At 34.9% G+C, this 72,089-nt stretch overlaps 3 protein-coding genes and 2 non-coding genes across 8 annotated transcripts; 1 reads left to right on the plus strand and 4 right to left on the minus strand.

Moving 5' to 3' along the window:
• Window positions 1-8,659: 8,659 nt before the first annotated feature.
• On the plus strand, window positions 8,660-14,985 carry LOC142638450 (dihydroorotase, mitochondrial). 3 transcript variants are annotated; one of them, XM_075812484.1, is made up of 9 exons: window positions 8,660-8,951; window positions 9,172-9,253; window positions 9,905-10,050; window positions 10,243-10,424; window positions 11,488-11,624; window positions 12,315-12,480; window positions 12,590-12,706; window positions 13,207-13,367; window positions 14,601-14,985. In XM_075812484.1, the coding sequence occupies exons 2-9, from the start codon at window positions 9,224-9,226 to the stop codon at window positions 14,793-14,795; spliced, it is 1,134 nt and encodes a 377-aa protein (XP_075668599.1). In that variant the 5' UTR covers window positions 8,660-8,951; window positions 9,172-9,223; the 3' UTR covers window positions 14,796-14,985. The 3 variants fall into 3 exon arrangements, with proteins under 3 accessions (XP_075668599.1, XP_075668600.1, XP_075668601.1); XM_075812485.1 differs by having other exon boundaries at window positions 8,684-8,823; XM_075812486.1 differs by having other exon boundaries at window positions 8,880-8,971.
• A 3,709-nt stretch (window positions 14,986-18,694) lies between these two features.
• On the minus strand, window positions 18,695-19,393 carry LOC142639894 (fatty acyl-CoA reductase 2, chloroplastic-like). The gene is made up of 3 exons (XM_075814025.1): window positions 19,230-19,393; window positions 19,018-19,118; window positions 18,695-18,924 (listed from the first exon to the last, which is right to left on the minus strand). The coding sequence occupies exons 1-3, from the start codon at window positions 19,391-19,393 to the stop codon at window positions 18,695-18,697; spliced, it is 495 nt and encodes a 164-aa protein (XP_075670140.1).
• Window positions 19,394-26,865: 7,472 nt separating this feature from the next.
• On the minus strand, window positions 26,866-26,962 carry LOC142641812 (small nucleolar RNA snoR31/Z110/Z27). Its single transcript, XR_012845491.1, has one exon. It is a non-coding gene; the product is annotated as a small nucleolar RNA snoR31/Z110/Z27 (small nucleolar RNA).
• Window positions 26,963-27,015: 53 nt separating this feature from the next.
• LOC142641813 (small nucleolar RNA R32/R81/Z41) lies at window positions 27,016-27,101 on the minus strand. The gene has a single exon (XR_012845492.1). It is a non-coding gene; the product is annotated as a small nucleolar RNA R32/R81/Z41 (small nucleolar RNA).
• Window positions 27,102-52,249: 25,148 nt separating this feature from the next.
• LOC142638808 (wax ester synthase/diacylglycerol acyltransferase 4-like) lies at window positions 52,250-57,714 on the minus strand. Of its 2 annotated transcripts, none has more exons than XM_075812873.1 (6): window positions 57,439-57,714; window positions 56,311-56,615; window positions 55,479-56,045; window positions 54,369-54,722; window positions 53,574-53,711; window positions 52,250-52,801 (listed from the first exon to the last, which is right to left on the minus strand). In XM_075812873.1, exons 2-6 carry the CDS (start codon window positions 56,491-56,493, stop codon window positions 52,652-52,654), a joined length of 1,392 nt encoding a protein of 463 aa, XP_075668988.1. In that variant the 5' UTR covers window positions 56,494-56,615; window positions 57,439-57,714; the 3' UTR covers window positions 52,250-52,651. The 2 variants fall into 2 exon arrangements, with proteins under 2 accessions (XP_075668988.1, XP_075668987.1); XM_075812872.1 differs by lacking the exon at window positions 57,439-57,714 and adding an exon at window positions 57,199-57,389.
• Window positions 57,715-72,089: the final 14,375 nt, after the last annotated feature.

The raw sequence follows: 72,089 nt of genomic DNA on the forward strand, positions 1-72,089 counted from the left end.
TTGCAAATTTATTAAGCTCTTTGGTCTCTTCAAGTATGAGATTAACCAAGTCACACATGGTATTCATCCTCGGGTTTTTCATCCTAGCTGCTGCAAATGGGGCTTCCCAAGCTGTTTGGATACAGTCACAACTCCAGATTGCATGTACTTCATCCTCAACTTCCTTCAAACACTGATCACAAATTTTATTATCAACAATCTTTCTTTTGTGTAACCCCACCTTAGTAGGTAGTGCACTTGAGCATGCCCTCCAAAGGAAAACTTTAACCTTATTGGGCACCTTGAGACCCCAAATACTCTTCCAGAATCTTTTAACTCCCTTATTCGTAGGCCCTGATGGTGCACCATTTGCCTCAGCTTCACACAATAGTTGATAACCCGATCTGACAAAATAAGACCCGGTTCTACATTTAGGCCATGACACACAATCTTCCTAACTTGTGACACAAGTAGGTATACCTTTGATCCTTTGATCCTCAAAAGGAAGGAACATGACATCCACCAATTGATCATTCTAGCCAGCACCATTCGGTTCCAGCAGCCTATTCACTGTCCACTCTGCAGAAATGCTATTTGAAGGTGAAATTACCTTAGCTGGTTCCTCCCCTGGCAGCCACTTCTCCCCAAAGATTTTTATTTGCTTGCCATCCCCTACCCTCCATAACATACTCAATTTGACCAATGGTATTGCTTTCACAATGCTTTGCCAAGTATATGAACCCGAGGAAGGTTTTGCATCCAAGATTGAGCCATTAGGAAAAACTTGGCACTAAAAACCCAGTAGAACAGAGATGTGTGGTCTGTTAACAACCTCTACACTTGTTTAGCCAGCATCGCCTCATTGAACTTCTCTAAGTCCTTGAACCCCATTCCTCCCTAAGTCTTTGGCTTGCACAAGGTCTCCCAATTTTTCCAATAAATTTTACGTTGATCACCTCATTGCCTCTACCAAAATTTTCTAATCAACCTCTTAATGTCTTGTATGAGTCCCTTTGGGAGTTTGAAGCAACTCATTGCAAAAGTGGGAATTGCTTGAACTACCGCCTTAAGCAAGCCTTCCTTACCCGCTTGAGATAAAAGCCTCTCTTTCCACCCTTGTAGCTTATTCCACACTCTTTTCTTTTATGTAATTAAGACTCTCCTTCTTATTTCGCCCAACCACGGTCGGTAAACCAAGATACTTCTCATACTCTCTAACCTCATTTACTCCCAATAACTCCACCAACTCCACCCTTCGTTCCTTCGTAGTAGCCTTGCTAAAAAACACTGGGGTTTTTTCTCTATTCAATTTTTGCCCCAAAGCTAGCTCATACAGGTGTAATAAGTGAAGAGTTACCTCCAAGTCTCCCCTTGATGCACGGCAGAAAAGCAAGGTATCATTGGCAAAGAACAAATGATTGATTTTTGGGCCATTTCGACACAAAGAGAAGCCTTGAATTACCTCAAATCTGGCTGCATGTTGTAATTGCTGGTTTAGAGCCTCCAAACATATCAAAAATAGATATGGTGAAAGTGGATCACCTTGCCTAATCCCCCTTGTTAGCCGAATATCCCCTCTTGGAACACCATTCACCAAAACTTGATAGGAAGCTGACCCCGCACAAGCCATGATCAAATCCAACCACCAGTTACAAAAACCCATTTTTCTCATGGTTAACTCTAAGAACCGCCAATCAGCCCTATCGTACGCATTGCTCATATCAAGTTTAAGAGTCATAAACCCTCCATTTTTTTAATTCTGATTTTTCATATGATGTAGGGTCTCAAATGCTACAAGAATATTATCTGAAATTGCCTTATCAGATTGGAAGGCACTTTGGGATTCCGAGGTAATAAGAGGTAGTAAGCCCATCATCCTTTTTGCAACAACCTTTGAAACAAGCTTATAGACAATGTTACAAAGAGAAATAGGTCGAAATTCGGATACTTTTGTAGGGCTTTTTACCTTGGGGATAAGAGTGATGAATGTACGATTAATGGAAAAAGGAATGACTCCTGCAGATAGGCAACTTAGCACTGCCTCAATCACATCATCTCCCACTGCATGTCAATAATGTTGAAAGAATAATGGAGGTAAACCATCCGGCCCTGGTGCTTTCAAAGGTTCCATTTGCTTCAGGGCCACTACCACTTCTTCCTTTGTGAAGTTAGCCAAGAGCATGACATTCAATTCATCTGTAATGGAGCAAGGAATATGTGCAACAACATCTTCTATCATGGACAGGTTGGATGAGTTAAAGAGCTGTTGGTAATAGTCTACCAAAATATTTGAAATACCATCTTTATCACTTCATAACTCTCCATTTGCATCCTCCAAATTATCAATCCGATTCCTCCTAAAGCTATGAGATGCTCGGCTATGAAAGTACCTTGTATTGTTGTCTCCTTCTTGCAGCCACAGGGAGTGAGATCTTTGCTTCCACATTTGTTCCTCCCTCACTAAGCGTTTAGAAATTTCTTTTTTCAACCTCAAGACCCAAGCAATGTTGCCTCCCCTTGTTGCTTCAGCTTTGGCTAGCCTTAGTAATTTCTTCTTTTCCTTCAACTTTTGGGTCATATTCCCAAAGGCAACTTTACTCCACCATTTTAGATTTCTACAACACCGATCAACTTTCCCTTCTAATCTATTTATGGCACTACCCTAGAATCATAAGCCTATGCATCTTCCACCATTTCCCTACATCCCTCTTCCTTCATCCACATTTGTTCGAACCTCCACAGTTTGTTAATCTTTTTTGGTATACCCGCTAAGTAAATCATGAGAGGCTTATGGTTTGAGGAACCACTCTCCAAATGGACCACCTTGGATGCTGGAAACATATCCATCCATTCCACCGTACCCACTGCTCTATCTAGCCTTTCCCACACCGTGTGTCCTTCCCCATGTCCATTACACCAAGTAAACTTACTGCCACTAAAACCAAGATCTTAAAATCCACATTCATCGAGTACATCTCTAAAATCCTCCATTTGTTTACTCGGCCTCAACCTCCCTCCTAACTTCTCATGTACCCTAATATTTCATTAAAGTCTCCGGCACATAACCAAGACAAAGAGTATCTTGATTTTAATCTCCTCAAGGTGGCCCAAGAGATATAGTGATTTCTTGTGTCGGGTTAGCCATAAAACCCAATGAACCTCCATTCATCCTCCTTACCCTTATTTATAATAGCATCAATATGATTCGGCGAGTAAGTATCAACCAAAAAATCTACATCTTTTTTCCACATGACAACCATCCCTCCACTTCTCCCCTCCCTTGAAAAATCCAGTAAACCTTCAAACTTGAGCTTGTCTCGAATGTAAACCAACCTAGCTCTATTAAGCCATGTTTTGGCTAAGAACACGACTAAGGGACCTTGAGCCCGAATGATATCACCAAGCTCTTGCTTTATCTGGGGGTTCCTAAGCCTCCGACAGTTCCAGCACAAGAGATTCATTGTTGTTGGCGGGGCTGCTTAACAACCTCTACCATTGATGAAAGTGTAGCCTGATCATAGAGAGAAACCGCTCTTTTCTTACTTGGTAACCCACTACAATCCTCATCACAAATTCTCTTTGCCCTTGTCAAACCCGAAGGATTCATGTTTTCATTTGTACTAGCCCAACATTGTTTCTTCCTTTGTCTTCTTTGCTCCACCATGGCTGTGTTATTAGGTCTACTTAAGGCATTAGTAATATCACCCAATATATTTTGAGTGATTGGGACACTTACCAGATCAGCATCATTGACACGTGGTTGCCCACTCAGCTTTTGACTCAAGAGACTCCTAGAATGATCCTCATAAGGAAATATTGCCTCTGCATGCATGATCTGATCAAATTCCAGCCGTGTAATGTGGTCAGCACTAGTATCTTCCTCCAAAATTATATCCTTATCAAATCCCGATTTTGAAATTTCATCCTTACCAAACTTATTCAATTCCCTATCAATTTCCTCAATTCTCTCTTCAAAATCCTCCCTAGGAACTTGGTTTTCACTCACTCTTCCAACTATAATCCTCTCCTCAATATCAAGACCCGATCCCCTGACATTATTCTCCTCCTAAAAATCCTCACCTTCCTCGGCTAATGGCTGCACCACCACCGAAGACTTCTGCGAACCCAAAACCACCATTAGAATCGGACTTGGTTCTTTGCTGCTTCTCTGTTGCCTCTCTTTTTTCCTTGCCTCATAATAGCTTGGTACTTTAATCACCGGACTACTTCCCTTAACAAACGGTGGAGCACGAATCGAAGACCCATACGCTTGCTCTTCCTTCTTCAACTGGCCTTCACTATCTAGCCATAGCTCGCAATCTCTATCAACATGGCTCAAACACCCACACCAGAGAAGCGTCGCCCTCTACAAAGCGGTTTATTGATATTGATAAGAACCCTTACCCTCGTGAAACTCCCTCCATATATCTGATTAACGTCATCCAATCAGCATACTGAGCCCACAACATCACACAAATCTTCAGCAACCTTATAGTTTAAAAATCTCACCGGGATATCATGAACTTGAACCCAGACTGGAATCTTGTCAAAACTTATCGCCCTAATTGGAACTCCTCTGTCATACCACTACATCACCACCAGATGTTTATCAAAGCTCCATGGTGTGTTACTTATTATTTTCTCTGCTTCCTCCTTATTGTCAAACACAAACAATAAAACGTGGTTTCCTGCTCTTCTCACATCAAACCCCCTTATAGATCGCCACAAAGGGCTAAAGGTTTTAATGATTGCCTCAACACTCAAAAGCCCTTTTTGTTAGGAATTTTGCAGCCAGGATGAACTCAGTAGTTGAGTTCTCGTCGAGTAGTTCTAGGTTTTTATCCTCTCTAGCATTCAGTGATAGCTTCTACCAATGCTCGGCCAAGCTATCCATCTCAGAATCACTCCAGCCCTTGTGTTTCTCCAATACCCTAGAGAAGAAAAGAGAAGAAATAGTCCCCCAAAATCCTCCAAGTAAACGTGTTTACTTGAGGTACAAAGTAATCCTCACACAAGGAATGACAATTCTACAGCCTAAGGGAAGCTTTCCTAGGTACTAGAGAGAACTTACTTAGCGACAGAGAAACCTTTGCCTCATTTATTATTTGATAAATAACCAACTTCTTTAGAAAATTGCTTGTCTTTGTTTAAACTCACAGTATCTTCTTCTCACTTTTAAACCACTAGTTTTGATGCAAGTAAAAAACTCCATTGTCCTATTATAGTTTGCTATAATTAAGAGCTAACGAAAGAGAACCGAGTTTTTTGAGAAGCTAGAAGTAGAAAAATGAATCTTAGCCATTGAAATTTTATTAAAGTGGTGGTGTCCTTGGGGGGTTGAGCATGAGGCACAGGTGATGTAGAGGACATGTTTACACACTTGAAGTGAAAGGTCACTCTCTTATGTTGGATTTCATATCAGCCTTCTTATTGCCACACCTTGAAACAAAATTGGAAAACATGGAAGGATACTAATAGGTGAAACCTCCCTCAATTTTATGCTTTAGCACATGCAAAGCTATGTGATTCATATGAGAATATATTTTGAGAGAAAATGTGTATTTCTTACTGATAGAATGAATAATACATTACTATATATACAAAAACATAGACTTATAACCAACTGTTAACAATCTAATTTCTATCTAACAAACCTAAGAAAGTGCATTAGGGACTAACTAATAATATCATGACAGCTGTATGTACATGTTAATTACACAATACAACTCAATATATTATAAATGATTTGTAGTAGGACTTGTGTTGTTGATCAAAACTATTGGTCGTATAAGCTTGTCCTGTACTTTGAGTAATATTTATGTACATGTTAATATTGATAAATATTAACCTTGAGTAATATTTATGGCTATTACTACCATACTTGAGTTTTGTCTTAAAAACCCACTTGCAGCCAATTGGCTGTTTAGCAAGTGGTAAGGAAGTCAAGAACCAAGTTTTATTAGCTTCTAAGGCTGTGATTTCAACATCCATTGCTGCTTTCCAAACAGGATCTTGGAGGGCTTGAAGACTAAAGGATTTAGTTTAGTAGTACTAGATAAGGCTAGACTGTAAGACCTATGAATTGGTCATAAGTTGTGATAAGGCTAGACTGTTCCTCACCGTGATATATCATCAAAGATACAAAAATGGAAACAAACTTTCTTCAAACTCACAAGATCAGCTATGTTATTTCAAGAAGCTAGCCTGTGATTTGTTCTTAATTTAATATGCCTACAACACAACAAAGCTTAAACCCTAGACTTCCTCCTATTCGAAAAGTAATAAGGCTTGATAAAATATGTACACATGAACACATATAAAGAAAATTTAGTGAAGGAATATAGACAATTGGCCTCTAGTTTACATTTTATTTTGAATTTCATATCATCTATATTGCCCTAACCCCCTGGAAAATAATGGATCCTTCATCTTGTTGGTTATTTAGCTCCCTCAACATGCCTCTCTTCCCCCCTCTCATAACAAAGGGAGAAAAAAAAAAAAAACCCTTTTTCTTCAATCTAAACGGTGGGACTTATGCCTAATAGTCTAGGTTATGTATTAAACTTATGATATAACAAATTTATTAGAAATTTCTTATTCATAAATCTCAAAGATTAAGCAACCTTTGTTATTTAGCTATATATTTTATTTCCAATTTTCAGTTTATCTCCATTTTAGATCTATCACAAAGGTTTTTATAATACTTATAAAAGTGAATAAGGCAGGAGACTTAAAACAATGAGTAGTTTTAGAAAGGTCAAAAGAAAAGAAAACGAGCTATGATGAGAGATGGGAAAATGGGAAGAAAATTTGAGCTTAAACTTACAAAACATATGACAAATTCTACCATGTTGAAACGAGGATTTTTTAAATGTACTCAAAGTTATTAAAGATCAATTCAGATTTAGTTGGCTTTTTTTTTTTTTTTTTTGGCAATAGATTAGTGCTATCATTAGGAACAAACTTTATAAATTGAAACTATCTCCAAAAAAAAAAAAAGATTAGAATGAAATTCTCTAAATCTTTTCAATTATTAAACGACTTTTTGTGCTGAAAATATTGAGTTTTATTATATAAATACTGATAATTGGATAATTTTATGATTAATCAGTCATTATTTATTGAAAATTATGATGCCATATATATACTACTTGCCCTTTTTCTACTATGGGTATAAAAAAGTTTTTAACTGAAAATTACATATTTTTATGTATTACCAAGAAATTAAATGTATATAAATTCGTTGGTGTTTTAAATGTAACTCCTTATTATCATTCTTTCAATATCTATCAATAGATATAAAATTTTGCCCCCTTTGAACCTAAATCTCTACCACTAAATATGATTAATTTTAACTCATATGCAAAAGTATCTTTTTTATTTAAAAGGAGAAAATACAAAATATGGTAGAAGCAACAAGAATGATGTATTCATAATTCCTCTCTTAATTGTCAATAATAACTAAACCTTAGTTCCAAAATTATGGATTAGCTATGGATTCTCTACATACAAGTTAGAATTGGTCACACATTATTTTTTGACTTTCTATTTAATGATTGTATACGTGTGTCAAGTTGTCAACGAGATATGTTGATTCAATAGCATAGGTTAATTACATTTAGCAATGACCTTGTAATTGGTATTAGTGCAGATTCCCTCTTGTCTACCCATGGGCTTAGTCACACTTGTTAGCATTATATTCTTAAGCAATGATATTAATAGAATGATTGCATTGATATTACTATTACGTTAAGGATAAAACTTATAGCATATCACTGTTATAATAATGAATAAATAATTAAATTTACAATTTTCTAACCATATAAATTTTTGGGATAATTAATTGTTTATTATGGTATAAGAGTAGGTGATCTTAAATTTGAAGCTTGTTTACTGATTAGTTATTGAGTCAATTGGTAGTTTATTAATCACATGCACTAACATAAAAGTGATATAAGAACTTCATCAACCTAGTGCATGTATTTAAATGTTCTCTACTTGGATTCTGTAAATGCTAATGTAGCTCGAGAATTTATGAATTAATAAATATTTACCATGAATTATATTTCCTTCAAACCTGTTTAAGAGGAAAGTAAATTCTTCTACTTCACTGTGTGGCAATTAATAAAACCATTAATGTGTACTTTTAGCTGCGATTTATTTAATAGTCATGTGACTTATTTAAATAATATACATGAATGATTTTATGAATTGTCATGTAATGGGTTAAAAGAGATTTTTTTTAAACTGGTTTAGAGATAAACTTATTCCATTTAATACAATATTATCCTTCCAAAATCTTTGTATAAAAAAAAAACAATTATTTTTCTACAAAATCAATAATATTAATTTCGAGCTAATCTATCTTATTATAGTAAGAAACAATCTAAATTTCTCTCAAAATGCTTCAAAGTTTTAACCCTAACCCTAATCCTAACTTTTATCAATCTAAAAGCTGAGGCTTCCACCCTGCACCATAATTGCTACTAGGTCTTTAAGGTCCAAACAATAAACCTCTATCTGATGACAATCTATAGATCCGACGATGTTAGTAAAAATATAGTTTGTAAACAATGCTTACTAATTATAATGTTTGAAAAATAATGCTAATTTCCTATTTTGGCCCCAAAACTAAATGGAACTTTTCTCTCTCTCAAAAAAAAAAAAAAAACTTTTCTCTTTTGCTACTCTGTTAACTTTGACTGTCTCATTGTCTCTTTCCTATATCGCCTTCACCGCTTTCAACCTTCCTTACCCTCCGCAGTTCATCTAGGCCAGGCAGCTCCTCCACTACGGCGAAGGACCTCCATTGTCAACGATCTCCGGCGACCCTCCCCATCATTTGTAAAAATTATATTCAAATAATCTGAAGAGAATACACATGCTTGTCAAAGAGATTATTGCACCCACACGCACACCACCTGTTTGAAGTATTTTCACTTAGAAAATCCGCCCTCAAAATCAATAACTAGGTTGCATTTCAAGAACTTGGGTTTGTTTGGTTACGCATTCACTTCTTGTTTTCCAAAAAATTACCAGCTTTGCCTACGTTTCTTAATGAATGAATTTGGAAAATTTGTAAATACAACTTTGGACAGAATTCAAGAAAGAAAATTTCATATACAAATTAAAGTCTGGTAAGGAGTTAGAGCTTTTGTTTAACTGATCTTAAAATATTTCTTCCTTGAGCAGAAGAATTTTCCATATTCAAGAGAGGCTTTAAGGTTGGCTGGTGGCATTTAAAATGATAAAGAGTTTGGTCCTTCCTTGCAAAGTATGTATCTTCTTCTTTGTGTATTTTATATTTTCTGGTAGAGTTTGTATAGTCCTCATTATACACTATGCTTGATACCGGTTACACAATAACTAAAACTGTCGTTTTGTAATCTGTTTAACTAGTTCAATGAAATTTGAGAGTTGAGGCTGTTGGTAATCTTTTATTGTCAATCTGCTTTGACCGTGTCCTTATGCAACATATTATAATACCCATAAGGAGAATCAGATAAAAAGAGCATGAACTTTACAGCTTATTCTGTTCTTTTTTGTTTGTTTATTTATTTATTTATTTTATGTTTAGTGCTCAATCCCTGATTCCCCGTGGTGTACATGTTACACTCTTGTTCTTATTTGCATTCGAGCTGAAACATACACAAAAGCTGCTGCCTAATACACCAGAAAGCACGTGAAAGATAAAAAGTGAGAGGGAAGATGGAAGAAACTGTGGTTTGGATTTATTAAAAAAACATTTGTGGTAGTGTCCCACATTGTACTTTTTGTTGTAGTTCATATTAATTCACATATAATCACTAATCAGGATGAGTACAGCTTATTATGCCCATGTTTATCTCACCACTATTCTTTCTGACTTGACAAAACTTTATTCTTAGAGTGTGTCTTCATTTCTTATATGTTTGTTGTAATATAGGCATTAAAATTCCCCTTGGAGAAGTTTGAAGGGCGTAAGCAATTAAGGTGCAAAGGACCTAAGATGGAGCTCACTCTAACACAACCTGATGATTGGCATCTTCATCTCCGTGATGGAGACCTTCTTGAAGGGGTTGTCTCTCACAGGTCAATACTTCATTGGCTATTCTTTTGAGGCTGACTTGCAAATTATTGTCTTTTGTGTGTGTGTGCATGTGGATATGTCTCCTGAGTAAGACTAGGGTCTGAATACACTTAATCATATTTTACTGAAAATTTAGAGTAACTTAATTCTCAATGATTATGATGTATTCTCTCTGGTAATTGTTACACCTATAGTGCAAGTCATTTTGGAAGGGCAATAGTGATGCCGAATCTGAAGCCCCCCGTCACCACCACAGCTGCTGCTGTGGCTTATCGAGAATCAATCTTGAAGGTTCTGCCTGTCAATAGCAACTTCACTCCACTTATGACACTTTATTTGACGGATAAAACAAGCCCAGAAGAGATCAAGCGTGCTAGTGAGTCTTGCTTATAATATGCAAGTAGGACATTTTTAATCAAATTACACTTGGACAATATGTTTGCAGCCTTACAATCATCATTATTGTTTTACTCGCAATTTGAACTTTTTCAAATACATATGAGACTATAATTGCTGCTTCACTTTTCTGTTCATGAATCCTCTTTGCTGCAAATTTTGATAGGAAATTGCCTCTGCTGTTACTTGTTGTTTGATATACTTGAAGCAATGTAAACATTAAAGATTATAAGAGAGAACGCTACCCATCGGAAAAATACAATTAATTTAATAAATTTGTTTTGTGCTCAACATGTTTCTGTTGCATGAGATTTAAGTTGATTATTAACATGTATTTGATCATTGTGGGGCTAGGGCTTCAATGTTTTTCACTTTTATTTGATCATAGCCAATGTCCTTTGGGCCAAATGGCACACCCACAACCACTAATATGTGGTGGCGGGCAAGTATGGGGCTTTGCTTCCCCTCAAGTTTTTACCTAGAAAATGAAAAGGTATTTGATTGCAGCATTTCTTCAAATCCTACACAGATGGATGAACATCTTATTCTTAAGAGAATACTGCCTGTAAGATTAGTATTTCATGATGGCTCTGTGATGCAGAATGTATTTGAAAGAGAATTGTAAATAAAAAGGCAGAATAGGAAAACCCAAGGCTACACCACCCAAGGGGCTTGGAATCACCGCCAAGCTGAAGATGGGGAGAATAGCAAATAGAATTGAGGGAAAAGAAAAGAACAAGACAAATCCTAGGCTTCTCCACTGAGTATTTTTGTGGAGATTGGCGACTTGAAACTTTGTTGGCAAAAACATGTTGCTTAAGATTGCTGCTCATTAATAGCTTTTACTTCGTAAGAGCAGTTTTTAATATCTTTTTATTGTTGCATGAAGATTTAATTGTAGCTGTTAATTTAGTAAGATGTATATGGGCTGCTTCCTCTCTGCTCTTCTTTAATTTTGTTTTTGTTTTAATTAACCTAATTTTCCCCCTCCACCTCTTCTTTCTTTCAATCCTAAGTTCATGACGATGCTGATTCATTGACAGGAAGAAGTGATGTTGTTTTTGCTGTGAAGTTGTACCCTGCTGGTGCTACAACAAATTCTCAAGATGGGGTTACAGATCTTTTTGGAAAATGTCTACCCGTGCTTGAGGAGATGGCTGAACAAAACATGCCTTTGTTGGTAATTTCACCATATTAACTTGTTGTTATCTGTACTTTTTAAGTGTTGGCCATGTCATTACTTTTCTACATCCCATTTTTGGTTGTTCACATTCAAATTGAAACATTTTTTTAATGGCATTCTCTAAAAATTGAAAAAGGTTGACATGCTTAAAGTTTCAGTGAAGCAATTACTTGTTTCTGGATATTGTGCTAGGCTGCATTCAGCATCAACTTTGTGCAGTAGCTCATGGTTTGTTACAACTTCTTTCAGTCATATTTGACCTTTGTCTATGATGTCATGCTTGTCATGTACAGCAGGATAAAACATTATTCAACATTTTATTGGAACTCCTAAGAAGTCACACCAATCTTTTAGCTTATGAATTCTGTTGAAGTTGATAATACTTAACACAAGAAAAAAGCACTCTTATATGATTTCCAAAATTGTAACAGGCATCAGCACACTCCACTGGTGTAAACTTGAATTCATTGTACGTTTTGAGCTTCTTCCAATGATGAATGAGTTCTTAGAGCATTACATAAACTAAGCAAAATCTTAATGGATTTCGAGTAGAACACTGCAAAAAAATTTCCTTGTGATGCTTACCCATCTGTAGTAGGCTTATTTTTCCCCAATAAAACATCTGTAGGAGACATTGATTAGCATATAAACCTTCATTTTTGAATGTGAGTGCTTCTTTATACACAGGTTCATGGGGAGGTTACAGATACCAACGTTGACATATTTGATCGTGAGAAGGTATTTATTGAAACTATTTTAAAACCTTTAGTCCAGAGGCTTCCTCAGCTGAAGGTAGTGATGGAACATATCACTACCATGGATGCTGTTAGGTTTGTGGAGTCCTGCAAAGAAGGTATCCTTATTCACTTTTGTTAGAAGTTTTGCCTGCTGCCATTCTTTTCCCTTTATTTTCTTTTCCTTTTGTCTCATTTCAAGATTTATGCTCTTGCTTTAACTTTTAGGATCTGTAGCCGCAACTGTTACTCCACAGCATCTTCTTCTCAACAGAAATTCCCTCTTTCAAGGAGGATTGCAGCCACATAATTACTGCCTTCCGGTACTCAAAAGAGAGATCCACAGTATGTTGCATTTTAACATTTCCCACAAAGCTGCAATTAATTATCACCGTCTCCATATGCACTATCAAACTTCTAGATGTCTAATTTGTTATGCACTTCCAAAATAATGAACAAGTTATGGCCCCGTAAATTATGCTCAGTGTCTTTGCAAATGGCAGTCACATTGGTCCTGATGTCTACATCCCTTATGGTGCTGACTTGTTGGTGTTGTAAATATAAGATGAAAATTAAATGTGTTTCAATGCCCAAAATGATGTCTGACATGAGAGTTGACTATGTGATATTTTTTTTGGGTGTATTTGTTTAGTTTTACTGGCTAGAGGCAAGTTTGAAGGGCTCTTTTTTAGAAAGGTTCCCTACACTAAAAAAAAAATCTCCTTGGTGATTGATTTCTAAGTTATAATTTCTTAAAACCCTTGTTATTTAGGAACTTAGCAATTCATAATGGTAAAAGGAAATTCTCCTTATGACTATTTTACGTTCATTTGTTTCTAATCTAGGAGATGCTATTGTTGCCGCTGTAACTGGTGGAAGCAAAAGATTTTTCCTTGGAACTGATAGTGCTCCTCATGAGAGACGAAGGAAAGAATGTGCTTGTGGATGTGCTGGTATATACAATGCTCCAGTTGCCTTATCACTGTATGCAAAGGTCTTTGAAGATGTAAGACTTTTTAAATTTTTTTTTTTTAATTTGTTATATTTATTATTAATTCCTAGTTTGTTTATTCTTCCTATTTTCCATTTTTGTATATATTTTATTTTTCTCTTTTTTTGGTCCAAAGGTGATTAAAGAAACCTGAACTTAATGCAACCTCATTCTCTTTTCCCGATTTCCTGACTAGGCACTACCTTGACCATTGACATTGATGCTTTAAGGATGTTTGAACCTCCAGCCTCTCTGAATGGTCTTTTAGTACCTACCCTATATATTCTGATTAACTGGCCAGGTTGGCTTTTGGAAAGAGGATAGTTGATGGGTTTACCATCTTTGGAGTTTAAAAAGTTATGTCTAACAGGAAAAGACATATACCAGGACATGCTAAACTAACTGCTAAAATTTTGAGCCTAAAACTTATTATGACTAGGGAAATTTGATATGCCGTGCATGCAATAAAATTCTATGTTTGAAATAACAATGAAGGTTATGTCAGAATGAATTCTAACCCAACAAAAGGGGATGTGTTATGAAAAAACAAACTGTTTTTTGCTAATTTTAAGTGATGTGTAGTTGATGTGGTTTTACGAGTTTGGATTGAATTGGAGAAATCAGTTCAGGCTTCCTGCATTTTTATTGAGCTCTTGTATGGCTCAACTCATTCAGGACTAGTGAGCTTTTAGGTTATGATAGGATCATCCCAAATTAAAGCTCAAAGTGCACACAGTACAAATCTAAGATGACAACATACAATTTACAAATTACTATAAGATTTCCTGTGTGTGTGGACACTGCAAGTATGATTTATCAATTAAGGTTAAGGAACTAAGAGAAATATGATTTTTCAAAATTCCCTATTGGAGATAGGAATGTGTCTTTCAGGAGAAAAAGAATTTGTTGCTTAGATTTTCCAGGACTTGGTTTTTAATCCTCTGAAAAGTGAAGAAAGTAGGTTCATTCATTGACATTATTCAGCATCTTATTGTTGGATCCACACTGACTTGTTCTTGTTTTCCTGTTTCAAACTTTGATGTGTCCAATTTTTGGAGTGCATATGCTGTCTTTAGGATATTAGTGTGTAAATTACTGTATTATGATGAACTTTGTATGAGATTGATCAAATACTTGAGATAATTTTCTTATTCTACATTTTAAGCAATTCTTAAAGATGGTGATAATGACTGCAAGAAATTATTAACATCATGCTAGCTTAATTTACTAGTCATTTGCATATTTCAGGCAGGTGCGCTTGACAAGCTAGAGGCGTTTACAAGCTTCAATGGACCAGACTTCTACGGGCTTCCAAGAAACACATCAAAAATTAAAATGACCAGGACTCCATGGAAGGTACCGGAGTCTTTCTCCTTTTCTTTCGGAAATATCATTCCAATGTTTGCGGGCGAAACACTTGAGTGGCAGCCATCAGTCATGTAATTTAAATTTTATGATTTTGGTATTTTGTTGTCTCTTATTTATATTTTTTTAAATAGACTGGTGTAATGGAATTATGACTTCATGCAACTTTTGCTGGTTAAAATTAGAAGTGGACCAAATTTGGTCCTCTTTGAAGTTATAATGTACTAAAAAGTTAATTTTTAAAAAGAAAGTAACGCTTTGAGTCTAGGTTTTGTTATATTTAGCTTATTCAATTTTAAGTTTTAACACACAAAAGCTTGTGTCCAACAGAATTAAAATGATTATATTTTCTAGGGTTGTTTAAAGGCTTAATTAATGTTCTCATTTAGTCTGCTTATTTCCTACAAAGTTCAGTATGTGAACTTTCATGTTTGCATCTACTTCTGATGCTCTCTTGATGCAACTATCCTCACTCCAAACCTGATTTGGTTTAGGATTTTAAAGATAATTGACATTCTAGAATTTATTAGTGATTACTTAAACTTACCAAGTTAATAATATCTAGCAACCTGTATTGTTCAGTGTATATGCGAGTGGTATTTTTCTTATTCACAAAGCTACTGATAGTTAATTTGAACATAGCACTGTAGCAGTGCCTGGCATCTCCTTAGAGCAAATAAGTCATCGGTGCAGACAGTAAAGGTAACTGGAGAAAGGGTTTTTTCCGAGATGTGCGAAAATATGACATTATGTAGTACAGCAAATAATGTTTTCGCTAAGAGTGTTCATGACCTATATTGTTTTTTTTTTAATCATTCAACCATGAACTTAATATGCAGTAAAAATTAAAATAAAGGAAGGTGCTTTACATTAGGCATTTTAATTAAATTGAATACTTAAAAAAGATAACAATTATGGGGCTATTTCATGGGTAATACTACGGTACCTTTTTAACATTATTTCTATTTCATGAGTAATACTACGGTACCTCTCTTTTTGGGGGGAGGAGGGTGGTGTTTACAGTACCTACAAGTAGACAATCTGCTATATTAAGTTACCAAATTATCATATTTGACCATTTCATCATATTGGATAATACTAACATCATATATGGTCGTACTTTTGTTACACTGGACAGTGCCAACATCATTTAACCATAGTTTCTCTTGTTTTTGGAGATTATGTGTGCAAGTGTGAAAATAATTTTCTTTTTTCTTCTTTTCCTTTCTCTTCGCACCCCCCCCCCCCCCCTCTCTCTCTCTCTCTACTAGAACCAAACAATAAGGAATTTAAGGGAAGGAAAAGAGTGATCTCATTTTGTGTGGGTTTATAGTGAACTGGGAAAAAGAAGAAAAGTAGTTACTCTGATTTAGCTCAACTTTTGATTGATAATATATGAAGAATATCATACATTATATTTTTGCTATAATATGGACTTTATCTCTTACAAGTGTTTATTATTTGAAGAAACTAGAACTAGACCATATATGAGTACCAGTTAATTCAGTTGGTAAAGACTGGCATGGTGTTGTCATCGTAAAAAGCATTAGATTTCAACAGTAAAAGTGACTGCAATTGCAAGCATCTTTACACCACAAGTACTCTTCTATCCAAGGACATGAGGAATTATTCACCAATATACATTGGGACAAATAGTACGCGCTACATAGTCCTCTATGGACATTATTGAAGTACTATAATCATAAATGCAACGATATGATAGCCTCCCCTCTTTTCATCAGAAATGTAAGAGGAAAAACTGTCCATTGAACTAAAATATTTAAATTAAGTGATGTGGATGTTCTTTCCTTTTGAGTCCATCAACGGACAACTAGTGAAGTGGTCGTAAGTCGTAACAAAACTTGACTAACCCTTAAACGTAATCGGTTTTACAATAGATGACCCAACATGGTAGACATTTAAGCCTGGTTTCGCAGCAATCCCATGTTTTGCTATGGCTGCTATGGACGCGTTGACAACCATGTCAACAGGAACCTACAAGCATTCAACTCTTAGTAAAATAGAAATTTAAATGTTAAAAACATTTCAAATTTTTCTATATGTCATTTACAACTTAATATTGCAGTAAATTTGATTGGAATATATCAATAATATAATATATTTGATAAATTTTGTAGTATCCATAGCATCATTCAAATAAAAAGTATATCATATGTCAATTGAAATTTGTGAGGAAATGAAAAAATAGCTACGCACCATGTCTATAATTGTTTTTGAGTCTCCAATAAATCCTGTGAGCTGGCCTTTACCATAAGATATGATCACCGGATCTAGCATTCTGATTTGTTCACATATAAGAAAAGATAACAAGTATATTTACATTAAAATTTTAAATTATCACTTTTATCTAATGTCAATTTATATAAATTTCTTTAAATAAAACAAAAACATGATATAATTGTTGATTTATATGATGTCTTATCATTTCCTTTTCTTTTCATTTTAGTTTTTAAAACGTATCTATAGCCTTCATTGTACTAAATTTTAAAAAATCTACGCAACTCAAGGAAATGGATTAAGCATTCACATCCCATCTCCGCTGCTTCCTTTTCATTCTCTGCTCTCTTTTCTCCTACAAAACTTAAAAACACTGTATGTTGTGACTTGTGAAGCTTCAAAGGGCACCTGTTTCCTTGTATCCATCCAAGGCAAGGCTCTTTATAGGTACTCTCAACGATAGTAGGGCGAATGATGACTATTGGAATATTTCCTCTCTGGATATTTACCAGCATCTCACCCATGGCCTTAGAGCATTACCATCAGGTATGTCAAATGCCAAATATTTAGCATTTGACACACCAAACACCAATTTTCCATCTTCATGAGATGTTCTATATCCCAAATTTTTTTGAGACATGCTACAGTGCGGTTTCATAAATGAAACGGCATTGTAGCATGTTTCATAAATTTTTTATCATTTCTTTCGTACCTAAGGTATCTCTCATTTCTTCTCTCTCTCTCTCTCTCTCAAGACCTTTGCTCACCGATCTTTCTCGCCAATCTGAAGCACAACACAATTCCCATCGAGCAACAAGGGTCCCGCGAAGCGATTTTGCTGACGAGGACCGATATGACGATCTCCTCATCTTCTTTGGTGGAGAGAGCTAAAATCAACGGTTTAGGATGGGGTGGTGCCGGTTGTGGTTGTTGCGGTGGTGTACAGCAGGGATATTGTACATCGTCGATGAGGAAGTCCAGGCCAAAAATTTGCCTCTCTCTCCAACGAAACCCAAGCCAGAGCATCAAGCCAGGCTGATCTCTATGGCAATGGTTTCTTTTTTCTTTTTCTTTTCTGGTTTTGTTGTGATTTGATGGTGGGTTATGGTGGTGGGTGGGCTACTATGGGATGTGATGGGTTGATGTTGGTGGGTTATGGCAGAAGGTGTGGGCTAATTTTGGTGGTTTGGTTGATTTTGGATTTTAGCTATGGTGGTCGGTGGTAGTGGGTTGATTGGTTGATTTTGGGTTTTGGTTATGGTTGTCGGCAGTGGTGGATTGCGTTGGTTGTAGGGGTGGGCTACTATGGGCAGTGGTGGTGGTGGGCTGTGTAGTACATATTACTATTTGAAGTTTTTTTTAATGATATTTTAATATGATGTATATATTATTTTAATGTATGGGATTGAAGAATAGAACATGTGATAAATGGTGTATTGTAAAATGATGTACTAAAATGATAAAGTAGGTTTTTGGTGTGTCAAAATGACATTTTTTATGAAAGAGCTGATGAGAATGCTCTTAGTGAACAGGTAAGTGTGCCTTGCCATCCGAAGGTTTTTTCCCTATTGAAGTGATACAAGTTATTAGGATTAACCTAGCCAAAGCAATGAAAACCTAAAGTTTCAACATATGCATGTTAACATATCCAACCTTACAGAAAAAGTAGAAAACTAATCTTTACTTCTGATGAAAGGTTTGAGTCGAATAATTTTCTACTTTCAATTTGCATTTCTAATTTAAAGAACATTCGATACCTTTGCAGACCCAATTCTTTTAATCTTTTGAGCAACATCATTTTCATGCACAGATAATTTCAAATCTGAATCCAACTCTATTTCAGCTATAATATCCAGTGCTGGGATAGATACTAGTGTGGTTTTTAAGGTGGCACTTTCCTCTGCTATTGTCTGTCCCATGTGGAAAGGTTTTTCCACAATTAATCCTTGTCTCTCCCCATTGACATATGCTGTAACAGAAGTAACACTTAAAAAAATAAAAATTGTTTTGATAATGTATATATTTAATTAGCTTTAATTAGAGTTCCATTTTATTTGCATACCGGTTGATATATGCAAGAAAATGTCAAGTTTCTTGCACCTCTTTGCAAAACCTAAGAGTCGAGAAGGTCCTCTTGTGTTTGTGTTGAGAGCAACATCACACCTATATGATAACTATATTTAAGATTCCATTTCACGAGAACACCTAGAATACAAAAAAAGGCTAAAACCATGTTATTTTGTAAATGCATGTTCAAGTGAAATGGAGAAAAACCTTTCATCAAAAGTTGTATTGGCGGCTACATTTATGATCACATCAACTTTTTTTGCGATCTCATTAGCTGTACAGGGATCCATCCTTAGATTGGATTCACAAACATTTCCAACTACTTGGACCAGCTTCCTCATCATGAAATCCTCAAAGGATTCCCCATGCATTTGTTCCAAGCCCTTGAAAAGTTCGGAGTCTAAAATCTAATCATGATAATTGAATCTCTGAGACTATGAACAATGATCTAAAAAGTTATTTTTTTAGACAAATTTCATTTTAAACCATATAGTTTAGGAGTAGTTCTAATTAAATTCTATAGTTTTAAAAGCACGTATCGAACTAAACACTTAGAGGTAACAAATTAAACTCTTAAATCAAATAGGTGTAACACCATTAACGATAGGGGAAAAGAGAGAGAGAGAGAGAGAGAGAGATGGTCAATTACATAGACCAGTACAACAGTGGATCACTGAGTTAGGATGGGTTCTCATTGGAAGTGAACAATTCTCATACAGATCACATGGAAAACCCAATGAAAAGGTTGGTGGTCCCATACAGGCCTAAAGAAAAGAGTTATTTGTACACCAACCTACAAGACTTGAGCGGTACGTAATCTTTATGTTAGCAAATTGTGCCATTCATCAGTGTTCTGCTATAGTGCCTGCCTTTCCTCTTGAGTCTAAAAGAGTTAATTTTGGTTTATAAATCGTCTACGTGGAGTCCACCTGAAAATCGAGTCTTAGAGACTCGATTTATAAACCAAAAAAAATTTCAACGCTCAAGTCTACAAGCCTAGAAACACAGAAATCCCAGCATAATGAAATACCAAAAAAACAGAAATTTAACAAATCTCAGAAAATCTCAACACATGGGTCGCAGCACAATGAAATACAAAAAAATAAAAATAAAAAATAATAATAAAATAACAAATCCCAAGAAATCTCAGCACATGGGTAGCGCGCCTAGGTAGGGCGCCTGGGTCGCGTGGCCTGGGTCGCGCTGCCTGGGTCGCTCACCTAGGTTGCATCACCTGGGTCTCGCAGCCTGGGTCGCGCTGCTGGATCGGCGGCGATGGGTCTGTGGTGGTTGGGCTTGTGCAAGTCAGCGTGGAGGAAGAAAGAAGCAGATGGAGAGGTAGTGAGGAGAGAAACACGGAGAATAGATGCACAGAGGAAAGGAAACGCAGAAAAAAGAAGGAGAAGGAAAATAAGAAAAGCAAAGTAAAGATATAAATCGAGTCTTAGAGACTCGATTTCCAGGTAGACGCCACCTGAAAAAAATGTCACATCAGACTTGATCAGAACATGAAAATCGAGACTTTAAGAGTCGATTTATAGGTTCAAAATTGACTCTCTAAGAGTCGAGATGTTAGTATTATATAAACTTTCCAAACAGTACCTACTAACTATATTGTTGATGAATTATGGTTAATTGCCCATTTTTGCCAGTTGGGGTGGCAAAATTTGGTAAATAGTATATTTTTTGGAAAACATTTAGTGAATAGTATGCGGCTGAAAGTATTTAGCAAGCTGGACTTTTTTTAAAAATCGAGTTTGTGAAACTCGAGTTCCACCCCAAAATCGAGTTTCTCAAACTCGATTTAGACCTAACATGAATTTAAAAAAAAAAAAAAAAAAAAGTGGATCTCGAGTTTATTAAACTTGAGTTCCATGCTTTTAAAAAAAAATAAACCAGGTGGAACTCGAGGGAAGCAAACGCGAGTTCCGTTATTTTTTTAAAATGGAACTCGAGTTTAATAAACTCAAGTTCCACTTTTTTTTTTTTTTATTCAAGTCGGGTCTAAATCGAGTTTGAGAAACACGATTTTGGGGTGGAACTCGAGTTTCACAAACTCGCTTTTCAAAAGCAATCCAACTTACTAAATACTTTCAGCCGCATACTATTCACCAAATATTTTTCTGAAAATACGCTTTTGAGCAAAGTTTGCCAATTTTGGGTTTATACCAACTTAAAAAGATCAAAAGTACCATAAACTATGTGGTCAGTCTAGTATATCGTGGGTTCTAGTTAGCTCAGTCTATACCAAAAACTGATTGGTGTCTTGATCTAATAATAAAGAGTCATTATCAGGAGCGGACACCATAGGTTGAAGCACTAAAAAAAAAAGTCTAGTCTATCAATTGGATACCGCTTATTTTGCTGAAACGCATGAGTTACTGTTCATTTGCCTATTTGTACTGTTCATGTTCCATGAACATTGCAATAGGCACTGGTTTTTTTTTTTTTTTAAAAAGCTGTAAAAAAAATGCGAGAACCAAATGCTCACTAAATTTTGCTTCTCAAAAAAAAAAAATGCTCACTAAATTTCAAGTTTGTGTATAATTTAAAATTATGTATAAAAATAAGTTTATATATAAAATCATAAATAATATTTTATTGGCTTAAAATTTTACATGTGTGTTAAGAATATAAAAAACATGCAATTTAATAATTATATTTTAAATATATGAAATCATGTTAATTTTTTGAGGGAGAGTTGTAGCCTTAGGGTTCAATTAAATTTGTAGTCAAACTTTGTCCAAATTATATTGCATGGATTTAAATTACAAGATTGTAGTTGAGATGCTCCCAAATTTTAGTACCAAAAAAAAAGGTGAAAAGAATTATGATTGGAAGAAAAGGTTTAACTCCAAACATATTTGAAGGCTTAGGACTTGACCACCAATAAGAATATGAAATGTGTTTTGTGACTCTCGTCATTTGTAATTCACACTATTCACCTACTTGATTAGGGTTAAGTGAGTCATGTTTGTTGTGCGTTACAATGACTAATGTTATCTTTTTATTAGTGGTCGGAGCTAAGTTTTGCCCAATTGATTGGTGCAACTTCAATAATAAATTATAAATGATTATTTGAAACTTTTTTGTGATCAATGATACATTATATTATAAGACCCATGTATATGGACACAACAAAATCTCACAATTTTTTTACAACACTTTTGTTTTATATATATATATATATATTAATAGGTATAACTTAAAGAAAGTTCCATTAGAATTTGAAATTAAAATCCAATTTTGTGTCATGTGTCTACATTTATGTGGGGATCACAACATAATTATCCACTTAAGTTTGTGTCACATGTCCACTTAAGTTTTTTAATCTTTGTGTCAAGTGAGTTAATGAGTGCAAAATATTAAGAATCTAATATTAATGAATTACAAAATAAAAAAAAATTAATCACATATACTCAATAAAAATCATCACACAACAAAGATCATTACATGTTCTATTTTTTAAAAAATTAGAAAAAATTATCATAATTAGTATTAAATTTAGGTAAGAATTTAATATGTGACTAATTACGTGTACTTTAAAAAAAATTGACTAATTATCTATATTGTGGGGTACTAGAATTCCGAGTAAGGTAGTCACGCCACGTGTCATGGCATGGCCAAGAAGGGCAGCTACTGCGCCAAGGAGTCCACGTCCTTGGACTCTATGATCGCATCATCAACATGTCATCAAAGAAGGCCATACTATGCGGAAAGAGCTTTGGGAAGGGGGCTAGCACTAACGTGACTAAAGAGCTGGAGGCTGCCACTACATTCAATGCATTCTACCAAACCTCCTGGCCGCATTTATGTGGAGAAGACCGCTGAACAGTGCTGCCTTGGTTGCTGCATCTCACAAAGGTATAGGGAAGGTAGTTGATGGGACTGACACTTGAGTGATAGCCTGTGTGATCAACAAATGGAAGAATAGCATCATCCAAAAGGACCTATATAAGGTAGAAGGTCCCCCGAAGAGGAGGGATCTGAAAAACAACAAAGAAAAACACTATAGAACAAAGAAAATAAATTGTAACAAGCCTGATAGTGATATGTTTAAGAACAAAACCTCCTCGGACATATCCAAGGAGAATTATCCTTCACAGCACTGTGATTGCCTTCTGTCTTTCCTTGTCTCTTTGAGTTTTTTTTTTTTTGGGTCTAGGGTAAGCGCTATCTCTCCATGAAAGCTTAGTTTCGGAGCCCACTTTCTAACAAATTCATTGTGTGGGGCTATTTGGGCCTAGGTCTTTCATTCGTTTGGGCTACAGCGCCAAATCTAGTCCTTACATATATTTTTATAATAAAAATTTTGCTTAATTTTAAAAGTCTCTATACGTATGTGTGTGTTACATGATATTTTTTTATAGAAAAAAATAATTTAACTAATTATTTATATTTTTGAAATAAAAATTATGTTTAATTTTAAATGCATTTATGCGTTTGCATGAATTACATGCTAGTTATTATTATGTAATAAAAGTTGAGTCATGAAAGTCATAATTACGTCAAATGGCTATCTTCATTTTGAGGCAAGTTTCTACACTTTTATTAATTATTAAGATAATCTATCATAAATTAAACTCTATTACTAATAATTTACTCTACACAAACAAACTCCATTATCAAAATTATAAGATTAAGAGTTTATTTTAATTAAAATTCTATTAGTAAAAATTTCAAGTAATATAAAATAAATTTAATATTCATTTGAATTATTTTGATAATTTATCATAATTTTATATTCTAATATTATCAGATGTACGCACTATCTATTGTGCTTACACAACTCAATAAATATTAATATAGTTTCAATTGTCTTTAAAAAAATATATAGATTAATTTATTTACATATAATTTTTAATTAAGCCATGCAAGTGATGTGAACATATAGTCAATTTTAAATACATGTTCCCATTATGTGAAGTCTAGTACATCGAACTTCAAGGGCTTAGTTTAGTGGTTTTTAAAGCATCATTATATATATATATATATTAGATCTTAGGCTTAAAACCTCTTGCTAGCATTTTAGGACCACTCCCAAGGGATTCCTCCCTGTAATAACTCGGTATGTGTAGGATAGAAGAACTGCACAAGTCCAAGAATTAGTCAAATACTCGAAAAGGTCTGGATATTTTTGTTTGTATAAAAAAAAAAAAAAAAAGGTCTAGTACACTAGAGCACACACCATGCCAAAACTAAAAGAATAAAAAGTAGTCGATTATGAGTGGTAGATGCTTTCTACCCACCACTTTTTCATAGACCCACCAATTAGTTTTTCATCACTCACATGAGATCATATCAGTCTATTGTAAAATTAACTTTGTTGGTCCATGGTATGATTAATCCTAATTTTTTTTTTTTTTGAGAGTTGATTAATCCTAAAATTAAATTGAGTAGTGCTATGGGTACAATAACCTTTAATACATTGAGCTTAATCAAAAAAAAAAAAAAAATCAAATATTCTCTTATAAAACTTTCGAAGTTTACCAATCACATTTATTGTTTATCAATTTGTAAGTCTTATTTGAGTACAAACCAATTTTCAATCCACTCAAAATGATTAAACACTCCTCAAAGCAAGAAACTCACTTCATATAAAAGAAAAATGAGTCTAGTATAACCTAACTTAATAGGACTTTTTTTTTTGTTGTTGGTGAAATGTGCAAATTAAAAAAAATGAAAACAAAGAAATTGAAGATACTTTATTGTCATGCGAGGGAATGACACTTACAAGCACGAAGTGAAAACCTCCAGGTTCCGGCAATGAGAGAATCAATTTCTTTGGTTTGATAGATGAGTGTGTTCCTCATGTGGAAGAATTTTCCTATTTACACATAAATCTTTATGGTGCCAAGTGTCACATTGTGATTAACTCACTTTCCTTAACGTTGGCTGAAACTTCCCCAGAAATTGCTTCAAAGTAACTCCTCTCATTCACATGCCCATCACGTCTTGTTTCTTGAAATTAACCTCCTGTGAGGAACGATTATCATTACTCGCGAGATTATCACATGCTTTACTTGGGTAGATATGTGCAAGTTTCTTTTTGTGGTTTGGGGGATTATATTAACTTAATTTTCAATAAAATAACGTCAATTGTGTTTCTTTAAGAACTTCATTTTACTGTTGTTATGCTAATAATATAATTAAATAGGTAGTGACTATGATATTATACTTATATGGGTCATGTAACGGGTGTTCTTATAACATTTGTTAATGAATAATTTAAAAAAAAAATTAATACCACTTTTACAAAAAATATAAAAAGTTGTAAAAAAAGTCAGTTAATTTTTTTTATATAAAAAAGTTTCTAAATGCTTGTCTTTTCCCTTTCTTTACTAATATGATTATATTCTTCCTCTTTTTAGGTATTAATTCTCTGTTTGTTTAGGTAAAAATGTTTTTTAAAAATTGAGTTATTTTTCAAAAAGTATTTTTCAAAAAACTATTTCAATTTTTTTAATATATTTTTTATCTTATCACTAAAGTTCACATCTTAAAAAATATTATTAGGTCAATGATTTACAACAATAGGGATAAGCCCACATGTCTGTGCCCAATACTATCTGGTCCTCAAGCCCAACCCAAATTTAAGCCTTTAGGAGATGTATCAAGTACTACTAGCACAGAATGCTTACCGGGATTCGGGTTTATCACGTTCATAGACCCACTATTTTTTCTTTACTAATTATACTTTGTTGAAGTTTTTGAAAAATTATGTGGTCCTAGACTTTTCATTTTCTCCATTTAGGAGGTAAGACCAAACTGTTCATATTTATAGGCAGAGAGCATGGGAAGGAGAATCGAAACGAAAGAGAGAGTTGAAAAACGAATTAGAGCTCTTAGAGGTTAGACGAGAAAAGAAGAGGGTGATGGGACTAGGTGGTTTTGGGTACTCAATTTTGGGTTTAGTTCAGAATTTTATCGGTTTTGTTTTTGAGGAAGAAAGATAATTTTTATTTTATTTTATAAAGGTGATTGATGTGAAAAATTGGAAGAGTTTTAAATTTCAGTAAGTTCTCGACAAGTCAAAAAGCAGAGGTTTCGATAAATAGTATATATAGGTAAACAAGTCAAAAATTATTATTTACATCGTTAATAAGGTGTGTTTATCAAATAAAAAAAAAAGATGTAAATAATAATAATTTTTTGCTGAATAAGATGTAAAAATAATTTAATCTCATATAAACTTGGCTTGTTTAATAATTAAGTTTTAACTCAAGGATGAAGTTGACTTATTTTCTAAAGAAACTAATATAAACCAGCTTTTTCAGCTTGGTTAACTAAGCTATACAGCTTGGTTCGGATGAATTTCTCTTGTTCTTATGAACAGATCTGAGGCTGCTTAAAACCTTGAACTTGGTACCATTACCGTACCCAATCGAATACTTTACTTTTTCAATATCATTTTGCTCCCTTACATTTTTAGGATGACCACCAATTTCGTTCCTACTTTTTGGTAGCTAAATTTGGTTTAGAAAATACTACTTACATATTCTGGATCGTTTTTTTTTTTTTTCACCTTTTAACAAAAGTCAGGTTAAGGAGGGTGCCTTAAAAATATTTGTTAATTACAGTATTTTTTTTCTTGTGGAAAAATTTCATTCCAAGAACCACAGAGTTCTGTAAGGTGATTCAAATTTTGAATCAATAAACAAAAGATCCGAACTTCAATTACAAGATTGACTTAAATTTTGGGTATTCGCAAATACGTAAATTAGAATAAAAAAATCCCAAACAAATCAGGAACCAAGAAAGAAAAAAGGCAGGGAAGAAATTGTTGACCAGTGAAAATCCTAGAGAGAGAGCTTTACACAGAATTTTTTATGAAACGGGAAGTATAATAATCAGAAACGAAAATCTTTCTCATACACAGCACGCGTGCGTGCTGTCTCAGAAGGTGTCCTAAGATTTTCTGGCTTCATCATCTTCACAATGTAGCATAAATTTAATAAAGCAGAAGTGAAAAAAAAAAAGAAGTCAGAAACAAGAAAGAATCAGAAAGAACGTAGCGAGTAGATTCTTGATCACATGATGTTGATCATCACCCGTAAATTACTTTCATCATGTTCTACAGATCAGATTTTACACAAACACCAGAAGATAGATAGATAGATAGGTTGGGATACGCAGAGATTTTGAGAGAGAGGAGACGGTATGTGAAGCTTTTATAGAGGTGTACTTGAAACCCTAGAGGCGCTAATTGTGCTGTTTGGTTACAGATATGTGGTTCGCCTTCATAATGTTATCCCCTGCTTGGCTGCTTGGGAACATTCAAACTGATTCAAAGTGATGTTTGCTTTAAAAAAAAAGAGAAAAGAAAAAAGAAGAAGCTTTTATCTTCTTTTTTTTTTAATTAAAAAAAACTAACTTAAAATAAAAGGGGGAAAATTACGACTTACCCACCTCTAGTTTGGTTGAAATTTAGGTTGTTTACTTATGATTTAAAATTTGACACTTTACCCGCTTAAAGTTTGACCAAAATTTAAGTTACTTATTTGTGGTTTAAAATTTCATGATGCAAATGTTTCAATTGATAGTTTTTGATATTATATAATTTTGTATTTAGAGCAAGAATTAGGTACAATACTTAGGTGTTGTTCCTTAAGATTCTATCTTAGGATTATGTTATGTGACTTTTTTCTCATAGGATGAAAGTATATTTTTTTTAATCAAGTCTCCACAAGTCCACATGGTAAAATTTTAAGAGAGGAATCTAAAGAATAGCACCTAAAGTATTGTATATAGGTTGTCCTTGTATTTATATGTTTTTTGTGTTTTTGGAGGAGTGAAACATAAAAGTTGAGCAAAATTATATATTTAGCGTTTTTAGTAGATGTGGATTATCTTACTATTATTTAAGGGGCTTCTCCTATTTGGATTTCTCATTTTTTTTTGTTCAAAAATGCCCTTACACTCCTATGATTAAGTAGAGACAAAACTAAAGGACAATCTGGTAAAAATACAACTCTAACTCCCACTAAAACATTACCTAAAAAATAGGGCCACTCTCCTGTTGATTTTTAAAATGCTTTATCCACTTAGAAATTATATTTTCAAAATAAAAATTATATATATAAAATAAATACACATGTTTTTGTTTTTGCTACAAAATAGGACTACTAAGATTCATGACACTTCTGGTTGTATTAATAATTCTAAATGCATAATATTAATGAGAAAACGTGTAAACCTCAAATTGAAATGAATAAAAAATTAGGACACTAAAAAAATAAAAATAAAAAGTCTCATCGCACGTGCGAAGCGAGTGTGATGAGGCAAGTAGAAATCTAATTGAGTTAACCTCAAGTGCTTAAAGTATCAAAATTTAAACCGCATATAAGTAATTTAAATTTCAAACAAACTACAAGTGAGTAAATTGTAAATTGCAAAAAAAAAAAAAAAAAAAAAAAAAAAACCTATATATTTTGATAAACACTACAAATAAAATACCAAAAATTACAGAATTCCCAATTGGACAACTAACATAATTTTCAAAATGAGCATTTTGGCGTTTTGTAAAAATTACAGTTACTTATAAACCGCACAGTCAAACAAATAAATACTCACGTTTTCATTAAAAAAAAAATGCGCATTTGTCCCGCAAAATCGTTGTAAACAGGGACCCATGATCTTCACTGCACCCAAGCTAAATGTTTTAAGTGCAATCCAATTTTATGCTAATTTGCTTTGCTCCCTGTAAATTGAATGTGGGCTCACAACTCACAAGTATAGTTGGATGAAATCATGAAAATACAATCATTTCGTGAAAATGCATTTAAGCTTGATAGGATTCCATTCAAACAACATGTTAAACATTAAACCCATATTATAAAATTCAGTATGTTCTGTGCTTTTAAACTAAACTATGATTCAGAACAAAAAAGCTTGTGGATAAAATTTTTCAATTCTTAAAAAAAAAAAAGAAAAAAAAACTATGACTGAAAATAAAAAAGTTTTAAAGAGATACTCGCATACACTACCTCTTACAAAAAATTTGATGGCAGATAACTTTCGATTCCTGAGATATCTGATTGGTGATTTGATGAGTGTAAATCCGATGCTCTCAGATTTTCATAATGGAAGTTCTTAGAAAAGAACTAGATTGTGCTTTTGAACGTTTGTCAATTGATGATATTTTGGGATTTGTGTGATGAAAAAAATGGGAAAAATGATATTTTCTTTGCAGAGACTAATGTTACGTAAGTAACTTAATTCTTCTTTTACAAAACTATTTCTCAATTTATCTTCGAATGCGGGCTGTTTGGATTTCTATGTTTTCGTTACTCATCACTTAATTTTCATCACTTATCACTCAAAAATGGTGGGATCCATGGAGATGCAGCATGTTTGGCTTTGTTTTTTGATTTTGTTTCCATCACTCAATTCTCACATATTTGAGTAATGAATTACAAAAATTGAAAACAAGTTTGAGGTGTTTTTGAGTTATGGTAACTAAGTTATGATAACTTTTTTTGTAAATACACACACAACTAAGGGGCCCATGGTCAGAGCCTTGTCTTCTGGCTCTCCTTTTCACTCACCCCACCAACGGCTCCTTCACACCAAAAATCAACCCACAGAAAAACCATACCATTCCCAAATCCAAGTAGAGCTCCTCACACTTTTGAACCCTCAGCTCAACCACGCCTACCGAGCCCCACCTCAGCTAACTTGCCCTGGCCAGAGCTCAGACCGGCAAACACGACGCCGCTGCTGCTAAGAAGTTGCAACCCTTGACCTTTTTCTTGGAAATTTCAGAAAATCCAAGGTATATCCACCACTCTCTCTTCCTTAAACAAACATGAATGGGTCTTAGAAAATTGGTGTTCTTTATAGATTTTATTTAGAAAGTATACGCGGGTAGGCTAACTGTGAGCCTAACGTGGTGCTCAAACAATGGGTCCTACAAAAAGTTAAAGTTTTTGAGTTATCAGAAGTTGGAAACAAATGTCAAACATGCCACTGAAGGAAGTTGGGGAGTTTTAAGTGATAAGTGATGTGTTATTGGGTGATGAGTGATGAGTGATATAGCTCCTGATGAACTGCCCGGCTAGGCACAATCACAGACAGACATAAATGGGGCAAGAAGCTGCCTGCCTTAGTGAGCAAGAAAAAGAGTAAAGGGAGAACACTTTTGCATAAGAATAAGGGTTGAGTCATAGGGGATTGCTTGAGGAAGGCCCATATACCATTCCGAAAGAATGGAGTAGAGGCACCCCAACTTAGTGAAAGGAGAATTGATAATGCCTTGGGTAGGGTTTTAAGTGATGAGTGAGGGGGTCTCCCTATCCAAACAAGGCCTTATCGATTTCTTTTTGATGCAGCCAAGACTTCATATGTGCCTCACAAGGCCAACTTCGAAATGTGAAACGGTAAAAATAATTGTCTTATAAATCAGAATAAGGGCAAGACTATGCATAGAAGCTAGTATTGCAAATTTGCAATAATATTGTTAAAATTGAAGAAGGAAAGCACAGTGGGATGAGCAAAGTAAAGAAGAAATTAGCAAGAAAGGATCAAACGGAGTCCAGCTGTTAGAAAAAGAAGATACCAAGTGTCAAAATGTGATTTGTTGTATTATAAATTAGTTAGTTAGTTATTTTAGGAGGGAAAATGTTAGCCCCTGTTTCTGTGTATATAAACAGTAATTGATAATTATTTGTAATCACTTCTCATTCATTCTAAATAGCAATTTCATTTTCTTCAATTCTTTCTCTCTCTTTCACTTTGTTTTACATGGTATTAGAGCAAGTTTTCTGAGATTTTCTTTCGTTTTCTCAGTTCCTAAATAGAGTTTAGTGTTTCGTTTTCTCATTCATTTTCTCGTTCATGGCTTCCAATTCCACAACTAATACTCAGTCTCAAACTACGCACTCAGTACCTTCTTCAAGTGCAACAATGGCAGATGAATCTGCGAATAATCCTTTCTTTCTTCCTGCGAATGAAAATCCTGGTCTTTGCTTACTTCGCAACCTCTCACTAGTGCAAAAAACTACGTGAGTTGGGCACGATCTGTGTTATTGGCTTTGAGTTCCAGAAACAAGTTTGGTTTTGTGGATGGATCGATTGCTGAGCCTGATTCATCTTCTCCATTGTATAATTCTTGGAGTAGATGCAACACTACAATGCTTTCTTGGTTAACTAATTCACTCAGTCTGGATTTGAAGGCCAGTGTTATGTACATCAACAATGCCAAAGATCTATGGATTGATCTTAAGGATAGGTTATCTTAGGGTAACACTCCAAGGCTATTTGATCTTGGGAAGGAGATTTCACGTCTTGAACAAGGATCAATTTCAATGAGTTCTTATTTCACAAAATTTAAGACTTTGTGGGATGAATATGCTCATTACCAGCCTTTCACAATTTGTACTTGTGCTTGTGCTTATGGTTCTAAGTCCTCTCAACTTGATGCTCAACATAAGGAGCATGTTTTTAGGTTTTTGATGGGACTGAATGATGGTTGTGGCCATGTTATAAGTAAGATTTTGTTGATTGAACCTTTGCTTTCTCTTAGCAAAGTGTGTTCTTTGATTTTGCAAGAAGAGAAGAGAAGGAATATTGGTCAAAGTTTTAACATGATTCCCTCAGGTGATGCTGTTGCTATGTATGTGAATAATAGCAAAGGTTTTCTCGGTTATCAAGGACAGAAAAATGGTGGTAAAGGAGGTAATGGCAAGAATGATAGGCCTGTGTGCACTTATTGTGGCTTCACTGGACATATAGCAGATAAATGCTATAAGTTCCATGGTTACCCTTCTAGTTACAAACCAAAAGGAGGTAACAAGGCTATGGCAAATCAGGTGGCTTTAATGCAGACCTCAGGGAATTGTGGATTGGATATCATTTCCCCAAATGTGCATTCTGTTTTTTTGCCTAGTGGAGTTTTGCAAAGTGTTGGTGTTCAACCTTCTGGTGCTTGTATTCAATCAGATATAGCTTCACAGAACCATGTTGGTCACTTTGGTGGGGGTTCTTATGTTCAAGCTAGCCCACAGGTTGCCTTGTCACAGGCTCAATGTGAGCAATTTCTGAATTTTCTAAAGACTTATATGGCTTCTGGATCAAGCAATGATGCTCAAACTACTCACCAAGCAACTTCTGTTATGGCTTCTTATCCTTCTATTCCACACCCTTTACCCTTCACATCATCCTTTCCTTCTTCTTCATCAAACCTTTTAGGTAATTCTTCTTGGATTCCACCTAACTTTTCTCACTCTATTTTTGCTGCTCAAGTTATTGATAGGCAAGCCTACAAATCCAATACTTGGATCATTGATATCAGAGCAACAGATCATATGGTTCATTCTGTTGCTCAATTGACTACAATTACTTCAATTGTCCATACCTTTGTCTATCTGACAAATGAGGAACAAGCTTTAGTCACACATATAGGCACAGTGCATATTTCTTCGACATTAATTCTCACTGATGTTCTGTGTGTGCCATCTTTTACATTCAATTTGATTTCAATTAGCAAACTCACTAAATCACTTTGTTGTTGCCTTATTTTTCTTGGTGATTGTTAAGCACACAATGGCCTATTTCTGCTACAAGATTCAGGTTGTAGATTTTTTGCATCTGCTCTTGTTGCTGCTGTAACTTCTATTTCTTCATCTGCTTTATGGCATAGTAGATTAGGACACCCTTCTCATTCCAAACTTCAATTGTTGAAGCAATTTGTACATGATGTTGATATCAATAAAACTGCTTCTTGTTGTGACATTTGTCATTTTTCAAAACAGAAAAAACTTCCTTTTACTGTTAGCACTCATGTATCCAATAATCCTTTTGATTTGATTCATTGTGATCTTTGGAGTCCATTTGCTACTAGTACTATTGATGGTTTTAGATTCTTTTTAACAATTGTGGATGATTTTACTAGATGTACTTGGGTATATCTGCATAAACATAAGTCTGAAACACAAGTTTATCTTCCACAGTTTGCTTCTATGGTGTCTACTCAGTTCAATTGCAAAATTAAAACTATTAGGAGTGATAATGGAACTGAGTTTGATCTTAAGGATTTCTTTTAATCTTATGGCATCTTGCTTCACTTGACTTGTGTTGATACTCCTTAACAAAATGTTGTTGTTGAGAGGAATCATCAACATATTCCCAATGTTGCAAGGGCTTTAAGGTTTCAATCACAGATTCCTTTATGTTTTAGGGGAGATTGCATTTTAACTACTGTTTACTTGATTAATAGGCTTTCTTCCAGGTCCTTAGATAACACAAGTCCATATGAGCTTCTTTTTAACTCTCCACCATCTTATAATCATCTTAAATGTTTTGGTTGTTTGTGTTTCATTTCCACTTTACCTTATAATAGGGACAAGTTTGCACCTAAGGCTAAGAAGTGTGTGTTCTTAGGCTATCCCCATATAAAGTTTTGGACCTTACCTCCAATTCTGTTCACATCTCTAGAAATATAATTTTCTATGAGCATATTTTCCCTTATGCTCTTTCCTTTCAACCTTCTAATTCATATCTAGATGACTTCATTTTTCCTCATTGTGTTTCAGATTCTTCTCCCTCTATTGACATTGCATCCCCTCCTTCCTTTTCTACTTCTAATCCACCTTTCTCAGTTGATTCTACTCTCCCATCTGCTATTGACACTCCTTCCACATCTACTATGGATATTGATGTTCTTCCTGTTGCAAATTCTATTACAAACCCTATTTCTACCCTTCTTCCTCCTGCAGACACTTCTGACATTTTACCTTCTTCTGTTCCTTAGTTTGCACCTCTTTCCTTGCCGCCTAATTCTATTCTACTTGCTATCTCACCTACTTCCTTACCTTTTGCTTCTACCCCTACCCTTAGAAGATCCTCTAGATCCCATAAACCTCCTTATCTCTCTTAATATTCTTGCAAGTCTGTTAGCACTAAGCCTAATTCTGGTTTGCCATATGATCTTTCAACTTATTTGGACTATTCTTACCTTGGCCCTACCTTTCATTCCTTTGTCATGGTAGTCAATTCCACTCCTTCAGAACCTGCCTCTTTCCATTAGGTAGTTCAATATCCTGAATGAAAGGCTGCCATGGATAAGGAAATAGAGGCTTTAGAGGTTACTAATACTTGGAGTTTGGTTCCTTTACTTCCTGGTAAGTGCCTTATAGGTTGTAAATGGGTTTATAGGGTTAAATATCTTCCTGATGGCTCTATTGAAATGTATAAGGCTCGGTTAGTTGCTAAAGGTTTCACTCAGAAATTTGGCTTGGACTACTCTAAAACCTTTTCCCCTGTGGCTAAGTCTATATTAGTCAGGATTATGCTTACTTTGGCTGCTTTGAAAGGGTGGTTTCTTCATCAAATGGATGTTAATAATGCTTTCTTGCATGGTGATTTGAATGAAGATGTCTACATGTGTCTCCCACCTGGTTTTCATAGCAAGGGGGGAGACCATTGTATGCAAATTAAACAAGAGTCTTTATGGTCTCAAACAGGCATCAAGGTAATGGTTTGACAAATTCTCCAAGACTATTCTTCAAATGGGATTTGTTCAATCAAAATCTGATTACTCATTGTTTACCCACACTCAAGGGTCTTCTTTTACAGTGCTTTTGGTCTATGTTGATGAAATATTGCTCACTAAAAACAATCTTGCTTGTGTTGACAGTTGAAGAAGTTGCTTAATGATAGGTTTGGGCTGAAAGACCTTGGTTCCTTAAGGTACTTTTTAGGCCTTGAATTAGCAAGGACTAATGCAAGTATAAGCTTGACTCAAAGGAAGTATGTCTTTGAAATTTTGAAAGATACTGGTTTCCTTGGATCAAAGCCAGTTAGATTTCCTATGGAGTAGAGCTTAAGGCTTTCAAAATATGAAGGAAAGCTACTGGCAGACCTTTGGAAATACAGAAGGTTAATTGGAAAATTACTATACTTAACCTTGACATGACCTGACATTACCTATGTTGTGCATAGGTTAAGCCAGTTTGTTTCAAAGCCAAGGGAGCCTTATCTGCTTGCAGCTCACTGAATCCTTCAGTGCATTAAAGGATCACCAGGAAAAGGACTCTTCTTTTGAAGCAATTCTGATTTGCACATTAAATCTTTCTGTGATGTAGACTGGGCTAGATGCCCTGATACAAGGAGGTCACTGACAGGCTATGCAGTCTATTTAGGAGAGTCTTTAATAGCATGGTAATCAAAGAAACAAGGAGTTGTCTCAAGATCCTCAGTAGAAGCTGAATATAGGGCAATGGCTAGTGTGGCATGTGAGATTATTTGGGTGCTTCAATTACTCAAAGATTTGAAGATTGAACATCCTAAACTAGCTATGCTTTTCTGTGACAATCAAACAGCCTTATACATAGCTGCTAATCCGGTCTTCCATGAGAGGACCAAACATATTGAAGTGGATTGCCATCTGGTTCGAGACAAAATTTTGGAAGGCCTGATTAACGCCTTTCATGTGAATACAAATGCTTAAGTAGCTGATGTGTTCACTAAAGCTTTAGCCTTGAATTCTTTCACAAGATTGACATAGAAGTTGGGTTTAAAATTGCAAACTAAAGCTCTACTTCAAGTCCATGATCTTCCAGTTCAGAACTTGAGGGGGAGTGTTAAAATTGAAGAAGGAAAGCACAGTGGGATGAGCAAAGTAAAGAAGAAACTAGCAGGAAATGACCAAAGGGAGTCCATGTGTCAGAGAAAGAAGATGCCAAGTGTCAAAATGTGACTTGTTGTATTAGAAATCAGTTAGTTAGTTATTTTAGGAGGGAAAATGTTAGCCCCTATTTTTGTGTATGTAAACAGTAATTGATAATTATTTGTAATCACTTCTCATTCATTCTGAATAGCAATTTCAATTTCTTCAGTTATTTTTCTCTTTCACTCTGTTTTACAAATATGGATAATATTTTTTTGCTAAACACAAATATGTATAATATAGTATAGAAGTATAGAACCACGTGTATATACTATATAGTCTACATCTTATTACTTTAACAGAAAATAAAATTAAAAAAAGGCCGTTAAGATAACAATTTTTTTTTTTGAGACAAAATTCATTTAATCAGTTGCTAGCTAGTCTCTTCCCAATTCATAAGATGATAGAAAGTATTCATAATATATAACAAATAACAAATCAAGATATATTCAAGAGAAATAGGCTTGGCATTATGATAATAAATATTAATTAAATCCCTTATACATAAAGTTTTACATGGAGGATGGGAGAAAAGGTTGACCGATCATCATATATAATCACGATACACCATTGTGTATGTATGATAAGAATGTATACATGAAATTGTATTGGCATGTTTATCGATAGAAAATCAACATTTATGAATCAACTTCGATTTATTTGATTATAATTATTAAAAAAACAGAAATCTTTGTTTAAATAGGGATTTCATCCGCAGCTTTGAGAATTATCTCGTAGGCATCTTCCACGCATGACTTGAATTTTTTGGGATTCAGGAATCCCTTCTCCATTACGGCGCTAACCCTCAGGCTTTCCATGTAACTTACTATTGATATAACAAGGTTCTGCAAATCCATATTAAAAAAGAAAGAAAAAAAACTACTGGTTACAATGAGCCATAAAAACAAGGTGTCAGGAATTATTGAATTCGAGTAATCTATATATGCTATAAAACCGAAACTTTTGATAATTTGTTGACATCTTGAGAGTTTTCCATATAAGTTTTAGAGCTTTCATAAGTTTTAGAGCTCTCAAAAATTTACACGTCACCGTTATTTTCTTTTTAATTTTTTTAAGTTCTATTTTTATAACTCAACCCTTTGATAATTCTTATGCTCTAATTCGATGACCTCCCTCTCTTCATTATTCCGTCTCTCACAATAGTTTCACACTCCCACTGCACTCCGACTAGCACAATCAGATTTACTCCTTCTTGTACGATTCAACTCAGCCAAAGTCTCCCAAACTCCTTTTGGTACGACACACGTGCGGCGCCAATTACAGTGACAATTATGAAGTGTAGCAACTCCTCCATTCTTGATCACACCCTCGTGACTTCGAAATTGTAGATACAAGTTAAATTAAAGTCCAAATCTGGTCTAGCCTCAGCCCATCTCAGACTTTGTTCCAAGCCCAACCCAGCCTAGTCGTTGGCTAAAGAGTGAAAACAAATCCAAATTGGGTTAGGTTTAGAATTTTTTGTGTATTGCATAAGGAATAGGACCTACAAAATCTACGGCTATAGCATGAATCCTGATCTTAATGTTTTTGTTACTGTTCTTTGATTCACTGTTTATATATCTGCTCACAATTTGGTTGTTATTGATGGGTTTTGAATATTTTGGTTATTGATAACAAAGCTAAGTCGTGATACGTTTCCAGCATTATATTCTTTAAAGGCTTCTTTAAGTTTTAATTTTGCTTACATAGAACTCTTTAGAATAATATATAGTTCATGGCTGTGGGAGTTTACTTTTTGACCTTAGTAGTTTATTTCATCATAGTTTGCCACAAATCCATTGATTATGTATGACCTATTATCTATCCGTTAAAAATAAAAGGTCTGTGAAAGGGTTTTTTTGGTCCCTGTTTGATGCTTTCTCAAAGGGTATCATGACAAAGGTATTACAATCTGCTGGTCTTACAACCTGTGTACATTGCTGCTGCGTGCTGCTATACTAAGGGTTGATGATGTTTGTGCATTGTTGTTGTTATTGTACATGCTTATATGCATTGTACTTCTATTGTACCTAGTGTTGGCTGTATCGAGATACTTGGTAGTTGTTAGCATTGTACTAGGAACTGATATAAAGTCCTAAGATATTTTTTTAGTTATTGGCAGGTCACATTCTGTTATAGATGACCTGACTAATTAGGCACGTGCTCCATGTATTATAGAGCATGTGATAGATTAGGAGTTAGTTAATCAGTTTCAGTTGTAGCTTAGTTTAATAGGCTGCAATGATTGTAAGAAAGAATATCATAAGAATAATAATCTAAGTTTTCTTTCTTTTGTTCTCTAATCACTCCCCCCAATTCTTAGGAGGCCTAACGAACTTGAATCAGTCATTACAATTCACAATTCACACACTTCATCACTCCAATTGATCAAGAACTACAGATTCTTAACAATATTAAGGACTTAGTTAGAAATGTTAATATGGGTTGTGGTTGCTTGCTTGATGCTAATAGAAAGTTGTAGATTTATTAATATGTTAATGATGGGTCAATGAACATTTTTTTTTTTCTAAATTAATTGATTTGCATATAAGTTTAGAGGAATAGATGAGACTCAAATAGGATGAATTGATCATCCTACACCATGAAATAAGAAGGCAGTAAAAGGAAAAAGAGATAATAAATCATTTAGATAAGGCGATCACTGACTTTTATCTATAATGCTCAAGCTTAGTTTCAAGATAGGAAATATGAAAGTGCAGAAAACAAGGCAGCTACAAAAAAAGGAAGCATGATTTTAGGTGATTGAAAATCAGTAGGATTCAATCACCTACCGTATCCAGCTATCCCCTATCTTTGGATATTCAGAAACGTTAACATGATTCTCTCCTATACATGATTTTCTCCTATTATTTCTCTCTTTCATGTTTTACTTTGTACATACCCATCTTGTTAGAAACTGAAAAGAATTTGGATGGACACCCAAAATGGACATGTCCTTTTGTATACTCTACCCCACTAAGTCCACTATCCCACTCAATATTAATGGAGTGGTGTGTATATCAACACCAAGAGTGGTACCTATTGAACAGTGAAATTTTTTTTGAATTTCTTATAGTGTTAACAGAGTGTAGTGAGGCTCTTAGGTTGTGCATTATGTTTGCATCACTCTAGTAGTGTACAACACCGTTGGAGAAACGTTTTTGGTTCGTGGGTTATACAAACTAGAATTCAAAGCATGTTTAAATAGTTGGTCTGTGTGGAGGTTGGCTCTAGACAGCGTAAAACAATCTCAAAACTTCTGTGTGATCATCAGTTTAGGCCAAAAGAGGTATATGCTAAAAAACCGATTGTTTATATTTTACAGCAAGTCTCTATATTCCGCTGCAAGTCTCTATTTCTTACATTGGTATCAGAGCTTTTATAGGTTGTTCTCAATGTCATAGGCATATGTGATTAGTTCTTAATGTGTTTTATGCTTCTGAGATATGTTATGAATTTCTATGCACCTCACGTGGCCTTTAATGGCAAGTTTTGATTTTGAGCATTTCATCATGTAATAATATCTATATAAACTAATGAATCTCTCTCTCTCTCTCTCTATCCCAACCCATGAGATAGGTTTCTCAAGAAATTCTTTATGGTATTAGAGCCAAACGGTGAGATAGAGAGACAACTTCTGATTTTTTCTTCTTTCCACAACCATTCTTCTTCTTTCTTTTTTTTCTTTTTTTTTACACCATGTCCACCACATCAAGCTCTTCTGCACAAATCCAATCAAATGAATATCCATATTCAGTGGCTCAAAATGTAGCCAATTTTGTGTCACTTTGTCTCACCTCTACTAACTTCCTTCTTTGGAAAACACAGATGCTTAATCAATGGTGAAATCAAACCACCATCGCAACTCATCTCTAATAATGATACTAGCCTTCAACCCAACCCAGCATTTGTGAAGTGGCAAAAGACCGATCGTCTTGTAAAAGGTTTGCTCATAGCCACACTCTCTGAGGAAGTTCTTGGCATCGTGGTAGGCCTCAACACTGCTGTTGAAGTCTAGAATGCACTGGTGCATGCCTTTGCCCATGCCTCATCAGATCGCAGCCTCGCTCTTAAGTAGCGTCTCAACTCTATAACTTGAGGCACTGATTCGCTAGCAGCTTATCACCATCGGTTCAAAGCAGTTTGTAATGATCTTGCTACTATTGGAAAGCCTGTTCTTAATCACAAAAATCTTGGTGGCTCCTCAATGGGCTTGGCAAGGAATATGCGATGTTTACAACCACTATGCTTAAACCACCTATTCCACCATATTCAGAGGTGGTTACTCTGTTGGAAAGCTATGCTGAACGACACAAGCTTGATGTCTAGCCTACACACTAGATGGCTTTCTACAACCAATGCAATAACAAAATTAAGAGACATAACAACCAAGCATCTTTTTACTCCAATGGACATGGCTTTGTTCAAGGCCACCAATCTGGAACCAAAAATTCAAGCTGGAACCAATCTCCCTCCCATAATCAATCGGCCAATCCATTGCATGGAGCATCAAAAAATACAAAAGATGAGATTGTTATTTGTCAGATTTGCAATAAGCGGAACCACACTGCTCTAAAGTGTTTTAATAGATTCAACTACTCATTCACTGCGAATAATATTCCTTAAGCATTGGCAGCTATAACTATTGCAGACTACCAAGAATCTGATTGGATCCTAGACACGGGGGGCTATGGACCATATCACAGTTAATGCTGAAAATCTTGAATCTCTAACTCCTTATTATGGTATCGATGGTGTTATGGTTGGCAATGGTCATACCATTCCTATCACACATATTGGTCAGACGACTATTGGTACTGGTTCATCTTCTATTCATTTGAAAGATGTTCTTTTGGTTCCTGATATTAAGAAAGATTTGCTTTATGTTAGTAAACTTACTACTGATTATCCTCTTATTTTTGAATTTGTTGGGCCTGGTTTTGTGATAAAGGACAGGACAACCAACCAAATAATAGTGAAGAGTAAAAGAGGTGGACTTTATGCTCTTGATAGAGGACCAACAGCTCTGTTATCTCATCGATTCTAGTGTGTTGATAAAAATTGTTGGCACTATCGATTTAATTTGGTCACCCACACCAGAGGATTGTTGATCACTTGAATTCTAGACAACTCATCCCTTTTGACTCTAAATCAAAATTTTCTTCGATGTGCACAAGTTGTCAAATGGGAAAATCATGTAGGCTACCATTTTTGCCTATTGAGAATGAAATAAATATGCCTTTCTATAGAATTCATTATGAGCTATGGGGACCTGCTCCAACTCTTTCAAGAGAAAATTTTCGTTATTATGCTATATTTATTGATGATTTTACCAATTTTACGTGGTTCTTTCCAATGAAAAAAGAAGTTTGATCTGTTTAGTTGCTTTGATCTATTTTGCAAATATGTGGAATGTCAATTTAATGCGAAAATTTGTGTGTTTCAAAGCGATGAAGGTGGCAAGTTTGCAAATCATAAGTTCATACAATTTTTGGCCAATAAAGGCATTCGTCATCAGTCAGCCTGTCCAAAAACACCAGAACAAAATGGAAAGGCAGAGAGAAAACATTGTAACATCACTGAATTGGGACCCACTATGATGTTTCATGCCCATTTGCCAACACGATTTTGGGTAGACTGCTTCTCCATGGCTATTTTCTTGATCAACCGTCTACCGTCTCACCATCTAAACATGGAGTCTCCATTTTTTCGCCTTTATGGTAGACATCTAGACTACTCTACTCTAGGGGTGGCAAAATCCGACACGACTAACCCGTTTATAAACAGGTCATGGGTTGAGGCTAAACGAGTTCGGGTCATATTCGGGTTGACACAGCTGACCCGTTTACTAAACGGATCGTGTTCGTGTTCAACATGTGAACCCGTTTAACCTGTTTGACCCGATTAGCTTATAAAGATAATTTTACCAGTTTACCGTTATAAACCTAGGTATATAAGCTTTCCTATTCCCTTATTCTCCTCCCTCACTACCAGATCTCAGTCATGCCTCTCTCACTCTGTCTCTTCATTTTTATCATTAGCCTTAGCTCTCTGACTCTTCTTCTTCTTCTCAAAACTCCAACCACTCCTCTTTCTTCTCTACAGATTCTACATTATTTAAAATCAAAACTTAGCCATCACCATGTCTCTCAACCCTCTACTCTATCTTCCCTTCAAATCCCTAGCCGCCTCCACTACTATCTCTTCTCCTCAAAACCGTAGCTGCCTCTCTGCTCTCTCTTCTCCTTCAGGGGGTTCACAGCTTCACCAGTTCACCTCTTTCTTCAGCTTTCAACTGACGAATCCACTAGCAAGGTATATGAATAACATCTATTTCTCACACTCATTTACAATTTTACACACCACTTTTGAAAAAAAAAAAAATTGTTACTTTTCCAAGTTGAAAATCATGAATTATTTTAGTTTAAAAAAAAAAAAAACAGAGTGAACGGCTCTATAATGCCAAAAGCTCAAGCCTTAGGTATTAGATTTGTCATTGCTAGATTAGCTTGCGTAGGAAGAGAACTGAAATGGGAGGGGAGATTTGCTTGGTTCTTTTTTTTTTGTAAGAGAGATTGAGAAGTGAGATTCTCATAAAGGAAAAACCAAAAAGAGACTAGAAAAGCGGGGAGAGAGATGAACTGAAAAGGCTAAAGAGAGTTGCGGTGTGTTTGTGTTATCTGTTTGGGGAAAAGACTAGAGCATGAGATATTTTATATTTTTAAAACAAAAAAAATCCACAACCACACACCTGTTTCTCATCACATGGCTTTCTAGTTTTTTTATTTTTTATTTTTTGTCCCCTTAAAATAAAATAATTGAAGATGCATTTGGTTTTTTTTTTTTTTTGTTAATCACTATTCACTATATTGTTTTTTTTTTTTGTTCGAGCATATGAGGAAACCATAATATTCTTTGTCTGTAGAAGTCTTCTCATGACATCAAGTACAGTGGTTTTACAAATCACATTAGCCCTATGAGCAGTTTGAACATATGGGGACTTTCTAGACAGAGCAACCATTTAGTACTAATAATAGATTTTTTTTTTGTTGATTTTAAAATCATTTGTCGTGCTTTATGATTTCTTTTCAAGTTTATTTGTTTCTGTCATCTTAGAATTACTAATTTTCTGCTTAATAATTTCTCTTTAAATTTTTCTAGATGGAAAATGATGAGATGCAGCTTATTGACACTAAAAATGAAGGTGAAGACATTGACTTAAAAGATAAACTAAATGAACTGGCTGAACTTCCTCTGCCAAAGAAGTCTAAGTCTAAGACTAAGACAAATAATAAAGACAACAAAAGGAGGGGGATTTCAAGTGTTTGGCATTTCTTTCATATGCTTCCTACAAAAGATGGAGAAAAGCCTATTTGCAAACACAAAAAGTGTGGAAAGGAATATATTGCTATTGGCGTATATGGCATTGGAAATTTGAAGCCCCATTTGGATGTATGCTGAAGATATAATGATGAATATCAATAAGAATGAGCACAAGGGAGACACCTCTTGAATGGAACCCTCAATCTCTTCGAATATAGTCTCTTAATTTAGATGTCTTTTAGTTTTTAATCCGGCACTTGGATTGTTGGACTTAAATTTTGCCATCATTATTTTGATATGCCATGTAAGTTGATATATGGTAATAAATAATTTTAGATATATGAGTTTTTTTTTTTTTTTGAGAAGAGATATATGGGAATTGATAATAGGTTATTTGGATTAGGTATGACCTATTAATCAAATAGGTTATTCAAGTTAGTTATGACCCATTAATTAAAAAGGTTAATAAATAAGTCATTTGTGTCGACTCTAACATGACTTGCTAATTAAACGGGTTAAACGTGTCGTGTGGGGTTACCCATTTGATAAACAGGTCGTGTTAGGGTTGAGAAATCTTGACCCGTTTACTAAACAGGTCGGGTTCGTGTTGACCCATATAACATAATACTCACAACTCAACCTGACACGAACCCGACATGTGAACACGAATTGCCACCCCTAGTGAAACTGGAACATTTAATCTATGGACTATGATTGAAGGATTGATCCCGGGCAAGTCCTCGTGGCTCCAAGCGAAGACATCTAGGTTCTCCCTCAAAAATATGATAAGCGTCTATCGGACAGGTGGGCTAGTAAGGGTGCTGATCATGGTCGTTTGGTTAGGCCTAGATTAATCAAGAATTATTTCCTCCAGCCCTTCTACGGGTGCCGCCACCATTTGTCATTCTTCGACACACATAGTTTGCAAATGATCGTCCATCTCCAACATGGCGATGTAGCATCCTCGTGCTGCAACCTGGTCTCTTTGTACCTCCACTGCTCCATACTCGGTGGGGAACTTGATCATTAGATGATAGGTTGAAGTTACGACCTTCCACAAATTCAGAGTAGGACAGCCTAAGATGGTGTTGTAGGCGGATGAACAGTCAACAACAAGGAATGTAACATGTTTTGTTATCAGCTGAGGGTAATCAGCAACTGTGACGGGCAAAGTGACTGCACCGGGGGGTACACCCTTGTTCCTCTGAACCCCACAAGCGGGGCATTGGTTGGAATTAGCCGTTCTCTCTCACTCATCATCTGTTGGAACGCCGAGTAGTAGAGGATATCAGCAAAGATCCCATTGTCTACAAGGACCCAGTGAGTGTTGTAGTCCCCTACACGTTTTCTGACCACGAGTGCGTCAACGTGCGGGTGGTGGAGACATTGTGCATCTTCCTCTATGAATCCAATCACGGGGTTGTTAATCTGTGTCATCTTTGGGACTTCTCCTGTTAGTTGGACATTTTGAACCATCCGAAGGTAAGTCTTTCGTGCCTTCTTGGACAAACTAGAAGTGGTGTTGCCCCCTACGATCATCCGTATGTCCCTTATGGGTGGCTTAGGTCACTCATTTTCCCTCCTAGAGGGTTTCCCCTGAGGTGGGTTCGTCCTCTCTTTCCTGATGAACCTCTGCAACTTTCCTTGCTCTTATAAGAGCTTCTATTTACTGCTTCAAATCATAGCAGTCGAAGGTGTCATGACCATGATCAAGGTGGAAACGGCAATATTTATCCCTGGACCTCTTGCTAGGATCTCCTTTCAGCTTACCTAGGAACGTTAGGGTACCTTCATCCTTGATCTGCATCAGGACTTGATCGATGGGGGTATTTAAGGCTGTGACGTTTGCAAACCTCCCTGTGGGAGGTTTAGAGCGTCTGTCTTCCCATCCCTTTCCTGTCCTTGTAGCCTTCCGCCCCCTATCCTGTCGTGCTTCTTCCTGTCTTTCTCTCTTCCTAGGCTTTTCTTCTCAGGCGAGCAACATGTCTTCTATGCTCATGTATTTAATAGCCCTGTAAAGTACATCCGACATGGTTCTTGGGCCGTTCTTGTATAAAGAAAACAAAAACTTTCCTTTCTGTAGCCCATTGATGAACGCAGCCACGAGTATTTCGTCGTCAACTTCATCAATCGAGAGGGCCTCCTTGTTGAAGCAGGTGATGTAAGACCTCAATGTCTCATCCTCCCACTGCTTGATATTCATCAAGCATCCAGTAGACTTCTTGTACCTATGTCCTCCAATAAAGTGCAAGGAAAAACTAGGCGCTCAACGCTTTGAAGGTACTGATAGAGTTTGGCATCAACCTACTAAACCACACTCTTGCGGGACCTCTCAGTGTAGTGGGAAAAGCTCTGCACATGATATCGTTTGCTACTCCTTGCAGGTGCATAAGGGTCTTGAACAACTCTAGATGGTCCAAAGGATCCTTTGACCCATTGTAAGCTTTTACTTGTGGCATACGAAACTTCGGTGGGAGGGGAACAAAGTAACGGGTGTAGTGAAAGGTGAGTCTATCCGGTGCACCAATTTGTTGAGGTCGTTTGATACCCATCCTCTAAGGGCGTTCATCATTAGATCCATTTGTTCCCTCATCATTTACATATCTGTAACAAGGTTCAGCGGGGCGATATCTGTGGTTATTGGTCTGCTCACGGCGTTATTGCCTTCTGGCCCTTCCCTATTCTGCCTTCCGTGGGCGTGCTGAAGGTTGTCACCTTCCTGCTCCTCTTCTTGATTTTGGGGCTCAGCATCCCTTTGACACAACTGCTTTTCTAGATCATGGTTTTGCTTGGTAAGGCATTCAACAGCCGCAACTAGAGTCTGAACCTGTCTTTCAAGGGTGGCGGCACGAGACTCGTCTCCTTGGTTATTGTTTTTTGTTGCCATCGAGCGAGTAAGCACCATGCAACTTTTTGTCCGGGAAAAGGTAATATGGCTTACGCAGTTTCCCACAGACGGCGCCAACTGATGATACCGAAAATCATCAATAAACCACATGGTTCTCACGTGCTCAAAACAACACCTGCATAACACAGAAAAAGAAAACCTCAAGAGAGTACTAATGTGGTACCAACCAAATACCCTCCAAAGGTTAAGTTAGAGAACTTTCACAACCCTAGAGTGCCAGAGTTGGGGAGAATTATGCGTACCTTGGTCTCTAAGGGTTTTAAGTTTTTATAGTAGTATAGAACCGACCTCGGTTTCTTGGCGAAGAGGAACATTTCCTTGAAGGGAAGATCCTCATAAATGCACGTATTTTACGGGACCCTTTCCATATAGAGATTCTGTTAACTAGGGTTAATCATGAAGCATAAGTCATTTCCATTTAAAGTTCCTTGAGGACCAATTAAACCATGCGGGCGCCACGTGGATTTACCATCGTCTACTTTGTACCCGTCCACTTCAATGTCCGTCCACTGTAGGTGATCCGTCCACCTATAATATGGGTCGTCGTGTTGCTTCATTTCTTTATCCATCAACCTAGTGAAGTCGTCAATGGTAGGCCCTGTAAAATCTAACCGTCTACTTTAATTCTATCCTCTTCATTTTACAACAGATTTATCCCTAAATCTAATACTACATCTTGTAGTACTTACTCCCGCGACCACATGTAGCTCCGAATTCACAGACTTTTCTATCTGAATTTGTCGCACACAAACACCCACATTTGTGACTTGAAGATCTCACTCAAAACTTTATATCATCAGCAGTTGTTGATCTTGTTAAGTTAGAAGGTTACAAAACGTCTCAAATCTAACAGGAATAACTCACAAGACTCTCTAGAGCTTTTGAAAAGTGATTTAGGGTTTTCCTTTTATACTTAGCAATGTTGGACTCAAGCCCTAAATGTTTCATGGGCTTTCATGCTTGATTTAAATTCTGCAGAAATTGACTTTTTATCAGTCGAGCTTGTCTCTCGATTAGTCGAGCAAGGTAGTTTCTGGATTCTTCTTTTTGTAGCTTGACTGTTCTTAAATCTTGACTTGAACCAACTTGAGCAATGTCTAACAATTGTTCTAAGACATAAATATCTTAACCTAGACATTTTTTTGTTCTTAGTTTTCCAACATCCATAAAATTAGAACCTAAACATTTAATCCTAAATATTTAAAACCTAACAATTAGAAAAGAGAACTTCTTTAAAACAAAGCACTGATCAACTCCCTGCCCAAGCTTTCCTTGTTTGCTTTAGTTGATAGCCACAGTTGCCTTCTCTCTCTCTCTCTCTCTCTCTCTCTCTCTCTCTCACACACACACACACACACACACACACACACACAGTTTAAAGTAAAAGTCTTAACTAGCCTAAGAAAGGAAGGACACTCCAATTCTTTCCTTTATGACTTTATTTTCATGGATTATGATGTAATTTTACAAAAACAAAATAGACAACTTTCATCTTTGGTAACTCATAACCTATATGGAAATTTTTGGAATAAAAAACTATAGACATTGTATTTGCTATGATCTGCCCAAACTGAATGACTTCCCAAGGCTAACTCCTGACTACTTCCTAATATTTCAATTTTCAAGTTATAACAAGTTTTTTTCATGTGTCAAAAGGTTGCTTTGAGAAAAATTTTGACCCCTAAAATTTTGGTTATTTAGGTTTCTATTTTGTATTATTTAAGGTTTCTATGTTGGTGTTTCAGCTATGCTTGAAGCTGCAATCACGGTCAATTTCGCAGTCATCCTAAGCCAAATAGTAGAAGGCTTTTCATTTGAAAGGTATAATTTTTTTTTCTTTTTCTCTCTGTGGGATGTGTACATTTTGATGTATTGGTTCTTTTTTATATGTTTATGGCACAAGTTCTTATGCTTTAAGGTAGATGAGTATCTGTTTGTTGCAGAAGAGTTTCAGAAACGAATCCAATTGCCATCAAACTTTGACTTAATAGAGGGCGCCGTTCATATGCCACGAGGATTGGTAAGGATTTTAGTTATAGATAAATGAGCATTGTAAGTTCACTTTTTTTAACAAAATCTTGAAATTTATCTTATTTTGGCAGGCTCGAGAAAGTTATTGAAGCTTTGAGAGTATATACTGTATATCTAAATTGTCCTCTTGCACTAAAAGTCTAAAACTACAATCCACAGATTGGCCTCTTGCAAGTATTAATATTTAAATGTACTGTCATTTGTTTTGTATTTATGAGGGTTCTTCCCTATAAATGTGTCTCAATTTGAACTCATCCATATCAGTTAGTTAGTTAATTAGTTGGTTGGTTTTTTGTTTTTGTTTTTTGGGTGATGAAAATGATGTTGAGAAATAAAGTCATGCAATTTTCAAATTGTGTAATTGTCAAATTATTGGATAAATTGATGTGATCTCTAAGACATAAATTTAACAAGCCAAGTAATAGCCAAAACTCAATGAGAGAGAGAGAGAGAGAGAGAGAGATAAATTTAACAAAGTTAGCCCACACTAATTTTTAGTTACAATGGATGGTGTTTGTTTTTAGACCACTTAAAATACAAGTTGTTTAACCTAGTTATTTAGCCAAGTGATTACTTAGATAAGTTATTCAGATCTAGGTTAATACAAACAAATCATATTATGTAAATAACACACAATATGATAACTCAAGAAAACCAAACCGGTAGAAAACCTGGGAAAGATTTAACCTAGCTATCCTCAAGGTAAAACAAATCCACTATCAAAGAATTGAAGTTTTACAAAAGGACTTAGACCACTAACATCCTAATGCTACCTCGAGTAGAAAACTTACTACCATGACCACATGACAACTCCGAGTCTACGGACTATTTCTTTCTTAGATCCACAGCAACCATAAGTACACCCACTTGTGTTTTTCTTTAAGCTCTTGAAACAGCAACTGAAGAGATCACCAAGTTCTCATCATTAATCTTGATTTTGATAACCCTAAGTATGTATGAAGGTAAACACCTCTAGATCTCACAGAAGATTCACACATATAGCATATCAACCACTCTAAAATGTGGCTAGGGTTTTTCTTTTATATGAGATATAAAGCATAAAACCCTACACGTTAAACGAGCTTGGACTGAGTTGGAAAATTCTGCAGAAAAAAAATCGGCACGAGCTTTAATCGATCGAGTTTAATTTTCGATCGATCAAGCCTTGCGAAAATTAAATAGTAATTTCCTACAATTACTCGATTCCAACTTTACACATAAACACACTTTGAGCAGCTTAAATCTAGACTTTAAGTTTTGATCATGGTTTGCCAACATTACACATTGAAGTTCTAATACATTTAGATTCTAAAGTCTTAGAACCTAACAGATGGTACTGCCCAATGTTTCTTTGGTACTATCTAGTGTGACTAAAAAAAATAAAGGAACCATCATATGTGATGGTCTTGCCTAGTGTGATATTGGCACCATCTAATGTGACTGAAAAATAAGTGAACTACTAAATGTGACAATGATATCATCATATGTGATATTAGTACCACCTAGTATAACATTGGCCACCATCCAATGTGAGTAAAAAAATATGGGAACCACCGAATGTGACAAAAGTACAATCATATATGATATTAGTGCTGCATAATGTGACGATGGAATTGTCAAATGTGAGTAAAAAAATAAGGGAACTACTGAATGTGACAAAAGTATGTTTATATGTGGTGTTGGTACTACCTAATGTGACAATAGAACTATCAAATGTGAGGAAAAAAAAACCACCAAATGTGACAAAAGTACAGTCATATGTGATGTTGGTACTATCCAATATGAAGATGGAACCATTATATATAATGTTTTGGTAACTTGTTATAGCAGGTTTACTACTTGTGGGTACTGTGCCCCCCCCCCCCCCCAGCAGGCCCAAAAAGAAGGGGTACCGTAAAATTACCCCTCTTTATATTGAAACATCATAGGCTTAGCTAAAAGGATTTGACTGAGCAATCAATTTCTAATGGTTACTAAATGTAGCAATAAAAGTGCGCATAAGTCATAACTTTACTGTGAATACATGCTACTAGGGAAAAGGTTGGCTATTAGTTGAGTTTGAAGGGTAAGGATTGTATCCAATGCATCTGTGCACTAAACACATTAAGATGCAAACATGTATTCATATCTTAACGTGTCCAATGCACTAGACACAAGTAATGTCCCTGAATGAGTGGAAACAAGGTTTATCCTCAAAATATCAAACCCAAATACTTATACAATGTAACACATCATTGCTTTACTGTTGTTGGGTTGATCAGGGGGACAATTGCTGCCCCCCCCCCCCCCCCCCTTAACTGTAAATGAACTAAGCTATTTATGAATAACTCAAGTCTAGCTTGAAAAAAAAACTTGTTTATATTCGTTTTAAATAAGCCAAGTTCAAATATGATAGTGTATTTGTGAAGAAGCTCATAAACATGAAGCTCAATTGAATTATATATAATGCTAGAAATTAATTTAAATAGGTTAATATGACATCAAATTATTATTTGTAATTTATTGATAATGTAAATAGTCTATTTATAGGAAAAATTATAGATTTGTGAAGTGGTAAACAACTTTATAAGTGGGTTTATAATATGTAGGAAAAGAATAAATTGATCAAGTAGTTTATTTGACAAGAAAATAAACCAAGTTTAAACATGTAATTTTATTTAGTATTGAATTCGAGCTGAGCTCATGTTTGAAATAAAATTAAATAAACAAGCTTATACTTTTAGTAATAAGCTCGGCTCTACTCATTTACACCCCAATCAATTATTTTTCACCTTTTGTTTTATTCTTTCTTTTTTAGAAAAAAGAGGATACATACTATTAAGTACCTATTATGGAGCTTTGGAATGTCAACTTTTGTTTTTTTTCTTTCTTCCCCTTCCTATGTTAGGGTATAAAAGTACTAAAAGAACTTTTTCAATATAAGATAAAATTTGGCTACAAACTTAGTAGTAGCTTAAAACTACAACTTTCACTATAAATGTAAATATGATTATATGTTAGGACATATGTGATTTGATGTTAGGAACATATATCAACATTTTATGTATTGGCTAATCCTTTGACAAAATGCACTTTACTTGTAATTGGGTAGATCTAAGATGTGTTTAATACTTCAAGGAATAAGAGTTCAAGTCCAAGTATTGAAGCCATGCAAGTCTGTCCAAGAATCAAGTAAGAAAGTGCAAGATTTTAAATCTCAACAGCTAGCTCGATAGCTAGTATCTATCGAGGTTTAAAAACTGCTGAAGTCCGTGGCTCGACAGCTAGCTTAATAGATGGCTATTTATCAAGGTTTATGAAACTCACTTTTTCAGAGTTGTTTTTCATCCAATCTGTGAGTATGTCTTTAAATTTTCTTTTCTCACAACCCTAAACATATATAAGAATTATTTTAAGGGCCGTCTAGGGTTGCGCGAGTATTGAGCAAAGTCTTGTTCATGCAAATTGTGACCGGAAACGATATTTGCCCTAGTTCATCTTCAAGAAGCTATTGTGTTTTGTACACCGTAGGGTTTTGTGACCAAGCAACTTCATGATCTTCATTGTGTGATACTGAAAAACTTTGCAGCCGATATCCTTCTCAAGTTAGTGATCAAGTCACGTACTAGGATCTACACATCAATTGGTTAGTCACATACTGGGAGCCGTACATTGAAAAGGAGAGATTGTCACTACAGAACAAGTCTAATTGGGTATTGAGGTAAAGGTTCAATTGTAGGTTGGTATAAAGTACTAAAATTCCTTTACTTGTAACCGCTTGTTTTGATAATAGTAGATTCTCAGGAGTGGTGACCTTAAAATCACTTGGTGGGGTTTTTACCTCGAAGGTTTTCCCCATTCGTAAACAAATTACCGTGTCATTTAATTTCCACTGTATATTTAGTTATTTGGTAATTTGTTTGCGCTGCCATGTACATTGTATGTTAATTTGATTAATTAATTAAACTTGGCTAATTAATCAATTAATCCATCACAAGGGGTCAATACATTTTTGGTCTATCATTATATATTTTTAAAATCTAATCATTGAATTATATGTTCTTTATGTTCATAACACACGTATCAAATTTCATGTTAATCGGATGTAATTTACTATTCGATTTATAAACTTATTTTTTATGCATAATTTTATACTACAAAAAATTGAAATTTAAACATTTGATGAAGACATAGTTATTGATCTTTTGATCTTTTAAAAATTTTGCAAACATGGAGGATATAAGAAAATGTAATCCAATAATGAATTTGTAAAAATTCACATTCAATAAAAAGATATATTAAGTGCAAATATAACCTTAGGCTACAACCAAGTCTGTTACCAAACTCCTTCAATATATAAATAAAAGAAGTTTTTGGAGGAGATTCCTCGCTCTTGGCTCTGCCTTTGTATGTCTATAGATTTATTAGTCACATGACATAAAAATTTATAACATCTATAATCTCAAATGACAAATTGAATCCTAAGCATTTGTGTTAGAAACGTTGAGAAGTACTGGTTGAGTTACAAGACTCTTGGCCAAATCACAAATTATTAAACTACTAGTTTTAAAAGAGATTTGAAAAATACAATGCTGCCCCTAACCTCCCTCCCTTCGCCTTCAACTAAAAACTTTCACAAGACACTTACGTGTAGAATCCAAAACCAAATGCAACTTTATTAGCTCCAATAATAATGTAATTTGCCAATCAAATTATGTATTTTCATGTGGGAATGTCATGTGCCGCTTGGAGCGTCATCTCAAAGGCATTGATCACACACGACTTGAACTTGTGGGGATCTAAGAACCCTTTCTCTGAGCCAACGGCAACCCTCAGATTTCCCATGTAGCTTACCATTGTAATTGTAAGACTCTGCAAAACCATCAAAATTAGCATACGCTACAGTGGCTAGAAAATATATGAAATTATCTAAAATAATTATGAACAATGGAAGCCATTATTTTGAAGCTACCGCATTGTATATCTTCAATTTCTTGACCATACTGATAACATTTTTTCCCCAATATTAGATGAACCTCTAATCCTTACCAATCCTATATTCATGGTAAGTCACAACTCGAGAACCTAATCAAGCTATACATAAGTATCAACAGAGCTATAACCTTTTTTTTTCTTTATCTTTTTTAGCCTATCTGTTTATGTATCTTTTTAAAGTCTTCGGTCTTCCTCTCTCTTTTTGTTTGTTTTTTTTTTTTTTTTAAGAGACAACTGTACTTAGACGAATTTTCAGCAATTAGCATATAAGCAATTGCCAAAAGGATGCATCCAAACATACACCAGGGGCACAAAATTATTGGTAATGCTTGTGTAAAAGAAGAGCTAAAAAGCATGTAAAATCAGAAGTCTCCTAATAATTGATTCTTATGTAATGCATAGTCATACGCCCCAAATTCACGGGGCGTGTGTGTATATATATATATATATTGTTTTGCTTGCTCTTTCTGGGGGAGGAGATTGGGTTGGGTAAAAAATAAGACAGTTTTAAGTACTTCGTTCAAAATTAGCAACAAAATATAAAAGCTTCAATGTGAGATCTCAAAAAGAAATAAACAAAGCACTGTCATAAGATGGTAGCTAACTTTGAACAACCGAATGTAGTTAATTTATGAGAATTTTTATATACCTGAGGTACTTTAAGGGTCATAAAGTATAAGCCTTTAACTGGATGTCTAACCAGAGCCATTTGTTCCAGTGGCCCTATCATATTTGAGATCGACATGCTCGAGTAATTTGATGCTCTATGGATGTATTTAGATGCTGCCTGCCACCACCGCATGCCCATTGCCCATAGCAAAGAAAATTTCAGAAATGGTTCTTCAAAATATAGCTTGGTATATATTTTAAACATTCTCTGTTCTTTATAAGACAAAAAATTAACTAATAATTACTCCTTGTTTAAGTACATTTCCCCCTCTAAGATAAATGATATATATACTGAAAACTAGAAACGTTACAGTATCCATGGAAGGACCAAATCCTGTAGTACAATCAGCTAGGAGCTAAAGAAGCAAACTTAGACTTCTTTTAGTAATTTTATGTTGCTTTCGTAATACAACCAGCAAGGAGCTAAAGAGGCAAACTATAGCATCCCACATAAACAAAAGCCAAAAAACATGGAGCTAAAGAAGCAAACTTCTTAAGTACTTTTTATGTTGCTTTAAGAGAAAAATTGTAAGAATTTTGGATGTAATGTTAGAATCATGGAATTTAATTATGTGGCTTGCTTAACTATTTAGAAACCATCCTTAAGGTTTAAAACTTTTGACTTCTGGGGGGGGAAAAGAATTACAATTTGAAAACCTTAGTCATGGTGGACAAGTATTAGACTTCCAAATTAAGCAACTTCATATTAAACTATGTAGGGTCTTTTTTTAATTTGAAAAATATAGAGATGTCAAAAGTAAAATTGTGTATGTACCTCAGGGCCTTTTAGTTTCTTCATAGTCGACAATAGGCAACCAGTGTAGTATACAGATGAAGAGTTTCTCTTCTTCCTGATTATTTTGTGCACTTTCAAAACAAACTCAAGGGGGTTTGAGGATTTAAGATTTGTAAACTTTGGTATTGATACATGTAAGAGACCGAATTGGTTCCCCCATGGTGTATCGGATTCAGGTTTGATCATCTCTTTGACTGACTTGTAGCCCTTAACTGTCCTTGTACTGAGCAACACTATTGCTGTGGAATCCGCTTTGCTTGATTTCTGGCTAACCTCTTGCATATATAACCGGGTGCCAAAGAAGATTATACCAGTAATTACATCATTTATGGTCTGCACTTGAGAATATATTATTCAATTGAGCAAAAATAAACTAATTCTAACCAAAGAACCAAATGACAACAAGCTTTTCAAGTTTTAGTCCAATCATCTGACAATATTGAATAAATGGAAAAATATGAAGAAAAGAATAAGAAAATTAAGTGTTTTCTAGGTGAACAAGAGCAATCAAAAATTTGATCTCACCATCGGAAATCTGATAGCTTAGAGCAATGGCATAAGTCTCTCTAAAATAGGGTAAGGGAAGAAAACCCATCCTCGCTCCCCACATTAGCTTTCCTATCCCTTCTATATATTTTGGGGTTTTGCTACAAATTGCTTCCTATCTTTAGGGAACAATGTTCATTCCCCAAATCATGATTTTAGTAGATTTTGTATTGCGGTAATTGTGACAAAGAAAAATTGGTGTTTTGAAAAAGTGAAAGAAATAATAATAAAATGAATTATGAAATAATATTTAAATAAAATACAGTATATATGGCTGTTTTGAAAATTGATTAATTAAAAATTTAAAATAGGAAAAATATATTTCAATTCTAAAATAAGGAGAAAAATTTAGGTTAACTGATGTCATTGCTCTTACTAGTTGGTAACCCAAGTTCCAATAATTAACAATGGGTTTGAAATTTTAGGAGCTAGTACGTTTGTGCTAAATGACAAATTGGTGGGTAATCCAATAAAACTTGATCATATATATATATATATATATATATATATATGTGTGTGTGTGTGTGTGTGTGTTGATCTTACCACTCCAAGTTTGTCCTTAATAAATTTGATATGATCCAGAGAGAATGTCATAGTTGATATTGTAATTGGTCGAAACTCCACTCCTTTTTCCCCAGACCTTATTGGAGTTCGATCATCTTCAATCAAATTGCTTTTTAACATGCTCCATCCAAAATCATGTATAGTGTTAAAGATGAAGGAAACGAGTTGGGACACCCTTCTGCTTGATCTGTCACTTTTTGACTCCGAGCGTTGGCTAAAGGGAAATGTTAGCGGAAGAGAAGGATTATCAGCTCTTTGCATACTAGAAAGAAGTGCACCCATGAGAGAGTAGCCATCACCCAGAGCATGGTGAAGCTTGAATATGATAGTACCAGCTGCATTGCTTGTTGGATATTTAACAATGTGAACTTCCCATAGTGGTTTGTTCTGTGGAAAATTGTTCATTGCTATCTTTGATATGTAGTCATCAAAATATTCGTCATATGAATCAGGTGACAATCCAATAGGGAAAATGGGAACGTTAATGTGGTCTTCAAGCTTCACTTCTACTCTTTTCCACTGTTTCTCACCTTTTCTACCTGTAACCTGTTTTCAAATTCTCACTACTTAGTGCCATTTTTTAAATACGCTAAAATAACTTCTTTTTGCTTAAATACTACTTAAATTATAGAACACAGTATTTTGGAAGAAAGGTAAATAATTACAAAATCATGAATAAAACAACTTCGTAAATATGCTATAGCCTTAATACTTTCTCATAGCTAGTTGACCATTTATTGCTTTTGCACGCGAAACGGAGAAATTAATAAATTCATAAGTGTAATATAAAAGGAGAGAGAGAGACGAGCACCATAATGGAGGAGAAACGAGGATTGATGGGGAGGAACACATCTTTGAGCAATGACATTATGGAGGGCAGGTTGTTGATTGGAATCTCAAATTCCATAACAGCAATAATGGATACTGATAGCACAGAGCTGTTGAAGTACTGTCCAGTAGGACTTACTGGCTCCAATCCTTCCTCGAACTCCATTATTTGTAATGCGATCACTCAGGACAAAGGAAAACAATTGTGCTTCACAGGTTCCTTTTTTTTTTCTTTTTTTCCTTTTATGAGTTTTTAGCTTCACAAGTTGTTGCGTATGTTCCCCCCAGCTTGAGAAAACACACAAAAAAGGGGGGGGGGGAAGGATTAATGATATTAAACCGTACTATGACTACAATAACCAAAAAGCATTGACGAGAAACACAGGTACAAAGATGGGCCCTGACCTAGGTCCATAATAAAAAAATTTAAATCTAAGTAAAATGTCATAACTTTTGTGACAATTTTTCATGCAATAAATAATAAATGGTGGTGAAAAAGTGGTGATCAGTACTATTTCAAAGAAAAAAGTCATAAAATAAACATTTCTACGAGGATCTTGTAAAAGTCACAAGCAATCAATTATAATTTGCTACGGAGAATAATAGTGTTAGAAATTGTAACTTTTTATAAGGTGTTAGAATTTTTTAACTGACTCAACCTAATTTGCATTACTGTCCACATGGAAAGGTTAGACAGGTAGCAGAGCAGAGAGGGCTAAAGCATGCGTGGTGGAAATTCACAAAATAAAGAAGAAACAATTACATTTAAATAAAAAGGTATTCCTTTTTCATAAGAAAATACAATTGATATACAAGGACATATAAAGAATATAAATAAATAGCAAAGCAATAAAAATTACGGGACATGCACCTATATAGCTGAAGACAGAGTAATTAAAATCCAAAACATCAACCACTGTGGGCGGAGTGGTACTTCCCCAAGCCTTAAAGCTTGTAGGATTTGAGGAACCAAATTTGAGTGGTCTTGAGTGGGAAGAGGTGGGGTAGTATATTAGGTTCATTAGATTAAGATTTCTATATGAGCTCAAAAAAATTAAAATAAAATAAAATCCCAAACATCAATGAGCAAATAGTAAGAATTTGTACTGACAATTATTGAAGAGGAAGTGTAAGATGGCTGGTATCAACCAAGTTGCAGCGTGGAAGCTATTCCTAAAAGAGGAGTGAACAAGATTTATCTGTTGCTTTGCATAATTGCATTTAAGAAAAAATTTATCACTTGCATATGCACAGTATGTGGAGTCTCAACCTAGAGAATAGGGCTTCTCTTGATATTGGGGCATGAGAAGTTTTGCCTTGTCTACTGTTTTTGTGTCGGACAAGGAGTCAGGACTGTCATTAGTGGCCCTTGCCGTCTCTTCATGCTCTGTATGATTGCTTTCTTCTTCGTTAATCCTTTATGTTACCCAAAAGCTTGGAATGACTTCTAATCTAAGATTGGAATGACTTAGATTACAAGTCATATCTAGTGGGCTAAGCAACAAGATGAACCCAGAAGGATTAAGCAACAAGATGAACCCAAAAGGATTAAAGGAGTTCTCAATAAATGGTAAAGTTACACGTTTACCCAAAAAATATTATTATGGATCTGGTTGAAATACTCTTCTTTAAAATAAAAATAACAAATCTCAACTTAAACAATTCCAAATTTAGGACTTTAGATTAGGCCGAATTGTAAAAAGACCCCTGAAAATTTTGGATTAATTACAAATAGACTCTCTATATTATCAGGTTTGTAATATTGACTCATAATATTGTTGACTACATTTACCACTCTGTCAAATTTCCTTCCATTATGAGTAACGGAAGAGGATCATGTGGGCTACACATGACCACTACATAATAAAAAAATTATTTTTATTAAATCTTAGTAAAAAAAATTGTTTTATATGTTTTTTCAGTTCCTCTGTCCTTAGAATTTCTAATGCTCTCTCTCTCTCTCTCTCACTCTCAAAATAATTTAGTCATTAAAGGTTGGATCTCTTACTCCTTCTCTAACCGAGTGTAGTCATTCAATACATTCATTTGATTACAAGCAACAACATCCATAATGAGGACATTACCTAAATGTAGAACAAATACAAATCTAGCATATTCCAAAAAAAAAAAATTTACACATGAAATTGGGAGAAAAAGGCTAAAAAATTGTAGTTTGAATGTTGAATATTTAGATTCTTTTTTTTTTTTTTTGTGGAGAGAGAAAGAGTGGAATTTAGAGGCTCAACATTTGGATTCACTGATGCACAAAAAAATTGGAATCCATGTATGTATAAATTGTTCCATGCAACTCCAAATTTGTAATTTATCTGGCTATTAGTATTAAATTTCCAATCACCTCTTCCAAATAAGGCAATGCCAAGAGAAAATATACCCTATTGTGGTATTAAAGAATCCACTCACGTATCAAGTCACCATAGTCAGAATTGGTTTTAGAAGCTCGCGAGGGTGTGGGTCAATTTGTCAAGGTAGCAAACAACTTCTACAACAACATTATTAGCCATCAATAGCATCTTCTCAAGCACTAATGAAAATAAGTTTATCCCCACCCAAAAAGGACGGTAGATTATTATGTTCACTCAATCGGTACTTTGAAAATGTGCCCAACTTTACATACGCTATTGCAATTACTTCTAATTTAAAATCACCACTTATATAACTGTTTTACCCACCACTTAAATCTTAAATGTCAGAATTTATTTTAAAATGCTGTGTATATAACACTTCTAAAAAAACACAAATACAGTAATTATTTGGACAAAGACAGTGTTGTGAAAGTGTAGAATTTATTTTTACAATTATCTCATAAAATAAAGGAAATAAAGAAGAAGAAAAAGGGTTCAAATTTTTTTACTTCCTCATTAACAAAAAAATTTATTTGGCTTACTTTGAAATTAATGGTGGAAGAAGGCTGTGTTCCGTGCACTTGTCTCCTTCACCTTCAAAAAAAAACAACACCAGTTAATTTGCATTTGGGCTGATAGGTGGCTCTTTAAAAAAAATTCAGTTTCTCTCCTTTCTCTGTCACTCTCTTATTAGCTTTTTCTTCTTTCCTTAAGTTGTTTTATTCTACTAATTTCTCAACATAGATCGCTAAGCTTTGACCTTTTACTACCCAATTCTATGAGGATGACCTCCAAGGTAAACACTATTTTAACTACTCCCCATAACCACTTCCCATGTGACTTCTCTTCAATTCCTTTTTTTTTTTCTTTTTTTTCTTTTCTTCTTTTAAAGAAGATCCTTTTTTTTGTTTTGTTTAATTGTACATATTCTATAATATAACATATAAATCGCCTGATGTATCATATAAGTGTATACCCATGAGTCTATGTATACAAAAAAATTCACAAAAAATTTGACATCTCCCTAAGTGGCAAACTATTAATGGTTGGTAATAAAATAAGAATAAGAATCAATAAGAGCTTACCAACTCAATGCTATGAGAAAAACTATCAAAATTATTATGTCTATAGCATTGCTCATCATATAATTATAAAATGTAATATTTGATTGGTTAAATAATTTATTCTTAAGCATTCACCGATTGTTTTTCTAATTTTTAAATATCTTTTGTCTGTTAATAATTTTTTAATCTTAATCATGATACTTACTGATATATAATTTAATTTAGAAAACTAAATTTATGAAAAGTTTAAATAATATAGATTTATATAAACTTGGAGTTCTAGCAATATTAAGTGTACCAAATGCCAAATATGTATGCCAAATGTCAAATATTTAGCATTTGGCACACCAAACACTAAAAAAGCTCCATCATCACATGTTTCAAATTCTAAAACTTTTAGCATGGGTGAATAGTACTGTTTACAAATTGTGAAATTTTTATTTTTTATTTTAATATATTCTCTCTTCTCTCTGACCTAGTTATCACAAATTCTACAATTTTTATAGTTCTGTATTGGGATGAGTTTTAAGTAAATATTATTTTAATGTGTTGTATATTATTTTAATATATGGAATTGAAGAAAAAACATGTAATGTAAAGTGTATTGTAAAATGATGTACTAAAATAATAAAATAGACTTTTCCATGTGTTAAAATGGCATACTTTTGCAACAGCTAACTTTAATATGCTTAAAATTGACAAAAACTTTTGACACTCAATTTTCTACAATTACATTGAAAAAAAAAATTAATCATTTCATTTTCTAGTCGCTCCCCCACGCCAACACGCAAAATCTTAGCTCAGCCACTGTTTACATCAATGGCGGAGCCACTTGAGGACCAAAGAGGGCCTTGGGTCCCCTAAAAGTTTTGAAAATTTAAAAAAAAAAAATGGAAATATCCTAAATAGTTTTAAAACTTTAAAAAAAAAAAACCTTATTATTTTAACCTCATACTTGATAATATAGGTATATATTTAAGAAGAAATATATACCGTATCATATGTCAACAAATTACAATAATTAAATATTCAGCATCTTTAAAATGAATATTTTAACAATTATCTCAACAAATAAAAGGGAAAAAATTCTAATTTTCATCACAACCCAACACATTTAGGGCTTACTTGTATACAAGAGTAGAAAAATTGAAATGTCACACAACAAAGTCTCCCACACAGTTGCATAAACAATCTCTCTCTCTCTCTCTCTCTCTCTCTCTCTCCCCCCCCCCCCTTGGGTACTTGGCTTCTTCTTCTTTTTTTTCTTTTTTTACCTTCTTCTTTGCAATCTGGCTTCTTCTTCTTCTTCTTCTTTTTTTCCTTTTTAGTCTTTTAGTTCTTTTATTTTGAGACTTTTAGTTTGTTTATTATTTATACTGTGTTCAAACTACTACTAGACAAGAAAGAAGAAAGAGTGACTCAATTGGTGATTTGTCATTATCCTTGTCAATATCGTGAGCCCCTCAATTTGTGTGGCTATGATTGTGCCGTCGGCCCTAGCCCTTCATCCTTGACTATCACACTATGTCTATCTACGCCTCTGCTTGAGACCGGCTAACCCATAAAAGATTTTTAGTAACATTGTTCGAGTATTTGTGGTGTTTAAATACTAAAAACTATTATTTAAACAATAGTGTCAAACGGGCCCTATATATCTTTAAAAAAATTTATAGTCCCTCAATTTGTGTGGCTATGATTGTACCGTCAACCCTAGCCCTTCATCCTTGACTGTCACATTGTGTCTATCTACACCTCTGCTTGAGAACGGCTAACCCATAAAAGATTTTTAGTAACATTTTTCAAGTATTTGTGGTATTTAAATACTAAAAAATGTTATTTAAACAATAGTGTCAAACGGGCCCTATATATCTTTAAAAGAATTTATAGTTGAGTTTTAACTAGACTAGTATTAAAATCTTTTTTTATTTAAACTTTTGTAATGAAGTTTATATAAACGTTGTGGGGTCATGGATTTTGGGATTTGGCCGAGAGCATGTGGTTTTGGCCGAGAAGCATGGGTGGTTCGAGTCCGAGGAGTATTATCTCCTCGGATAAAACTAAACGCAAATTTGGTATAGATCCTAATGATCAAGGATGACCTTTCAGGAAGTTCTAATGATAGCAACGAGCATCATGAACATACAAGAGGGATAAGGACTCAAAAATATCTAAGGGAAAGCTGCTATCACCGCATTAATGAGGAAGTGACCTCTGAACAGTATTATGGCAGCTTTACAGCCACCCCAGAAGACTTTTAGAGGGGCTGATGGGACAAGTATCAACATAAACCATCAACTGTCCACATGTAGTTCACGTGTAGGGTAAGGATAAAGGGAGAGATGTAATATAAATAAGGGTAGAGATTCCAGAGAAAAGGGGGGATGAAAAAAAGGAGAAGAGAAAGCACCATAGCAATCTCAACAACTCCTATAACCATTGTCATCCAATATATACTAAAACAGAGCTCCTCGAACTGTGCCGAGGACAAACTTTCTCGCACAAACCGGGTTCAATTCTTGTCGGCTTATCATCCACAACCATATTAACTGTTATCCATGCACTAAAACCTAGCTCTTTGACCTACTCTCTACAAATTTATTGTTCTAGGTTCACTGGACCAAGATCCCTTACATTTTGGGCTTGGTTTGAAAATCGTGTCCCTACAATTGGCGCCGTCTATGGGAAGAGCTTATGGGATAGTGAATGCAACGGTTAGATATGATAGGATTAGACCCCCAGTAGTAAGAGTCCCTAGGGAAAGCCATTATGGTAGCCAGTTTACTATGTGAGCAAGTCACTACATGAGGCATACAGTTGTTGTCCTAACTTAGCTTCTGCTCAGGTCTATACTACAAAGTGCGGATTATACGGGGAGGATTGCTGAATGGGGCACAATTCTAGGGGCTTCTGACATCAAGTACATGCCTCGTACCTCTGTCAAGGGCCAGGTCCTCGTGAATTTGGTGGCCGAGTTCGCTGAACCTCCATTAGAGGAAGTGGCAGCAACATATGAGCAATTCAAAGGGGCTTTGTAGTGGGGCTAGTTCTTGAAGGTATATATTGATATCTTCTAATCTATTGAAGTGGTTAAACAGAACCTTAGCTACGCCGGGTCCTCGGACCTCCTGCTTTGGGGAAATTAACACACACTGACATCTATTGAAGTGGTTAAACAGAACCTTAGCTATGTCGGGTCCTCGGACCTCCTGCTTTGAGGAAATTAACACACACTAACATCTATTGAAGTGGTTAAACAGAACCTTAGCTATGCCAGGTCCTCAGACCTCCTGCTTTGGGGAAATTAACACACACTGACATCTATTGAAGTGGTTAAACAGAACCTTAGCTATGCCGGGTCCTCGGACCTCCTGCTTTGAGAAAATTAACACACACTGACATCTATTGAAGTGGTTAAACAGAACCTTAGCTATGCCGGATCCTCGAACCTCCTGTTTTGAGGAAATTAACACACACTGGCATCTATTGAAGTGGGTAAACAGAACCTTAACTATGCCGGATCCTCAAACCTCCTGCTTTGAGGAAATTAACACACACTGGCATCTATTGAAGTGGTTAAACAAAACCTTAACTATGACGGATCCTCGGACCTCCTGCTTTGGGGAAATTAACACACACTGACATCTATTGAAGTGATTAAACAAAACCTTAGCTATGCCGGGTCCTCGGACCTCCTACTTTGGGGAAATTAACACACACTGACATCTATTGAAGTGGTTGTACAGAACCTTAACTATGCCGGGTCCTCGGACCTCTTGCTAAGAAGAGCCTTAGCTACGTCAGGTCCCACAGACCTCCAGCTAAGAAGAGCCTTAGCTACGTCAGATCCCACAGATCTCTTGCTAAGTGTTAAAAAGAACCTTAGCTATGTCGGGTCCTCGGACCTCCTACTTTGAGAAAATTAACACATAATGGCATCTCTCTTCAAAGTGTTTAAACTATAACTCAATCATGCCTTGGTCCTCGGACCAGATGATGTGAGAAAATTAACACTTCATGACATCTCTCTTCAAGGTATTTAAACTATAAACTTGATCATGCCTCGATCCTCGAACCACATACTTTGGGGAATTATCATTCCATAACATCTATTTGTTTCTTACTAAGTGTCAAGACAGGCCAAGATTATAACCAAATCCTTTAATTGGTAGCTCTGAAAGGAGCATTCACAGTATAAATATGGGGCGCATGAGACGACACTCCCACATGTGTAAATTAAAGGATCAAACCAAAATCAACTCTTAAGAATTCAAAACCCCACTTTTCTCCTCGAACGCGAGGAGAAAACCGGAGTTTTGAGGGACTATTGTGGGGTCATGGATTTTGGGATTTGGCCGAGAGCATGTGGTTTTGGCCGAGAAGCATAGGTGGTCCAAGTCCGAGGAGTATTATCTCCTCGGATAAAACTAAACGCAAATTTGGTATAGATCCTAATGATTAAGGATGACCTTTCAGGAAGTTCTAATGATAGCAACGACCATCATGAATGTACAAGAGGGATAAAGACTCAAAAATATCTAAAGGAAAGCTGCTACCACCGCATTAATGAAGAAGTGACCTCTGAACAGTATTATGGCAGCCTTACAGCCACCCCAGAAGACTTTTAGAGGGGCTGATGGGACAAGTATCAACATAAACCATCAACTGTCCACATGTAGTTCACGTGTAGGGTAAGGATAAAGGGAGAGATGTAATATAAATAAGGGTAGAGATTCCAGAGAAAAGGGGGGATGAAAAAAGGAGAAGAGAAAGCACTATAGCAATCTCAACAACTCCTATAACCATTGTCATCCAATATATACTAAAACAGACCTCCTCGGACTGTGCTGAGGACAAACTTTCTCGCACAAACCGGGTTCAATTCTTGTCGGCTTATCATCCACAACCATATTAATTGTTATCCATGCACTAAAACCTAGCTCTTTGACCCACTTTCTACAAATTTATTGTTCTAGATTCACTGGACCAAGATCCCTTACATTTTGGGCTTGGTCTGAAAATCATGTCCCTACAAAAGTAAAATATTTTTGTAATTTTAATATACTTATAATTTATAATGAGTCATATCAGGTAAGCACAATGTGAAGGATTCAACTTTTATCATTTAAGAGGAAAATAATAATGGTAAATTATTAAAAAATAATAATAAATAATAAAATTTCTTTTAAATTTCTAAATACAAATGAAATATTATTTTAATGGGAATTTTTTTTTTTTTTTTTTGTTGAGAATTTTGGAACTTTGGCAATAAGGACTTTAATTAGCTACTAATGTTAATTATTTAATATTCTTTTAAATTTTTAAGACCTAACTTCATCATATAACATAAGATACCTGAGGTCCTCCAGTAGTCATAAAGTAGAAGCCTTTGACGAGATAATTAGCCAAAGCCATTTGTTCCATTGGCCCTATCATATTTGACATCACCATGCTTGAAATGCACATCTAAGCTATAAAAGATACAAAATTTAGAAAACTTTATTTCAATGGCCATCCAAGGTACACAAGTACCGAAGTACACAAACACACACTGTTTTTGTATTTTTTTTTTTCACTTTTTTATTTTGAAAACAAAACAAAATAAAAACTAAACAACCAAACAAAAACAGACAAACAACATAAAAGCATGATTCCAAAAACAAATAAGAAATCAAGCAAGAAAGTTCTACTTTAGATAGAAAGAAATAAAGTAGAGAAAAAAAAAATTAAGTCTTATGCTCCTTTCTCACCCACACAGTATGCATTTTTGGCCGTGAAAATGAAAAAGCACGTGTCCTAGTATGTCTACTAAAGGACATAGAAGAATTAGAATTCTCCTAAAATTGAGTTAAAAAACTCAAAACTTTTAATAACTCTCCAAACAAAGGTGTAGGTCCTTAAGAGGAAACCTGTGACCGTTTGGACATTTGGTTTTAAGGATGCAACTTAAAGCAATTAGGACGAATGTGTCTAGAAATACCATAATGGTGACAAACATGAGGTCTAACAAAGGATTTAGAATTAGTTAAATCAGTTTTGGATTTCATACATTTATCACCTTTCCCAAATTGGGGCACAAAGACAGTTTTTGATCTAGAAGCCATGGAAGAGGAGGGGTCGGAGGAAACAACATATCCTAAGCCAATCTTATCAGAACTAGGCTTTTGAGCACTCAATACCTCATCAAGCTTTGTACTAGACATCTTCTCTATTTAAGTTATAGCTTGCCTAGCTCAACCTCGAGATTCTTGATCTTCTCTTCTAATGAGGTGTTCTCCACAATAAGAGTCTCAACCAGTGGAGTCAATTTCGCACCGTACCTGTCGGTACGGCCAAAATTTATCTTACCGGCCAGTCAACCGGTACTGAAACACCTTTGTTTTGTACCGCTCAAAATACCGGACTATACCGACGAATACCGGACATATCGGCTGGAAAATAAAAATCGGCCGGTACAAAATATTGAAAAAAAAAAGAAGGCGAAACGACAATATTGGTCCCTCAAGTTTATCTAGTGTGCACAATTGGTCCCTCAAGTTTCAACTGAGCATAATTGGTCCCTCAAGTTTAAAAAATGACTTGTATTAGTCATTTTACTAACTGCCGTTAGTGGTGTTACTTACGTGGCTAATGAAATAATGACTTCAGATTTTTTTTAATGACATGACATTTTTTAATTAAAAATATTAATATAACTAGTTTCCACCTATGATTTTAGAAAACTGGCCAGTTGCAATCTGAAGCCATCAACGTCTTCGTCAAGTACCGCTTCCGAAGCTGAATAGAAGGAATTGTTGGAAACTATAGTCACCAATCTTTCATTGGAGAAAAGCTCAAGGTCTTCAATAGCAACAAGATTCCTATTCAGAATGTTGAGGACAGCGAATATACTCAACGCTTCCGAAGCTTGTAAAGATGCATTGGAGAAGAAGATCGATTGCAACTCGAGCAAGCCACACTAGACGACCTTTTGATCCCAAGCTATTCGTATTTGAATGAAACTCTCTACGACATTGATTGCATTGAGAGGATCTTAAGCCATTTCCTCGATGGATTACAAGAAACAAACCAAACCAGCAAAGACGGAATCGCTGGCGTTAATGCTATTCGAAAAATTGATCGACGGTTATTTTCAGAGATCGCCTCTGACTCGAATCTCAAACTAGACAAATTCTATCAAAAAGTCGTCGATCATTTGCCCCGCTTGTTTTGTTCATCTCCCTCTTCTTCTTCTTCTTCTTCATTGTCATCTTCAACTTTGAGGTTTAACTATCTGCCTTCCCTTCCCTTTCATTTCTTTTTATTTTGGGCATTTTAAGTTTTTGTGGCTATTACAATTCACACAGCGCCACTTTGCGTCTCACACACCTCTTGTAATCAAAGTTGCACAGCTTTAGTTTTAGCTCAGGATTAGTGTTTATAATCTACAAAAAAAAAAAAAGTTGTGGCTATTGTTTTGTGTGCCACACTGACAACTTTTAAGTTTTTGTGGCTATTATTTTCTGTACCACGTGAAGTTACTGTGCTATAAAGTAATATATTTTGAATTTCAAATTTCAACTACACTTAAAATCTTATGCGTGCCATCTGTTAACAAAAAGATTTTGTGTATGGTCCGGTTAATGTGTGTTCTAAGAGTATATATTAATTCATCTATTTTTTGAAAAATTTCTCGAAAATTGAAAAAATTGTCAAAATTTTTTCAATTTTCAAGAAATATTTTCCAAAAATGATAAATTATTATGTACCCTAAGGACACTGCCCTAAGAACACACATTAGCGAAATCCTTTGTGTATTATTATTATTATTATTATTATTATTATTATTATTGTGGTAAATCCGAAACGGTACACCGGTATTAACTGGTATCCGAAATATATCGTACCCCTGACCAAACCGATACAACCTCCGGTACGATATTGACTTCCTTGATCCAAACACTCAATGGATAGAAACAACAGTTTTTCGTAGGTTTTACCAAACGCTTAATAATTGTGAATTTAAAATTCATCTTTTCAAAAAGCAAATTAAATTTTTTTTTAAACCACACTTTTACAAATACCTAACCCAATCGAACACATAAATACATAATCAAGAATTTCTTGAAAATTTTACAATGCAGTCACTAAACAATATATCATTATTATTCATAATTTTAAACAATAAATATAATTCTATCACAAAAATCAAAAAATGAATTCAAGAAAGGAAATATGTCTTAAGAATTAAGATTTTCTGAAATATTGCAACAATAATTTACTTTTATGGTTCTCTAAACATGAACAACAAATCGAACAAAACTGTAATGTATAATGCAAAAAGAATAAAGAATAATTGAATATACTCATAGATTTCTTATAAAAAAGAAAAATATACTCATTGAACGGATGAATACATAATGATAAATGCAAACTTAATTAAGGCTAATGTTTAATATTATCTCCTTAAGACAAATTTCGTCCCTCACACTATTTCTTCACTGGTGCTTTGTGTTTTTCTAGCATTCTTCTCGTAAAATACAATGCAAGGGATTGGAGGTTGTTTCAACATGGTCATGGGAATGAAATATTTTTAGTATTGATTGATACTGGTGTACCGTTCCGAGACTCACATGTATAGACACACACACGCATACTTAATATATATATATATATACACACACACACACACTCACATGTGGGTCTATATTTTTGTGTTTATATATTTATATATGTATGTATTTATTTAATTTCATGTTTATAAACATATAATTTAAATTGACATATTTTATGAGTCCAAATTAACCCAATGTACATTAACCCAATCCCAATGTATTAGCTTAAATAATAAGTTTTTAACTTTTTAAATATTTTTTAATTGCATTGGCTGAAACATCAATATTAACCAAAACATTTGAAAAATCCTCAGCACAATTGGTATAGGAACTGTATAGCCCTATGTTTTATCTAGTACATTTAAGAGGAGTATTGATATTGGCTTAATTGTTAGTATGGTATATATTGCTGGTACAATATTGACTTCTTTGATACAATGATCACAACAATGAGAGGGAAAAACAAATAATCAAAATATCTGCTCTAATATATTTCAGCCCATTAATCACCACACTTAAAAAATTAAGGAGCCTCTCTCATTTTCAATATGTAAAACCCATGAATCTATAAACTCATAAAATTTTAGATTCATTTCCCCTGTGGGAAAGAAGGATTTCACTACACAATGGTCTTTGACAAATGGCCATATAACAATAATTTCCTCAAAAAATAAAATAGGTTCCAACTTAGATCCATCACACTTGACATATTGGCCCTACTTTAAATTTGGCTAAAAAATAGCCATCCAACACTTTATAACAACCATTTTTTAGAACTAGCCTTAATTAGGGTTGACCACGGATTGGTTTGGGTCAGGCTTGTGTCTAACCCTTAATTGACCCGACCAGATTGGGTGGGGAGATCTCAGACCCGCAGTAGACTAGTAAGACTATCAAGTTGGGTGGTTTGGGTGAATATTAGGTGGTGGTTGGTTTCGGGTGAAGCCAAAAATCTCAAAAAATTGGCGAAATCTCTTCAGATTCGATGAGTTCTCACTAGATCCATCCAAGATCCTATGAGATCTAGCCAAATTTGGGAGTTTCGTACATATTCCCATCACTAGTTGGAAAAGTCGCCAGACTTGATGTTTTTCGGTTAGTTCGGGTTTCACGGGTTCTGGAGTATGAGACCCACAACCAACCTGTCGGCATTAGGTTTTTGAATTTCAAGACTCGCGTTCGATTGCCAAAGCAATTTGATCGGGTGGCGGCAAGTTGTGTACGGTGGAGTTGGGTGGGTTTGTCGAGTGAGTGGGTGGGTGGGTTGGACACCCCAAACCTTAACCATCACAATCATCATGCAACCTAGATTATTTCCACCATTCTTGACGTTATTTTCACCATTGTCACCACCACCTTCAATGTTGTCACCATTGTGTCACAATATCTAATCACATCTTGATTAGTATCATTTTTATAAAACAATATATATAATTATATGAATGAACTAAAAAGTTTTTTTTTTTTTTAATTTTTAAATTGTGTGTTTGGCTAATATATTTGCATCTAACCTATTTGTTTAATAAATGTTGAGGGCTGAGATAAATAAATAAATTTAAACAAATAAGTTAGTTTATTTTTAAAATGTTAATTAATTTATTTAAATTTTTTTTATTCCTTAATAAAATAAACTAAAAACACAAAAATTTTTAACACACAAATTTGAGAGAATAATTCATTTTCTAAAAATATCAATGTAGAAATAAAACGAATCATAAAATATAAAGGATAGAAATAGTGATATTTTATATTTTCGACTATATAAGTTTTGTTTGAGTTTGTTTGTGGTTACTTAATTTGCTTTTGTAGAGATACGATGATAAGCAATTACTTTAAAATGCATATTATACAATATTGCTTTTACTTTTAGCACCCGCTCGGCACAAATTCCTTAAAATTAATTTTGTTGTGAATAATTATTGGTCTTATTTTTTCTTTTAATCCATCTTCATTTTAAATGATATATAGAAAATTAATTTTAAATTAAAGGAGGATGTAATATAGTCGTAATATTGTTTGTAACAAGTTTTTTCTAATTACGATTTATATGTGTCTTGCACATTCTTTAAAACTAATAATAAATAAAAAGTTGAGAATTCATCCTAAAAAAAGGTTGAGGAAGTGAGGAATTTTTTTTTTTTTTTTTTTTTTTAATACCAAGCAAAATAGTTCATAGCATTAAGATAGGTGTGCTTATGCCACAACCACAGCTTTTTTATTTTATAGAAAAGCGCCACAACCGCAACTTGGTAGTTAAAATGTCTTTACCATTCAATGGATATTGGGGCGACATCTCTTTAATGAAGGGGGACCCATGTTTCAAAATTTTAATTGAAGTAGGATGGTACACATGGCCTAGGACTCACTTCTTAAGAACAAATTAGTTACCACGCACCAATGACTACCCGAGAGGGACTCACTACTTCCAACCTCCCGTAAGGGATATTAGTTTAACAATATTACATATGTTTTAGTTTAATGTTATAATTCTTTTTTGGCAAAAATGCAAAATTGACCCTCTAACTTTTAGCTTTTGTCATTTCAGTCCTCTAAGTTTCAATTTTTGTCAATGTAGTCTTCCGTTAAAACTCAGATATCATTTTCTGTTAAGTAGTCAAAACTACATCATTTTGACTTTTTTTTTTTTTAATAATAATTTTCATAGTTAAAAGAAAACTAAAAAAAAAAAAAAACTGTAAAAAAAAAAAATGTCGGAAACGGCGAACACAAATGACAGAATTGAAAGAAAAACATTACCATTTTGTCATAGCCTTCAATCAACTTAGAAAAATCAACTCTATCCCTTTCTGTTTCTTTATCTTCACTTCTAGTCTTCTCCGATCTCCTCCTCTCTTGCGGCGACACGCTCCTCCTTCTCTCCTTTCTCTATCCCTATCCCTGTCTCTGTCTCTGTCTCTGTCTCTGTCTCTATCTCTATCTCTGTCGGTTTTCTCAGAAGCCTTAGAGTGTTTATCTGAGGTGGGTTTCTTCTTGAGCTTGTTTTGAATGGATTCGAGCTGAGCTTGCTTTTCAAGCTCGGAGGCTTGGAAGGGGCTGGAGGCTCTAACGAAGGAGCTGAGGAAAGAAGAGGCGGAAGGCAAAGCCAAGCCTCTCGACGGTGGAGCCTTGGACTCTAAGACAGAAGAAGAAGAGGAGGAGGAAAAGCCGAGGTCTTGTTTGAACCTGGCGGCGCCTTGGCCTTTGCGACTCAGCTCATCGTAGTACGCCGCGGCTTGGCCATTTCCGACATTTTTTTTTTTGTTACAGCTTTTTTTTTTTTTTAGTTTTCTTTTAACTATGAAATTTTTTTTTTTTTTTAAAAGTCAAAATAGTGTAGTTTTGATCACTTAACAGAAAAGGATAACTGAGTTCTAACGGAAGATTACATTGATAAAAATTGAAACTTAGAGGACTGAAATGACAAAGCTGGAAGTTAAAGGACTGAAATGACAAAAGTTGAAAGCTAAAGGGTTAGTTTTGCATTTTTGCCTTTTTTTTTCATAATATCTTATGTAGCAAGTTGTGATTAATGCATTGTCATATTTATATGGATTATTATTGACATGATTTATAAGTTTCACTTAACTCAACTAGTAAAATCTTTCATTGTCATAAGTTGAATTTTATCATATCTATTAAAAAAAACTAGTTGACATAATTTTTATTATGCACAAATTATAAATTTTTGTATTAATAATTATAAAAAATTCTTTAAATCAATTTTGAAGAAAATTCAACTAATTC

Source organism: Castanea sativa, chromosome 6, assembly GCF_040712315.1.
Source record: "Castanea sativa cultivar Marrone di Chiusa Pesio chromosome 6, ASM4071231v1".
NCBI classification, from domain to species: domain Eukaryota; kingdom Viridiplantae; phylum Streptophyta; class Magnoliopsida; order Fagales; family Fagaceae; genus Castanea; species Castanea sativa.

Bases quoted from the DNA above. Each gene is read 5' to 3' on its own strand.
- LOC142638450 (XM_075812484.1), top strand. From the start codon at position 9,224: ATGATAAAGAGTTTGGTCCTTCCTTGCAAA. The intron at 9,254-9,904 runs GTATGTATCTTC...GTTGTAATATAG, and splicing joins GTTTGGTCCTTCCTTGCAAA to GCATTAAAATTCCCCTTGGA. The intron at 10,051-10,242 runs GTCAATACTTCA...TTACACCTATAG, and splicing joins GAAGGGGTTGTCTCTCACAG to TGCAAGTCATTTTGGAAGGG.
- LOC142639894 (XM_075814025.1), bottom strand. From the start codon at position 19,393: ATGCATGGGGAATCCTTTGAGGATTTCATGATGAGGAAGCTGGTCCAA. The intron at 19,119-19,229 runs GTTTTTCTCCAT...GTTATCATATAG, and splicing joins AATACAACTTTTGATGAAAG to GTGTGATGTTGCTCTCAACA. The intron at 18,925-19,017 runs GTATGCAAATAA...CTTCTGTTACAG, and splicing joins TTTCTTGCATATATCAACCG to CATATGTCAATGGGGAGAGA.
- LOC142638808 (XM_075812873.1), bottom strand. From the start codon at position 56,493: ATGGAGTTCGAGGAAGGATTGGAGCCAGTAAGTCCTACTGGACAGTAC. The intron at 54,723-55,478 runs GTAAGATCAACA...TCTCAAGTGCAG, and splicing joins TTAAGGACAAACTTGGAGTG to ACCATAAATGATGTAATTAC. The intron at 52,802-53,573 runs GTATATAAAAAT...ATGGTTTTGCAG, and splicing joins TGACCCTTAAAGTACCTCAG to AGTCTTACAATTACAATGGT.